This window comes from Oratosquilla oratoria, unplaced genomic scaffold (genome assembly GCF_046742065.1).
Source record: "Oratosquilla oratoria isolate Oo_2021 unplaced genomic scaffold, ASM4674206v1 SCAFFOLD175, whole genome shotgun sequence".
NCBI lineage: Eukaryota > Metazoa > Arthropoda > Malacostraca > Stomatopoda > Squillidae > Oratosquilla > Oratosquilla oratoria.
Genome location: NW_027467528.1, coordinates 75,149 through 147,237, shown reverse-complemented (window position 1 = coordinate 147,237; position 72,089 = coordinate 75,149). Strand labels below are relative to the sequence as shown.

Below are 72,089 nucleotides of genomic sequence, written 5' to 3'. Positions count from 1 at the left end.
TGCCCTTGTACATTTGCAAGAATATCTTAAATTGTTTGGAAACTATCATCAGAGATGCTATCGAACATCATTTAGAAAATAACCGTTTGATAAATGATAGCCAGCATGGTTTCAGACGGAAACGTTCTTACGTGACTAACTTACTCAAATTCTACAACACAGTTATCTCGAATTATGACAAAAGAAACAATATAGATTTAATATATCTAGACTTTGCAAAAGCTTTTGATACCGTCCCACACGAAAGACTACTTACTAAATTAGTTTCGCACGGAATAAGTGGTAGCCTATTAGGTTGGACTAGTAATTCGTTGAATGATCGAAAACAGTTGTTTTAAATGGAAAAAACTTCTAGATGGAAAAATGTTACAAGTGGAGTTCCTCAGGGCTCCGTTCTTGGACCACTTCTATTCATAGTATATATAAATGATATAGGCCATGGACTAAAATCTACTGTTTCCAAACTTGCTGATGATACAGAACTGTGCGGAATGGCAAGTGATCTCTCAAACCAATTAGATATTCAAGAAGATTTAAATAAATTACAGCAATGGTCTGAAAAGTGGCTAATGAAATTTAAAACTAGTAAATGCAAGGTAATGCACATAGATAGAACTAACAGTAAGTACGATTACAAGTTATTTGGAAATTCGTTAACAAAAAAGGATAGTGAAAAAAATCTCGACGTAATTATCAGTAACGACTTCAAATTATCCAAGCAGTATATTTCAGCCTCTGAGAAAGCAAATAAGATTCTAGGACTAATTGCGCGATCTTTTGATTTCAAAAGTCCATCACTCATTAACAAGCTATATACATTTAGAATATGCTGTTTCCGTATGGTCACCGAATCTCATTAAAGACATTGACAGACTGGAAAAAATACAACGGCGAGCCACAAAACTGATTCAAAATATGAACAAATAAATCATGCGAAAATCGACTAAAACATATGAATATGTTTTCCCTAAAAAAGCGTAGACTCAGAGGTGACTTGATACAGGCCTTTAAAATTCTAAAGGGAATTGACAACATCAAAGGTGACCAACTTTGCCAACCGTGTAGTTAATGAATGGAATAAACTTCCTGCACAGGTAGTGCAATGTAGTTCAGTTCGAAGCTTTAAGACTCATTTAGATAAACACCTAAGCAAGATGCTGTAATGATTATAATTCATTTTATATTATTTGTTTTTGTTTTGTTATCATTTGTCTGTTTGATTTTCATTTATTACTAGTTATATGTCAATTTATCACTATTCACTATTTACCTGTATTTTATTTGTTATTTACATTATCATAGTTTTTGTTTATCATTTTATTATTATTATGATTTTTTTCTGCATCCGACCTAGATATGGACCAAAAGGTCTCCTGTCGGCATGCTCCGCCTTTGTAATCCTTTGTTAGACGCTGAAGTGTCACGAATATACTAAGTAAAGAAGAAAAAAACACAGGTAACGAAAAAGTTGTTCATTGGTGCCTGATAGTGCTGGGCAAATACCGCTAATTTCAATACCGGAATTACCGGTAAACAACAATGCCGGTAAAAGACTCGTGAGGTAGTAGTGACGTCCCAAGTTCGAGTCGCCTTTATGACTTAAATCTAAACAAATTTCATCCTACTACGGTGTGTAGTCACAAGTTTTGTAATGTCGTCAATATAAAAATCCTGCGCTCCGAGTCGTTACTCCAACTCTCGTGGGCGGGGAGTAGGGAGGGGGTGCGTGTAAGGTCACAGCATTACCTCCTCTCCCTCAGTGCATAGGCCTACGCACCAATCCCCCCCTCCCCCTCTCACACTCCACTTCCGTCTCTATGTAAGTGCAATTTCATACAAAGAATATATTTTTCACATAGAAACACAATTTCATAAAAGAAAAATAATTACATGCATCATTTTTACACATTACACATAAAAATTCATTTCCAAAATCACCCATTTTTCATTTAGTCAGGACAAAGTTTTTTTGTACAATTGAGGTTTTAAAGGTTTTGTGCGAGATGAATTGACATATGTAGGTCATTTTCATAATGTTTTTTTTTTTTTTTTTTTTTTTTTACCAAGTTCCTCTTATATTAGGCTCAGGAACACAATCTCAACCCTTTGAATTTCTGTCAAAGTTTTTTTCAATTGTTCATAGTTGTCATTTCTTATATTGGAATTACGTTAATTTTGTATTAGCAGGACTCTACGATCCCTATATTTATATTATAGTACCTTAAAATGGACAAAAAACACACGCATATATTTTATTTTAATTTTTTATTCTGTGTATCCATTTGGATACATGCCCACCGGAATCGCCAGCGCGCGCCACCTCCACCAATCTAGGGTAAGGCTCGTAAATATTAGTTACTTAATTAACCCTAGATTGGTGGAGGTGTGCCAATTGGATACTACGCGAATAATAATTGGACTACGCGAATAATAATTACATGCGTATCACTAACAAAATATGATTTTTGAATAACACGTTACCTTGCGTCGTAGAGGCCACTACAATGGGCACAGTGTTAATCCACCAGAATCTTTGATCGTCTCTGCCCGCTTATTCTTGTCTCTGATTTCCGTGAGTCTGTTGTGGTATACTGTATTCCCTGCCCCAACCCATAGCTTATATATATATATCCTTGTCAGTCATCACTCGTGCGAGTCTGATAAATGTATTTGTGAACTTGTTTGTGATTAACTCCAATACAAGTACAGTACAAATAGATTGTAACATGCAGATGGTGTCTTTCATGAGCAACTGCGTACATTTATGTAAATATGCATATATTAATAAACATTAAATATAAAGTTAAATATGAAGATCTGGTAAGTGTCTCTCCAATTTCCCCGTTCTGTGAGCTTTTATGTCCGTTCTACAAACTTTACAACGTGCCTTATTTCCATCCTCTTTCACTTCCGCTAACCATTTTTTAAACAGGGGATCCTTTAACCAGGCAGACTGAAAAATTTTCGAGTAGTTTGACCACCTCTTCATTTCTAGATCACATAGGCTGACTAATCGAATACGTACATTTTGCACTGAACCTCTGCGGGCCGAGATGCGAACAAAACGATCTAGCACGTCTGTTAATTTTCATATTCGAATACGTACATTTCGTACTGTGCATCTGTGGGCCGAGAAGGGAGCAGGACGATCTAGCACGTTGAATACGTTCCTGTTAATTTTCATCCTACGTAGGGCCGTCAGTACTGTCACTCAGTACCACCAAGCCGAAACGTGCTTACCGCTCTCTGAGTATTATGGGATAGCTTATCGGTTAACGGAGCCTAAACGGTAGCAGATTTTTTGCTGGTAAGCTACCGTCAAGGTTGTTACCGATAAAACCCGTAACTACCGGTAGCTGCCCACCACTACCGTCACTCAGTACCACCAAGCCGAGACGTGCTTACCGCTCCACGAGTGTTTGGTATAGCTTATCGGATAACGGAACCTTAACGGTAGCAGAATTATTGCCGGTAAGCTACCGTCAAGGCTGTTACCGATAAAGCCGGTAACTTTACCGGTAGCAGCCCACCACTAGTGCCTGAGAGTTGCAGGCTATTGTGGTTGTAGCTGTCTAGTGATGGATACTTTAGAAAGAATGTTGTAGGTCAGTAATGAGATCTAATTAGGTGTTACTCATTCCGTTGAAAGAAACCCAGCGTTTCAAATTTTGTAGAGGAGCCTGTCCGTAGCCCGGAGGTTGAACTTTGTTTTGGGTTGGGATACTTGAAATAAAAAGAGCATTTCAAATCACAATAGCCCCTTAAGATCTAGGAAGTAGTTGACAGGAAATACTGATGTTTTAGATCACTTCCAAGTATTAAATGAAGAGTTAGTGTAGGATTAGGTATGTATCAATTAATTTGCCTTTTTTTTTCAAATCGCTACTGATGTTACTGTTGATTTGCGGTATAATTTATATCTGATAATCTGGGGTTGAAAATACTCGGAATTATAAGAACTAGTTGGTGATATAAGAATTGCATCTTTGAGATGCAATGTAAACTGAGCTAATTCTTGGTAAATGTAAAGATGCTCATCCTCGAGATTTAAAAGTCACTGCAGGCATGACATTGAATTTGCTGTATTCATATATGGGGTTCAAAAGACTTAGGATGTTAAGGACTAGCCAGTGATGTAGTGAATGATTGCAGACGTGTGTGAATATCTAAAATTATGCAGTCATTAATATACATTATTATAAACATATATGTATATATATATACATATATAAAATACATATATGTGGATCATGTCAAGAACAGTGACCCCAATGATCCTCATCTAAAGAATGGCTATCCCAACATAACACAACCCAGCCCACAGTATTCCCTAATTCAGATAATGTCAAGATTAGCGAACCCAACATATCTATATCAAAAACAGCAAACCTGATTATAGTAATGTAAAGAATAACAAACCTAATAATCTTTTAAAGAATAGCGAACCCTGCTGTGATTGTGTTCTCTAATCTTGGGTATGGTCAGAATTGGAGAAAACTGCTTGTTTGATCGTTTATTTGAATAATGTTGTCCTTGTTTCTCTCATTAATCACTGGCTTTGCACTCCTCTTTAATTCAAAATACTTATTTCCCAATGCAGTCCCCAGATATGACTGGTATGGTATGGGGGTTGGGGTTGGTACAAACAAGTGTTTTCTGATTGAAACAGAACACCCGATTTAATGAAATCAACAGGAAAACTGTTGTAAAAAAAAAAATCAAATCTAATAGCCTGTTGGGTCTCTTGTGGATATTAGGATTTACATCATCAAGTGTAGTGTGACTTTGGATAGTGTTTTTTCACCTAATTTACCTGAAGTTCATTGCGTGAAGCTCTTGTAAACCAGTAAGGTGATATTTTCTAGTGTCAGGTATTATGTACAAAATGCCACAAGACAAAGATAATCCCTGTATAAAAACACAAACAATTGCATATTTAGCACTTCTATTTTATTTCCTAACACAGAAATAGAAAACTGGACATATAATGTTAAAATAGATTAAGGTGATGACGTCAAATTGTTGATGTTCCAGGTTGATCGGATGTTGAAACTGGTACCTGCAGAGAATTTCTCATTTCATCTTGGGAGACTTTTTTGAAAGTTCTTTTACTCCCATCTCCGACATTTCTATGTAGGTTGGCAGGTTGCATCCTGTGCAATTATTGGCCACATTATTGTCTTCCCTTCTTAGGGAATTAATTAGGGTGTCCATACAGAGGAGGTATTATTTTCTAACGAAAATAATAATAATAACAATTATAAAATAATAATAAAATGAAAAATAGAATAGTAGTTGTTCCATTTTTCATACTGTGCATGATGGCTTTATATTACTTTGGTCATACTCTGATTTAAGACTTCATTTCTAATCAGACAATTCTAAAGGTTTAAAAAAATTATCTATTCTTGTTATCATACTATATATCCATTTAATTTTTGTATGGTTTTAATGGATATATGGAATAGAAGTGCAAAAATATACTTTTTGTGCAATTTTGATAAGTGAAATAGAAGTGCAAAATATAATGGTGATTTTATTCTTGATGCATATGAATTATTTATTCTACATCTATAGAAATTGTTTTATGATGATAAGCAAGAAAATGTAGGATAGTAGACATTGTCATGTGGCATTTTGTTGCATATCCTTTCCAGCTTCTCAGTTTCTGTATTAATGACCATTTCTCTTATGATTCTATAGATGGTCAGTAGGTCACCTATTTTTCTTCTTTGTTTCAGAGTTGGCATTTCCAACTTTAACAATCTCTTCATATGGCAGTTTTGAATGTGTTGGGACCATATTTGTAATTGCTGTTTAGATTCTTTCAATTTTCTTTATCTTTTTAAGTACTGGGTGTCCATAATGTTGCTGGATACTGTACTCCAGTTTTGGCCTTATCAGTGTGATTACAAGTTTCTTTACCATTCCTTTGTCCATGTAGGTAAAGGCCCCCTTTGTTGGTCATAGCAGTTTTTTCTATCTGTTTATCAGGTGCCATGTCCTTTGTGATAATCACTCCAAGGTCTTTTTCAGAACTCACTACTTTCTTTACTTCCTTTGCACCAATTTTATATTGTTATGATATTCTGTGAGTAACCTGGTTTACAAATATCCTTTTTATAGTGACAGTTCTGTATTACTGACATTTTCTTAGCTAGTGAAACTTCATAAAATTATTTCAATGGTTAATGGAGCAAAAAATAAATAAATATATGAAATGAAAATAAGTAAATAAATAAAATGAAATAAAAATACATACATATACCAAAGGCTTTTTTCCCCCTTACACGGGGGGTAGCCAAAAAGAAAAAGGCATAGAAATCACTCCCACCCATTTCATTTCCAATATATTCCACTCCCCTCCACCCTCCTCCCTCCCTCCTATCTTGGCACCTCCTGGATGACAGGTCATCCCTGCATCCTGTCCAGTGCCCTGGGTCAGAAGCAGTGTCGCAAGATACAGCACATAAATTCAGGGACCCCCCTCTCGGTCCCCTCATGCAGAAAAGGAAAAGATGGGGAGAAATCGCTTCGGACTGCATCAAATTTTTCCTCATACATACTTCCTCACCCCCCATCCCCCACCCACTCCCTCTCACGCATCACAGCATCATCTATACACAACCCCTCTCCATTCACCCCTATCTTCTGTCCTCTCCTGTCCTTCCCCTACAGACATTCCTCTCTTTTGTAAAGCCCCTTTCACCCCATCCATCCATCTCATCCTAGGATGCCCCCTTATATTCCCTCCTTCCACCTCCGCCTTCCACACTTCTTTTACTAATCTTTCTTCACTCATTCTTTCCATTTGTCCAAACCATCCTAATACTCTTTCATCAACCCTATCTCCCAGCTCCCTTTCCACCCCTGTTCTCCTCCTCACCTCCTCATTTCTCACTCTATCTAGCCTAGTAACCCCTATCATACTTCTCAGACATTTCATATCAAACACATTCAGACTCCTTCTCTCTTCCTCTCTCATGTTCCATGTTTCTGTCCCGTACAATGCTGTTGGCACAATCACTCCTTCATATAACCTCCTCTTAGCATCATTCCCAGATGTCTATTTCTCATTACACTTTTTAATCCACCAAGGCATTTACTCGCTTCTCTCAATGTACATTCTACCTCCACCCCCACTCCTCCCTTTCCTGTCACATTCGCACCCAAGTACCTCAAACTATCCACTTCCTCCAGTTTCTCACCCTTAATGCTCACTTCCAGCCTACTGTCACTCTCTCCCATTATACATCTCATTACCTTACTTTTGCCCACTTTTATCTTCAGCTTCCTTCTTTCACACACCTTCTCATACTCTGTCACTAACTTCCTCAATCCCTCCTCTGATCCTGCTACAAGCACAGTGTCGTCAGCAAGCAATAGTTTGCTCACCTCCCATTTTTCTCCATTTTCTTTAATCATCTCCAACCCCTGACCCACTAACCTTGCATTCACCTGTCGCACCATCCCATCCATGTATAGATTGAATAGTCAGGGTGACATAACACATCCCTGATGAAGTCCCACCTTTACCTCAAACCATTCACTCTCTCCATTTCTAATCCTAACGCAAGCTCTACTACTCTCATAAAAACTCTTGACTGCTCTTAACAGCTTTCCTCCTATCCCATATATCTGCAGTACCTCCCACAGTTACCACTGGGGGTGGTTCAAGGAGGGAGTCACAAAGTGTGCAAGGATGGTGTGTGGAACAAGAAGGTCAGGAGGAAATAGAAGGAAGGGTAGTGAATGGTGGGATGAGGAAATGAAGAAGGTTGTAGAAGAGAAGAAGAGAGCTTACACAGATTGGTTACAAAATAGGACAAGGGAGTCATATGAGACGTACAGGGAAAAGAAAAGAGAAGTAAAGAAAAAGGTAAAGGAGGCAAAGAGGAGAGCAGATGTAAAATGGGGTAAGAGTATGACAGAAAATTTTGAAAGTAATAAAAAGATGTTTTGGAAAGAAATTAAGAGAGGAAGAAGAGGCGAATCAAGAAGAGAAGAAAAGGTAAAAGGTGCAGATGGAGAGATGATAATGAAGGAGAAGGCAGTAAGGGGAAGATGGGCAGAATATTTTAGGGAGTTGCTTAATGTGAAGGAGGATAGGGAGGGAAAGATAGCTGCAGTGGGAAATGCTAAGAAAATGGAAGTGATGAGTGAGGAAAATGTAGGAGAAATAAGGAAGGATGAAGTGAAGGCAGCAGTTAAGATGATGAAAGTAGGTAAGGCTCCTGGTATGGATGGATGCCATGCAGAATGTCTTGAAAAAGGAGATACAGTGATGGTGGACTGGTTGGTGAGGTTATTTAATGTTTGCTGGAGAGAAGGTAGAGTGCCAGAGGACTGGAGGAGTGCTTGTATAGTTCCACTTTACAAGGGAAAAGGGGACAAGTGTGAATGTAGTAGTTTCAGAGGTATTAGCTTGTTAAGTGTAGTTGGGAATGCATATGGGAGGATCTTGATTGAGAGGATTAGGAGAGGAACAGAGGGAGTAATTGGTGAGGAACAGTGTGGGTTTAGGACAGGTAGGTTGTGTAGATCAGATCTTTGTGGTAAGACAGATATTTGAGAAAGCTATAGGAAAGGGGAAGGATGTTTTCTGGGCCTTTATGGATCTGGAAACGGCTTATGATAGGGTAGACAGAAAGGCACTGTGGGAGGTTATGCGGATATACGGGATAGGAGGAAAGCTTCTGGGAGCTGTCAAGAGTTTTTATGAGAGTAGTAGAGCTTGTGTCAGGATTAGAAATGGAGAGAGTGAGTGGTTTGAGGTAAAGGTGGGACTTCTTCAGGGATGCGTTTTGTCACCCTAGCTGTTCAACTTATACATGGATGGGGTGGTGCGAGAGGTGAATGCAAGGGTAGTGGGTCAGGGATTGGAGATGGTTAAGGAAAATGGAAAAAAGTGGGAGGTGAGGCAGCTGTTGTTTGCGGACGACATTGCGCTTGTGGCAGGATCGGAGGAGGGATTGAGGAAGTTGGTGACAGTGTTTGGGAGAGTGTGTGATAGAAGAAAGCTGAAGATAAATGTGGGTAAAAGTAAGGTGATGAGATGTACAAGGAGTGAAAGTGGCAGTAATCTGGAAGTGAGCATTAAGGGAGAGCAACTGGAGGAGGTGGATGGTTTTAGATATTTGGGTGCAAATGTGGCAGGAAAAGGTGGAGTAAAGATGGAGGTAGAATGTAGATTGAGAGAAGCGAGTAAATGCCTTGGTTTAAAAAGTGTAATGAGGAATAGAAATTTGGGAATGAATGCTAAGAGGAGACTGTATGAAGGAGTGATTGTGCCAACAGCAATGTATGGAGCAGAAACATGGAACATAAAAGAGGAAGAGAGAAGGAACTTGAATGTGTTTGAGATGAAGTGTCTGAGAAGTATGATGGGGGTTACTAGGCTAGATAGAGTGAGAAATGAGGTGAGGAGGAGAACAGGGGTGGAAAGGGAGCTGGGAGATAGGGTTGATGAAAGAGTATTAGGATGGTTTGGACACATGGAATGAATGAGTGAAGAAAGGCTAGTAAAAGAGGTATGGAAGGCAGATGTGGAGGGAGTGAACATGAGGGGACGTCCTAGGATGAGATGGATGGATGGGGTGAAGGGGGCTTTGGGGAAGAGGGGAATGTCTGTTGAGGAAGGACGGGAGAGGACAGAAGACAGGGGTGAATGGAGAATGGTTGTATATGGAAAATGTTGTGATGCATGAGGTGGAATGGACGGGGGAATGGGGGGTGAGGTGGTGTGTGTGAGCAAAAATGTTGACGCAGCCCTAAGGGATTTCTCCCCATCCTCTCCTTTATATGGGAGGACGGAGAGGGGGGTCGCCGATTTTATGAAGCGGCCTTGCTGTGGATGTGCTGTGTCCTGCGACACTGCTTCTGACCCAGGGCAGTGGACAGGGTGCAGAGATGACCCGTCATCTAGGAGGTGCTAAGATGGGAGGGAGGGTGTGAGGGGTGTGGAGTGTTTTCGGGGATGGAATGGGTGGGAATGATTTTATGCCTTGTCCTTTTTTGGCTACCTCCCTGGTAAGGGGGAAAAAGTCTTGGTATATGTATGTATGTACCTCCCACAGTGCCTTCCTGTTGCAATTATGGACACCCTAGTTCTTCATTGGTTTGCAAGCCTTTTCCAGATCCATAAAAGCCCACAAAACATCCTTACCTTTTCCTATACCTTTCTCACATATCTGTCTTACCACAAAAATCTGATCTACACAACCCCTACTTGTCCTAAAACCACACTGTTCCTAACCAATTACTCCCTCTGTTCCTCTCCTAATCCTCTCAATCAAGACCCTCCCTAAGCCTTCTCAACTACACTTAACAATCTAATCCCTCTGTAACTACTATACTCACACTTGTCTCCCTTTCCTTTGTAAAGCGGAACTATACAGGCATTCCTCCAGTTCTCCGGCACTCTACCCTCTCTTAAACAAACATTAAATAACCTCACCAGCCAGTCCACCATAACTGTACTTCCTTTCTTCAGACATTCTGCATGGCATCCATCCATACCAGGTACCTTACCTGCTTTCATCATCTTAATAGCTGCTTCCACTTCATCCTTCCCTATTTCTCCTCCATTTTCCTCATTCATCACTCATTTTCTTAGCATTTCTCACTGCAACTACCTTTACTTCCCTATCCTCCTTCACATTTAGCAACTCCCTAAAATACTCTGCCCACCTTCCTCTCACTGCCTTCTCTTCCATTATCATCTCTCCATGTGCACCTTTTACCTTTTCTTCTCTACTTGATTCGCCTCCTCTTCCTCTTTTAATTTCCTTCCAAAGCATCTTTTTATTACTTTCAAAACTTTCTGTCATACTCTAAATTAAATAAATAAAAACATGGCACAGGTAGAGAATATTGTTAGGGATCTTACAATCTTTAAGGTCATCATAAGAGATTGTACTCTGTTAAGTTATCTAGAGAAAAGATGTAATTTAGTGGATCTATTACTGGTGTGTCAAGTTCAAAAATTGAATTATTTACTTGCATTGGGAAGGGCATCAGTTTGTATAGGTTGAATCTAAATTCAGAAGCAAAAGGAACCTCTGTTGTTATTGAAGAAACACTTAAGTATGCAGTTTACATGGGATAATAGAATGATAGCTTTACTTCACCAAAGAAAGGTTGGAAATTACAATCTTTCTTAGGTGAGTTAATTATCCTTACAAGTTGGGGCATTGGGACAAGGTAGGACACGACTTGACCAGAATTTGAGACAATCAAATCTTGTACAATGGATTCCAGGACACACAGGATTCCAATTCATTACTTTGAGGATAATTGACTTGCATATTAATTTTGTTTGCCTTAAGTAACTTACATAATTCTTCCAAGATTTTGTTGATAAATTCAGCTGCATTGTCTGAAACTAAGATCTTGGGAGTTGTGGAATTACAGATTACTTGTGCATATATTACTGAAGCAATTGTTTTGGCTCTCTCATTTGGAATGGGTTGTAAAATACAAAATCTTGACAGATAATCAATGGCAAGAAACACATATATCCCTTTTCAGACAACTCAAGTGTATCTAAGTGAATTTTTCCTGAGGTTTATGTGGTATAGGATATGATAGCACAGGAGCAGACTTATGTGTATTTCCTTTTACCTCCGTACATCTCAAGCAATTGTCAATATGTAAGTGAATATCTCTTTTCATGCCTAGCCTAAAGTATTTAACTGTGATTTCACTAAGATCCCTTACTCAGCCTGACATATTGTCATGCCCTCTTTTTTTAATGTTGCAAATCCTATTATAGAAAATAACATAAAAGTCAGTTTTATCTAAAGTTTTAAATGACTTTGTATTAGTCCTTGCAATGAGTAATGGATTAGTTCCAAGATTTTTATTCCTAGATTCAACCTTTTAAGCATTTTACTGGTTATAACATTTATTACAGATCCTGTATCAATTAATATTTGAATAGGTCTTTTGAATAAATCTACTCACAATGATGGGTCCTACAGAAGTCCTTCCAATTGTTATAGTAAACGAGAGAAAAAAAAAATCTCCTGTGTTGTTGATCTCTTTTTCATCCCTTTTCAGTACCCTATAATGTCTGTCCCTCTAAGGTTAGCTCTGCAGTGTTGTTTTATTTTGTGTCTTGTGGGGTTTTTACTCCTGTTTCTGGGTGAATACAACAAAAATTTGGCATTCCTCTTCAATCCTGTGTTCTGTGGTCCTACTCAATTGTGATACAAACAGAAAGTTGGGTTTCTACAATGATATTCATGATGACTCATATTTTCAGTTCCTGCAAATAATCTCATAATTGCTGTCCCAATTTCCTACAATTATGGCGCTCAGTCTAGTGTTCCTTGAGGTGCTTCTAACTCTATGTTAAAATCCTCTGTTTCTGTAATCGCTCCTAACTTTCCTAGTTTCTTTATTGTTGCATTATTAATGTCATGACATATGGAATATTTGCTTTACTATCTTGGTAACCTTGTAAAAGATAATCTCCCCTATGTCTCCCCTACCCTTCTCAGGATCTACATTTTCTTTCAACATTTCTATCTTTTTCCTTTCATCTGGCGTAATTTTTGTCACTATTATCCAGTATATTTTTTATCACTATTAGTATATCAATTATATTAATGAATCAATTTACCTCTATTGTATTGACTAGGGCCCCCGAGAGGAAAAAATGTGCTGATGCGAGATGATTGTGTTGCACCATACTATACATTCTGAGATAAGAAGTCGTGTATGTTGGCTATCGCTAAAATATTTGGCACGTGGAAATCCCTATCAGCTTCAAAGCAACAATCAAAATTCATGCATAATTGCCCACTTTAATTTTCAATTTTGATATTCTTGGGTCCCTAGACTCTTATGGGCCCTGGTGTGGTGCACTGGTTGCATCCCCTCTTGAAGGGCCTGGTACTGACTTCGAGGTAATAACCTCTTGATGGAGAAATTCTGTGATCATTCTATTATAATTACAAGTATAATACATGTAAGTTTCTACCTTCACTGTTGATGATGTCGATTTGAATAGGCTCCTTCTCTTCAACTCGACACATATGTGTGCACACGTCAGCAACTCATCCTTTTCCTTGTAGTCGTCCCTATCCTTCACTAGATCATTCTCGCACCAGTGTGGGGATTTGCGTGCACTACGTTGTCCCGTCTGTTGCTTGGAGTTTGTGAGTAGTTGCTTGCATTTTCTTTTGTAGACAAATGATTGTGCTTTGTTCCTTCAAAGATGTTGCTTGCGATGATAGTTTGGCTGCAGCAATACTCTACATATGTGGAAGCACGTATGCCGCAGTACATTCTTTATATGTAGTCTTTAAATATGTGCACTGAGTGTTTCTCATCAGAAACGTTTTAATTGCGTGCGTTGAGTGTTTCTTCGGAAACATTTTATTTTTCGTGTGTTGAGTGTTTCTTTTCAGAGATGATTTATCAGTGTGTGTCCTTTCCTTTGCTACTGCCACTGTCACCACTCTCACCACTGTTGCCACCCTTGTGGCCCTTGTTAACATAGCAAAAAGCTTGGCGGGATGCTTTGTCTTCCTTTTTGTTTGCCGTTAGCTCAAGAATTCATCTGCAAAATACTCCCTATGTAACGTACACAAGATTTTGACAGCAAAGCAAGTAGTGTGCCTCTACATTAAAGGTTGCTTTAATTGGCCTAGTTCTTCATTGGTTCCGAACGCCGCTGCCAAATTTGTAGATAGAATGAAGGCGACATATCATACGTGTTTAGTGTTTACATTCTCTCATGTCAGACATGCAATTACTATAGATTTAAAGTTACAAATTAGTGAACACCACAACTGAATCTGGAGAAAATTGTGTTGTCATTCTGATTTACAAGTAAAATAGAGAATAGACATACTGTAAATTTGTCACTAATTTAAATGTAATTAATTTGTAGTGGCTGTTCTCAAGGTGAATGTGGTACTCGATAAGATAATCTGAAAAGTTTGTTTTAGTACTGATTGATTGAGGGGCAGGGTTGAGTCTACCCCCCATGTAGGTATAAGTGGTGACAGTTTAGGTATGGTTGGTAGGTCATTTATTTTTCACTCACAAGTGTCAGAAATTGTAATTTTATGCATAGAGTTTTGGCATTGTCACAACAAAATTAACTCGTGTTATTGACACATGAAAAAATAGCAGTGTAAATCAATATCGGATTTAGATGCATCCCACTATGAAACTATAATATCTGACACTAGGAAGTGTGTGGCTTCAGTCAAAACCATCACCTTTGCCATGTGTGCTTGACTTGGACTGTTGGGGTAAGTAATTAAAAGTCTCTCCTCTGAATAGGAGAGAAGTATGGAATTTCAACCCACAAGTTCTAGGCGAAAGGGTGTAGGGTGGGCGAAATGTATGCTTTGACTCTGCCACCCACTTTATAGGAGGAAAGGGTATGTTGGTTTGTAGTATTGTCAACAGTTGCAACTGCTACACGGATTGGACAGTGGTTCATGTCATAGAATTAATCTGTTTACATTGTGAAATATTATGGATGAGTCGAAGCAAACAACACTTATAATGACCAGTGGACAATTTTTGGTGTTTCCACTATATGAATTTGATATAATGTGTGTATTGTCGTGACCAACTAAGTGATCAGTGACCAATGTTAACATTGGTGGTTGTTGGCGAATTGTGTGGGTACGTAGGTGGGCACCTATTCGATGGTTGGGACAATGTAATTGGTGTGGATGTAATGTGCACGCATCCCATTTTCATGAGTGTTTTTCATAATCGATATTACTATGTGCTTTTTAGGTAAAATATTCTTATGATAGGGGATGGCATGTATGAAATGGTTTGTGTACAAAACTCCCACAAATCTCAAAAAGTTAATGACAATCTTATGATTATATATATATTCTTTTCTTTTCTTTCAGAAAGGTAACTATCAACATTTGTGTGGGAAAGTTATCCATAGATTCCATGTATTGGTCATACAGCAAAGAAAACCTGATGTGACATCTATAGCTCAGCTATCTCACAAGTCATCTTAAATATCAAGTGATGACCCACACAGGAGAGAAGCCTTTCTAATGTGACCTATATTATGCAGTTTTCTCACCGAAAGATCATCACATATATCACATGATGACCCACATAGTAGAGAAGCCTTTCCAGTGTGACTTGTGTGATTCTGCTTTCTCACAAAAGCGCAATGTCAGATATCATATGATGCTCCACACAGGAGAGAAACCTTTCCAGTGTGACTTGTAATTTCAAACTTCACATGATGACCCACACAGGAGAGAAGCCGTTCCAGTGTGTCACGTGTTATTCCGCTTTCTCACAAAAGGATGATCTCAAACGTCACATGATGACCCACACAGGAGAGAAGCCATTTCACTGTAACACGTGTGATTCCGCTTTCTCACATAAGGGTCACCTCAAAAGTCACATGATGACCCACACAGGAGAGAAGCCATTTCAGTGTGACATGTGTGAGTCTGCTTTCTCACGAAAGAGTAATCTCAAATGTCACATGATGACCCACACAGGAGAGAAGCTATTTCAGTGTGGCATGTGTGATTCTGCTTTCTCCCATAAGAGTACTCTCAAAAGTCACATGATGGTCCACACAGGAGAGAAGCCGTTCCAGTGTGACTTGTGTGATTCCGCTTTCTCACAAAAGGGTAATCTCAAACTTCACATGATGACCCACACAGGAGAGAAGCCATTTCATTGTGGCATGTGTGATTCAGCTTTCTCACAAAAGGGTGATCTCAAACGTCACATTATGACCCACACAGGCGAGAAGCCGTTTCAGTGTGACATGTGTGATTCTGCTTTCTCACAAAAGGGTAATCTCAAACTTCACATGATGACCCACTCAGGAGAGAAACCGTTCCAGTGTGACACGTGTGATTCCGCTTTCTCGAAAAAGGATGATCTCAAACGTCACATGATGACCCACACAGGAGAGAAGCCATTCCAGTGTGCCATGTGTGATTCCGCTTTCTCACGCAAGGGTGATCTCAAACTTCACATGATGACCCACACAGGAGAGAAGTCTTTCCAGTGTGACATGTGTGATTCCGCTTTCTCACAAAAGGGTCATCTCAAACAGCACATGATGACCCACACAGGAGAGAATCCATTGTAGTGTGGCATATGTGATTCTGCTCTCTCACGAAAGAGTGATCTCAAATGTCACATGAGGCTCCACACAGGAGAGAGGCCTTTCCAGTGTGACCTGTGTGATTGCGCTTACTCACAAAAGGGTCATCTCAAACAGCACATGAGGAGCCACAGAGGAGAGAAGCCATTTCAGTGTGGCATGTGTGATTCTGCTTTCTCACAAAAGAGTTACCTCAAACGTCACATGATGACCCACACAGGAGAGAAGCCTTTCCGGTGTGACACGTGTGATTCTACTTTCTCACATAAGGGTGATCTCAAACGTCACATGATGACCCACACGGGAGAGAAGCCTTTCCAGTGTGACATGTGTGATTCCGCTTTCTCAAGAAAGCGTGATCTCAAACGTCACATGATGACCCACACATGAGCGAAGCCATTTCAGTGTGACCTGTGTGATTTTGTTTTCTCACGAACGAGTCATTTCAAATGTCACATGACCCACACAGGAGAGAAGCATTTCCAAAGTGACTTGTGTGATTCCACTCTTTCACAAAAGGGTCACCTCAAATGCCACATGATGATTCACACAGGAGAGAAGCCTTTCCAGTGTGACTTGTGTGATTGTGCTTTCTCACAAAAGCGTGGTCTCAAACATCATATGATGACCTACACTGGAGAGAAGCCTTTCCAATGTGACACGTGTGATTCTGCTTTCTATCAAAAGAGCGATCATAAATGCCACATGATTATCCATGCTGAAGAAAAGCAGTTCCAGTGTTACCTGTACAATAAAGCTTTTTCACGTAAGGACGTTCTCAAACGTCACATGAATAACCATACAGGAGAGCACCCATTGCATTGTGACCAGTGCAATAAATATTTTTCACGAAAACTGTTCTCAAATATCACAAGATGATCCATACATGATTGAGCCTTTTACAGTGTGACCTGTGGGATGAAGCTTTCTGAAATAAGAATGGTTTGAAATATCACGTGATGACCCACTCCGGGAAAAATGCCTTTCCAACAGCTTGAAGGAGCAGTATCTAACAGCATATGATAATGAGTGCAGGTGAGAAGACTTGTATGACTTGTGCGATGCAGCTTTCTCGCGAGATGCTTTCAAATGTGACATGATAACTCACACGAGGTAAGAACTTCAAGTTCATCGTGTAATACCGGCACTCATGATTCTATCATTTATGTTTATGGGTTTTAGGGAACATATCAGGAATCAAGGTAATAATAGATATAACCAGACGTAGGTGGCAAGGTACTCCCCTCCCCTTGTCATTTCTACTTATTTGGTATGTGCCGTTCCCATACCAACGGAGTCAGCATTTTTTAAGGGAGAAACTGGGAGAGTTTGAATAAGCCCATACCACCGGAAATATCGATAATTAGGAATGCCCGATGTGAGTAATTCAATTAGGATGGGTGACGACGTACAAGGGATGGACGAAGCCGTTGTCAAGGTTGAGTCATGGGATGGCGATCAGTTATAGCCTGGAGGAAGGGGTATCCAGACTGTGTTGGGAATTTCATCCATGCAGGTCGAGTAATATATATGAAAATATAGATGTCAGTGTTACCACTGTCGCCGCCCTTGTAATCCTCACTTATGGATATGGTGACTCACTTCTATTAGTTATAATCTTCTGTCCAGGAGAATGAACATGTAGGAATCCCCCGAGATGACATATACAAGATCCTACGTGAGTTTTGCAGTGACGTGGTGACTTCCTTGGTTCAATGGTTTAAGATCCTCACCAAAGGAGTTCTGTGATGGACATTTACCACTTTTTTTTTTTTTTTTTTTTAATGTCCATAGAACTCCTAATAAAGACAACCCTGGAGTATAAAAAATACCATGTCTTGATTGTGATGAAATGTATTGGGGATAAACGGGGCGTGATCTACTTAAACGTAAAAATTCAGGAAAATGCAGACAAGAAAACTCAGCTGTATTCTTCCATTCAAGTCTTTTAGATCACAGAATAGATTGGAAAAATGCATCCTCACTCAGGGCACGTCACTTGAGGCTTACCTAGTTCCCTTTTGTAGTTTTCTCCTCTATATATACGTTCTTGTCTATGTACCCAATAATTGTAACTGCAGAAGAGGACCACAGTCAGTGATCGAAATATACGGTTTACACTATTTCAGCTTATCTTTCTCCAAGGGTGGGTTTAAGTTTTATTTTACTCCTGTGTTGCGACATCAATGTTACTTGCTGCGTATATGTATGTACTGTATATATATATATATATATATATATATATATATATATATATATAATATATATATATATAATTGTGTGTGTGCATACAGGTAGTCGTCGACTTATGACTTACGACTGATCGACTTTACGACCACGAGATAATGCAATAATATTTAACAAATAATAGAGTAGTATAATTGCAAAGTTATGCATGGCAGTGCAGTACAATTACTCCGCACGCCGCGAAACTTAAGTACGATAGTTTTGGCAGGCTGCCGGCAGCGTCAGCATTCCAGCCAGCTAAATATTCTTTCATTTTGTTTGAAGTAATTTTTTTCTTAATTTGCATTGCATTTTGTATTTTTATATGTTTTGCAAGAAATGTAACTAATTTTTTTTATGCCTAAGCTAGTTTGTTGTCGATAATAATATGTTCGGTACAGTACGTAAACGAAAATAATGTGATTTGAAATAATTTTTTCCTAATTTTGCCTTGTATTTTGTATTTTCATGTGTTTTGTGATTAATAAAATGTAACAGTAAAACTTGTTTATGCCTAGTCTGTTGTCGATAACAATATGTTCGGTACAGCATTTTGTATTTTTATGTTTTGTAATTAATAAAATGTAACAGTAAACTTTGTTTATGCCTAGTCTGTTGTCGATAACAATATTTTCGGAACAGTGCGTAATGTGTTTTGAAATCAATTTTCCTGATTTTGCCTTGCAATGATTTTAATTTAACCAACGAAAAAATATTTGTAGATCAAAGATGACAGGACTTGATGCGTAGGCTTGGGCTACGTTTCCTAACGAAAATGATAAGATATGAATTAATATGAAATAACGTAGCTCAAAGATAATAAGATTTTATTCAGTATGCATACGTTTCCTAAAGCAAGTCTGATGGTGAAATAATAAAAAGGTTAAAAAATACAGTATTACATATCATAGGTCAAAGATGATAGGATTTTATTCAGTATGCTTAGCCCTAGGCTACGTTTCCTAAAGAAACTCAGATAAAATGATAAAAAGGTTGAAAATTATTATACAACATATTTTAAAAATGCTAAGATTATTTCAGTTTGCTAAATATACAATATATATATATATACATATATGTATGTATACATATATATATATATATACAGTAACAAAATATTTAAAGGGTTATATGTATATATAAATGTGTGTGTATATATCAAGGGTAATATATACTGTATATAAAGTCCGACTTGCGTCCAGATCGGCTTACGACCTATATCTCGGAACCGAACTCGGTCGTAAGTCGACAACTACCTATATATATATATATATATATATGCACAGTATTTACTGGCTGTTCAATCTTGACATGGATGGAGTGGTGCGAGAGGTGAATGCAAGGGTAGTGGTCAGGGGTTGGAGATGATTAAAGAAAATGGAGAAAAGTGGGAGGTGAGCCAGTTGTTGTTTGCTGACGACACTGTGCTTGTAGCAGGATCAGAGGAGGGATTGAGGATGTTAGTGACAGAGTTTGAGAAGGTGTGTGAAAGAAGGAAGCTGAAGATAAATGTGGGCAAACGTAAAGTGATGAGATGTACAAGGGTAGAAAGTGATATCAGGCTGAAAGTGAGCATCAAGTGTGAAAGACTGGAGGAAGTGGATAATTTTAGATACTTGGGTGCGTATGTGGCCGGAAAGGGAGGAGTGGGGGTGGACGTAGAATGTAGATTTAGAGAACCGAGTAAATGCCTTGGTTCATTAAAAAGTGTAATGAGAAATAGACATCTGAGAATGAATGCTAAGAAGAGGTTATATGAAGGAGCGATTATGCCAGCAGCACTGTACGGGGCAGAAACATGGAACATGAGAGAGGAAGAGAGAAGGAGTTTGAATGTGAAATGAAATGTCTGAGAAGTATGATGGGGGTTACTAGGCTAGATAGAATGAGAAATGAGGAGGTGAGAAGGAGAACAGGGGTGGAAAGGGAGCTGGAAGATAGGGTTGATGAAAGAGTATTAGGATGGTTTGGACACATGGGAAGAATGAATGAAGAAAGATTAGTAAAATACGTGTGGGAGACAGAGGTGGAAGGAGTGAATATGAGGGGGATAAATAGTGATGATAGTATGTTTGCGGACGACACTAAAATAGGACGCCTAATTAGGTCAGGAGACGACGCAGACATTCTGCAGGATGATCTTAACAAATTGTTCACACTGTCGGTGAAATGGCAAATGAACTTCAATATCTCTAAGTGTAGCGTGTTAAACGTAGGGCTACACAACCCCGAAAATAGATACAGCTTAGATAACACGCTTTTAGAGAAAACGGAGTGCGAGAGGGAATTCTTAAGACCCCTAGTAACTATTTCTTGATATTTCTCCTTCCCCTTATCCTCATTACCTGTTGTGCCATTTTGACAATCAATTGCAGTGCCTTAACGAAGTGAGAGACTTCTAATTAAGTAGAGACTCCCCCCCTCCCTTTAGATTCAAGTGTTCCCATAGCCTAGCCCAACGGTTTTTCCGCGCTCAAGCACAAAGCGACCTTGTTCCAGCTTCGTGCGAACAACCTCCCCCCCTGCGCGCTGCCACATATTTGTTTTAAGCTAGGCAATTAGAATAATTAGGATCGTATCTAACCCGCTCGTGAATAGTGTCTACCTCAAGGAACAATTGGAACTGTGTCATCTTCCACATGAACATTATTCGTAGTACCCTGCAACACTAGTGGCGGGAACGTAGAAGTATTGGCAACGTTGGATGTTAGCTGGCGGGCATTTTTGGCCTCACATGCCGCGGGACAGAGGGCAGTCTTCCCATCGGGTTCAACAAGGGAGGTCGGGCCGCTCATTCTCGGAAGTCCAATCACGTCCTTTCCTCCCTCATGTGGCTGTTAAGGATTTTCATCCTTAAGTGACGATTGGGTACCAAGGGACATCAAACAAGTGATTTGGGTACAGACCCCTCCCGCCGGAACTCCACAAAGTGCAGTGTACGATTGAACAAGACTACGTTGGTAAAGTGTGTTGCTTGCAAAGACCATCTCAACGCCCGTCCTTAACCATCAAGCTACTAGGTCGGTCAGTTTCCCGCTCCGATCCACAAAAGGCCGTCACCCCCCGCCCCCACCAGAAGCGGAGCCGCGCCGGTCGGAGCTCAGCAGGAGACCGCGCCAATTGAAGACGTCTCCACACGCAAGACACACATTAAGTTAAGATGCTTTAGTATAAGTTCTTTAGCTAGTAATCGCGCGCAGGGAATAGCTAGGATGTATGTGAAATCCAGTTAATTGTTAACTCACATTGTTAATGACAAGTAGCATGATTCTAGTGTCTAATTATAGAATTAATCAATCCATTAAAACTCACATTAGGAGTTCCGGGTTTCATTAGCCTAGGACGGTTCACTTAATGAGTTGCCCCATCACCCCCCCCCCCCTATTTGATTTACGTTCACGCTCGCCCTGGAGGGAAGGCGAGTGGTCCCGGGCGGTGACACAAATTTCCTAGACCTCGGCTGTCCACTGTAAGCTATCACACCCTCCTTTCATCTCACTTAAAGTACGTATTTCCCACGCCCCTACATCCATCACCTTCTTCCACTGTCCAGGAAATTTGTGTCACACGAGTCCAACACGTGATCCAAGACCATGGTGAAACACACACACACACACACACACACACACACACACACACACACACACACACACACACACACACACACACACACACACACACACACATGCACACACACACCTACCTCTGAATATGTTTGATAACAGTTCGTTCCACAGCTGAGGTGCTGAGAAATCTATCGAGTTTTATCGACGACATTTGTTTCTTTCCCTCGTCTGTTTGCAAAATAAACATAAAATAAAGAAGAGAACAAATATCTTATTATGGTTACAAAGTAGGACGAGAGAGTCATATGAGACGTATAAGGAAAAGAAAAGAGAAGTTAAGAAAAAAGGAAAGGAGGCAAAGAGGAGAGCATATGTAAAATGGGGTAAGAGTATGACAGAAAATTTTGAAAGTAATAAAAAGATGTTTTGGAAAGAAATTAAGAGAGGAAGAAGAGGCGAATCAAGTAGAGAAAAAAAGGTTAAAGGTGTAGATGGAGAGTGGATAATGGAGGAGAAGGCAGTAAGGGGAAGATGGGCAGAATATTTTAGGGAGTTGCTTAATGTGAAGGAGGATAGGGAGGGAAAGATAGCTGCAGTGGGAAATGCTAAGAAAATGGGAGTGATGAGTGAGGAAAATGGAGGAGAAATAAGGAAGGATGAAGTGAAGGCAGCAGTTAAGATGATGAAAGCAGGTAAGGCTCCTGGTATGGATGGATGCCATGCAGAATGTCTTAAAAAAGGAGGTATAGTGATGGTGGACTGGTTGGTGAGGTTATTTAATGTTTGCTGGAGAGAAAGTAGAGTGCCAGAGGACTGGAGGAGTGCTTGTATAGTTCCACTTTACAAGGGAAAAGGGGACAAGTGTGAATGTAGTAGTTTCAGAGGTATTAGCTTGTTAAGTGTAGTTGGGAAGGCATATGGGAGGATCTTGATTGAGAGGATTAGGAGAGGAACAGAGGGAGTAATTGGTGAGGAACAGTGTGGTTTTAGGACAGGTAGAGGTTGTGTAGATCAGATCTTTGTGGTAAGACAGATATGTGAGAAAGCTATAGGTAAGGGGAAGGATGTTTTCTGGGCCTTTATGGATCTGGAAAAGGCTTACGACAAGGTAGACAGAAAGGCACTGTGGGAGGTTATGCGGATATATGGGATAGAAGGAAAGCTTCTGGGAGCTGTCAAGAGTTTTTATGAGAGTAGTAGAGCTTATGTCAGGATTAGAAATGGAGAGAGTGAGTGGTTTGAGGTAAAGGTGGGACTTCGTCAGGGATGCGTTATGTCACCCTAGCTGTTCAACTTATACATGGATGGGGTGGTGCGAGAGGTGAATGCAAGGGTAGTGGGTCAGGGATTGGAGATGGTTAAGGAAAATGGAGAAAAGTGGGAGGTGAGCCAGCTGTTGTTTGCGGATGACACTGCGCTTGTGGCAGGATCGGAGGAGGGATTGAGGAAGTTGGTGACAGTGTTTGGGAGAGTGTGTGATAGAAGAAAGCTGAAGATAAATGTGGGTAAAAGTAAGGTGATGAGATGTACAAGGGGTGAAAGTGGCAGTAGACTGGAAGTGAGCATTAAGGGAGAGCAACTGGAGGAAGTGGATAGTTTTAGATATTTGGGTGCAAATGTGGCAGGAAAGGGTGGAGTGAAGGTGGAGGTAGAATGTAGATTGAGAGAAGCGAGTAAATGCCTTGGTGGATTAAAAAGTGTAATGAGGAATAGAAATTTGGGAATGGATGCTAAGAGGAGACTGTATGAAGGAGTGATTGTGCTAACAGCACTGTATGGAGCAGAAACATGGAACATAAAAGAGGAAGAGAGAAGGAGTTTGAATGTGTTTGAGATGAGGTGTCTGAGAAGTATGATGGGGGTTACTAGGCTAGATAGAGTGAGAAATGAGGAGGTGAGAAGGAGAACAGGGGTGGAAAGGGAGCTGGGAGATAGGGTTGATGAAAGAGTATTGGGATGGTTCGGACACATGGAAAGAATGAGTGAAGAAAGACTAGTAAAGGGGGTATGGAAGGCAGATGTGGAGGGAGTGAACATGAGGGGACGTCCTAGGATGAGATGGATGGATGGAGTGAAGGGGGCTTTGGGGAAGAGGGGAATGTCGGTTGAGGAAGGATGGGAGAGGACAGAAGACAGGGGTGAATGGAAAATGGTTGCATATGGAAAATGTTGTGATGCATGAGGTGGACTGGACGGGGGAATGAGGGGTGAGGTAGTGTGTGTGAGCAAAAATTTTGACGCAGCCCGAAGGGATTTCTACCCGTCCTCTCCTTTATGTAGGGGGGGACGGAGAGGGAGGGGGGTCGCCGATTTTATGAAGCGGCCTTGCTGTGGATGTGCTGTGTCCTGCGACACTGCTTCTGACCCAGGGCAGTGGACAGGGTGCAGGGATGACCCGTCATTCAGGAGGTGCTAAGATGTGAGGGGGAGGGGGTGGAGTGTTTTCGGGGATAGAATGAGTGGGAGTGATTTTATGCCTTGTCCTTTTTGGCTACCTCCCTGGTAAGGGGGAAAGAAGCCTTGGTATATGTATGTATGTATGTAAACATGTATAGGTTGCTAATATTTCATTCTTTTATTTATACATTTATATATCTGTTTTTCTCAAATTAAAAAGTTAGAATGAGCATAGCTTCCTTACATTTCATTGTTCAGTTCATGTAATTTATTCGTTACACAGTAAATGTCAATTTTTAAAGTATCATTGAATATTTCTATATTCTTGACATTCTAAAGATTATATTATGTCTTTCCACTACACACATGCATCGAAATCTTAGTTATTTGGCTTTATTGCACGGAACTATAATGTTACTGCAACTTATTACAATTTATTAGATTATTTGCTCAGTTGTCACATGGAAAATATAAATGAATCGTTGGGTTAACCTAAGAACATGATCTATTCTTTTAGTGTTTAATATCTATTCTGATAATTTCCGTTATTTCCTTTTCCCTATATAATATCTCCTCTTCTAATTCACCAGTCGTCTTATCAGTAATCATCCATTCCGCCTCGACTCCACTTCCCATATCTCATCAAATTTCCCATATTACTTCCTTTACTTTCGCCTCGTCCTCTCTTCCCACTCCCTTATTACCCAAATACTTCGTCTAATTCCACAACTTTTTGTCAACCCTTCTCTCCGGTCTTCCATTGACTTATGCCATTTTCTTAATCCTCTTTCACTTGGTTATTCGAAGAATGCAATTTACACTTTTTATATTTCCCTTCCATCTTGACCATCGCTATCCAGTATTCACTCGTCCCCTGGAGAAACGAACATTTCTTGTGAATGTCGACATTATAGCAACCCGATCTCTCAGATATGAATCAAGTCGCCCGGTGTCATATAAATGCATATAGGATATGTATACTGGCTGTAGGTATCCACTGGATGTTCTAATTGTTACATAATCTTCTTGTCACACTTCTCTTGTTATATCAGAAAGCTGATTACTTTTTTATTATACAACAAGCCCACCGGCTGCGCCTGCCCGTCTACGCCGGGGGGCTTGGCCTGCGGCGCTGCGCCTGCGCCCCCTGGGCTACACTTCTTTTTAGGAAAATAAAATATCAAAATCATATTGCTTTTTATTTCTTGTCAACATCTAGCTGTTCTCGCAAGTCATCTATTTACGCGATTTGTGCTGGTGTTAAATTTCCGTTCAAAACACCCTTTTTGTATTTTTTAAATTCTTTTTTCCTTTAAGTAATAACTTTTTGACTTGCTTTTCTTGCTTCAAAACTTTGCGAATTGTTAAAACTTTGGCTTTGGCCTCTCTCCGTTCCTTTCTAGCCTCCTTCTTCTTCATTCGTTCTTCTTCTTCTTCTTCAAGTTCTTTTTCTTCTTCGAATTCTTCTTCTTCTTTTTTCGAGTTCTTCTTTTTCTTCGAGTTCTTCCTCTTCTTCGAGTTCTTCTTCTTCTTCTTCGAGTTCTTCTTCTTCTTCGAGTTCTTCCTCTTCTTCGAGTTCTTCTTCTTCTTCTTCTTCTTCTTCTTCTTCTTCTTCTTCTTCTTCTTCTTCTTCTTCTTCTTCTTCTTCTTCTTCTTCTTCTTTCTCTTCTTCTTCTTCTTCTTCTTCTTCGAGTTCTTTTTTTCGAGTTCTTCTTCTTCTTCGAGTTCTTCTTCTTCGAGTTCTTCTTCTTCTTCTTCGAGTTCTTCTTCTTCTTCTTCGAGTTCTTCTTCTTCTTCGAGTTCTTCTAATTCTTCGAGGTCTTCTTCGAGTTCTTCTTCGAGTTCTTCTTCTTCGAGGTCTTCTTCTTCTTCTTCGAGGTCTTCTTCTTCTTCTTGGAGTTCTTCTTCGAGTTCTTCTTCTTCTTCTTCATCTCCGAGTTCTTCTTCTTCGAGTTCTTCTTCTTCTTGGAGTTCTTCTTCTTCTTCTTCTTCTTCTTCTTCTTCTTCTTCTTCGAGTTCTTCTTCTTCGAGTTCTTCTTCTTCTTCTTTGAGTTCTTCTTCTTCTCCTTCGAGTTCTTCTTCTTCGAGTTCTTCTTCTTCTTCTTCTTCTTCTTCTTCGAGTTCTTCGAGTTCTTCTTCGAGTTCTTCGAGTTCTTCTTCTTCGAGTTTTTCGAGTTCTTCTTCGAGTTCTTCTTCTTCTTCGAATTCATCTTCGAGTTCTTCTTCGAGTTCTTCTTCTTCTTCGAGTTCTTCGAGTTCTTTTTGAGTTCTTTTTCGAGTTCTTCTTCTTCTTCGAGTTTTTCGAGTTCTTCTTTTTCTTCTTCTTCGAGTTCTTCGAGTTCTACTTCTACAAATTTGGAAAATTCGAAGCACGTTCACGCCGCAAATCACCTGTTTTTTTTTCTTGTTTTTGTTCAGAAAAGCCTTGGTTAATTTTTTTTTTTTTTTTCATAATCCATTTCCAAATACGACGATTTCTCTGCACCTGTTACCTCGATGACTCGGGCATCTTTAACGCGGGTAAAGAAGCGTCCTAAACACTGAACGCGAATATACACTTATGCCCGCCAGGCGACCGGGCGATGTAACCGATTTGCCCCAAGCGCCGCTGGCCGCAGGAAAAGAAAAATTTCGGAAGACAAATATTTTTATTTAGTATATAATTTCCTTTAAACAAACCCGAGTTTCCACGAGAAATAATTTAAGAATTCCATTGTTCATTCTTTAACGGTTATTTATTTAGACAAATATTGGTCGGTAAATGTATTTGTATACTTTGCAACCGTTACCTGCATCTGCAAAAAGAGACTTATATAAAGAGGAAGGGGGAGGGAACAGACCGGTTAAAGTAGGGAGAGATGATGACAAAAAGGAGCAGCACGTACGACTCTGAGCTCTACTCGGTTGCAGTCACTGACTGATTATACCAGAGGCCGCACGAAAATTATTGTTTTTGAAAGTAACAAATTTTCTTTGAATATTATAAGAAAACACGCCACCTATATTTCTTCTGTTAATTTCTATTATCACTAAAAGAATTTTAACCATGAATTAGTTTGATAACTGAACCTGCCACCATAATATGTATGAAATTAGTACACGTTGTATTCTCCTCGTTTGCTTACGTATGTCTATCTAGTCAATTATATTTTTCAGACTTGATTCTAACAGATGAATGTTGGAGGGTGTCATTCTTTTATTATTATTATTATCATTATTATTACTATTATTATTATTATTATTATTATTATTATTATTATTATTATTATTAATTATTATTATTATTATCATTATTATTCATTATTATTATTATTATTATTATTATTATTATTATCATTATTATTAATCATTATCATTATTTATTATCATCATATCATCATCATCATCATCATCATTATCATCATAATTATCTATTATTATTATTATTTTATTTATTATTATTATTATATTATTATCATTATTATTATTAATTATATTATTATTATTTTATTTATTATTATTATTATTATTATTATTTATTATCATTATTATTATTATCATTAATTATAATCATTTATTATTATTATTATTATTATTATTATTATTATTATTATTATTATTATTATTATTATTATTATTATTATTATTATTATTATTATTATTATTATTATTATTATTATTATTATTATTATTATTATTATTATTATCATTATTATTAATTTCTTTTTCTTTAGCAGACCTGGCGACATTTGGCGAGGGCGGGAGGGTGAGGAGAGAGGTTGGATTGTGTGCCGACGTGACGGTAACCTCCTCCCCCTCCCTTCCATTTTCTCTTTCGATGATGAAAACTTCGAGCATTTATGAGAGTAGGACAATTTGCGGAGGGAGGAAAGTATACATTGGTGCCTAGAACTGTTAATCTGTGAATTGACTACACCATTCGAGTACATGAAAATCATAGCATTTCCAGGTCTTCTAAATATATCAATAAATCTAAAACGGGAACTCGAGTGAATAAACTAGCAACATCATAAATAACAAGATCAAAATCAAAGGAGGGATTTTGACCACAAAACTTGTTAGCACTAACAAATAGCTGTTAAGGGTAACAAATTTCTGTTAAGGCTAACATTTAGCTGTTAAGCACCAACAGTGGATACAGAAAACTTGTTAGGGCCTTAAAAGTACTGTTAAGGTAAAAGTGCTGTGGAGGACTATTAAGCTCTTAGCAAATTCCTGTTAGTAGAGGAGATGGCGGAGCAACAACAACTACAGAGACGACAGCAAGTATATCGACAGCGACGGGACATATCTAACGAGTACAATGACGACGAACTCATCAAACTCTTCAGGATGAACCGTGCTTGTATAATAACAGCACTGGCTGCTGATTTATTGAGGGACCAACTTAAGTCCCGAACGAGGAAGATGAACTGTTCGACGATGCAGCTGAAGGGGACGTACTAGGTGCAGATGAATTATGAAGAAGAGCCAGGTGAAGCAGAGATACATCCTAATCTTGGTAGACCGGCTGGCCGTATCGGACATCCATTTCGAGATTACATTGCCAATCTTCATTTCAGGTATGTGCTACTTATCCTTATAAAAAAAATTCTGAATGTACTGTACTGTATACTGTACAATAAAGTATACTGTATACATTACGATATATGTTCACTAAATTAATCAATGGTTAAGTACAGTACAGTATAGTACTGTACTTAATTACCCTTGCTCAGAAATGCAGTACTGTGCATAGATATTTGTGATTGGTGCCAGTCTTATTTTCTAAACTGTACTAAGTTCCTGTACATTATTTTATATTGCAGTAGACCAGTGGCTGAGTGAGGTATCAGGAAGATGTGATTGCTGTTGCAATGCTCTCTCTCTCTACTACCAAGTTTTCATTCCACTTATAGTCAAAAGTGAAAGATAAAATTAATTGAAACAAATACAGCTTATAATATAATTTGTATTTTTTCCTTTACATACATGCTACAGTATAGATCTCATGAAGATTGTCCAGCCCAAGCGCGTTAGGGTGGACAATCTTCAGCTGACCCGACCATTCCCTAACCTAACCGAAACTTTGGTGTTGGATGCCGCGATCAGTGGGGCATACGAGCTCTGTTGGGGTGGACAATCTTCATGAGAGCGCGGCTGGACAACGTTCAGTTGGGTACTCGGGTGGACAATCTTCATGTGATCCAATCTTGTATAAACAAATAACTAATTCATATTTCATATACGGTATAGGCAAGCTACAGTACTCCAATATACTGTATAATCTTAATAAATGAAATAATATATTTTTATTTCCTCGGCATAAATTTCTACTGTACCAATGTATACAAACATACGGTGCGATGCACCTTCGTTCAAAAATATGTCGTTGGTTAATAAGTACTCCTAAAAAAACATACATGCGATATGTATGTGCAATCATGATACTCTATTAATAAATTCTGAACAACTGCATTAATAACATTGTTTTATGTGTACAATTTTTAATAATACGCCCATTTACATGTTCATAAGCTGCCAACTTCAGCATTGTTTAGCGGGACTTGACAAACAACTGCTTACTAGCCAACATTTGTTAGTTAAGCATTGGTGCATAACTTTTTGTGATTTTCTGTTAGCTAGCAGAGATTGTTAAGCCCAAATAAAAAAGTTTTGTGTATACAGCCCCTGGAGATTATCTGCACAAGGTTACAAACTCCTGTCTCAGCCAATCACTTCACTTCTGTTTTAGCCTTGCCTTGCCTACTTTCACTGTTGAATCGTGCGATAGTTACATGGTTGTGTTCTCCAGTGTCTCTTGGTTGATTCAACTCTAAATCTGTCACCACCACACACCCTTGGCATTTCTCTCTTCTTCGGTTCTTTGCACAGCACCATCTTATCTGGGAATTTCTTACAAAGGATTACAAAGGCGGAGCATGATGCTGACAGGAGACCTTTTGGTCCATAACTAGGTCGGATGCGAAAAATATAATAATAAAAGAAAAAAAATGTGATAATATAAATAGCGATAAATATAATAAAACAAAAACTGTAATAACGACAAATAGAATAAAGAAATGCATAAGTATAGTCAAATAATAAAGATACAAGTAAATAGTAAATAACAAATTGGCAGAGAAACAATAATAAATGAAAAACAAGCAAATAATAACAAACAAATAATCAAAGAATATAAAATAAATGGTAGTCATTACAGGATCTTGCTTAGATGTTTGTCTAAACGAATCTGAAAGCTTCGAACTGAACTACATTGCACTGCCTCTGCAGGAAGTTTATTCCGTTCATTAACTACATGGTTGGCCAAGTTGTTTCTACCCACTTCCAAATCAAATCTATTTCCTGACAGTTTGAGACGACTATTTCTTGTCGGATTCTCAATGTAAGAATTTTGTCACTTTTGATGTCAATCCCCTTTATAATCTTAAATACCTGGGGGGGGGGGACAGATTAATTTTAGTCGATTTTCGTATGATTTATTTTTGATATTTGGAATCCGTTTTGTGGCTCACCGCTGTACTTGTTCCAATCTGTCAATGTCTTTAATGAGATCCGGTGACCATTCGGAAACAGCATATTCCAAATGTGGACGAACTAACGATTTATATAGCTTGTTAATGAGAGATGGACTTTTGAAGCCAAAAGATCGCGCAATCAGTCCTAGAATCTTATTTGTTTTCTCAAAGGCTGAAATACACTGCTTAGATGATTTGAGATCGTTACTGATAATTACGCCGAGATCCCTCTCACTATCCACTTTTGTTAACGAATTTCTAAATAACTTGCAATCGTGCTTACTGTTATTTTTATCTCTGTGCATAACTTTGCATTTACTTGTCTTAAATTCCATTAGCCACTTTTTCAGATCATTGCTGTAATTTATCTAAATCTTCTTGAATATCTAATTGATTTAAGTGATCATTTGCAATTCCGCACAATTTTGTATCATCAGCAAATTTGGAGACAGCGATCTTAGTCCGTGGTCTATATCATTTGTATACACTATGAATAGAAGTGGCCCAAAAACGGAACCTGAGGAACTCCACTAGTAAAAAAATTTCATCTAGTAGTTTTGCCATTTAAAACCACTCTCTGTTTTCGATCATTCAACCAATTTCTAGTCCAACTTATCAGGCTACACTTGTCTGTGTGAAGCTAATTCAGTAAGTAGTCTTTCGTGGGGGACGTATTAAATCTATATTGTTTCTTTACTCATAAATTGAGATGACTGTGTTGTACAATCTGAGTTAGTCTCGCAAGAACGTTTCCGTCTGAACCCATGCATGTGGCTATCATTTATCAGTTACTTTCTTATAGGCCTGTACTTATTTGGTTTCTTTTTGTCACTTTTTTTTTTTCTTTTTTTTGGAAAATGATAGCTAGCTTCCATTCTCTTTGGACATCTCCGGATATGATGGATTTTTTTTTATTTTTTTTTAATATAATTTCTAATGGAACAATATTCTCATTTTTCGTTTCCTTTAAGATTTTTGGTGTTTTATCAATTTTGAGTTTCTCTATACACCTTTTATTTTTTTCTTTTATATTGACCGTAGTAAGTTTACCCAGTTTGGAGTTCACTTTGAGGTGTTTAGTTTACGAATACTGAGCTACAATTCGTTTAAAATATCACACGTTACTTTGAATGCTCAAGTTGACCGTCAGCAGATAATAGTGGGCCAATGTGATTCCTAATGACCTATTTATCTGTAATGTAACTATAGAATTTTTGGGGGATTCTCTTTGGGTCTATCAGCGATATTCATTTCGTATTGTCGTTTTCGTTTTTTATTGCCTTTTTTAAATTTCTGTATTTTGACAAGTACTAAACCCATCCAAGTATAACTTCAGGCCACCTCTTGATATGACTCTTTTTTTTTATGAGTACATCATACATACAATCACATTTTTTTATTCTATCAAATTATTCAATAGACCTATTCATATATTTACTGATACAGGATCAGTAGTAAGTTTTACAACCAGTAAAGTGCTTAAGGTTGAAACCAGGAATGAAGTTATTGGAACTTAATAAAATACAAAAACTGTGAATCAAATTAATATAGTCGCTATGCCGTAATAATCTGCAGATTGTTGTCGAAGCAGGACATTCAATCTAGTCCCAGTGCATGCGATAATCTATTAGGGGTAAGAATCTTTTTATGTCACATTTTTTTATCAAATTATTTCATATAGTACATGCAAAATTTCACATTTTTTGTTTTATCAATATCTATATAGAACATACATATATGGACACCTGGACTGCCTGCATGGGTGGAATTCTCGAGATTATTCCAAACAATAATGCCGTAAAGACTGGTGAAAAGGTGGAGGAGAAAGATCGTTGGCCCACGTATGTAAGATCACGCCCTTTGGTGAGGACCTTAAACCACTGAACCAAGGAAGTCACCACGTCACTGCAAAGCTCACGTAAGATCTTGTATATATCATCTCGGGGGGATTCCTGGACAGGACATTATAACTAATAGAAGTGAGTCGCCATATCCATAAGAGAGGATTACAAGGGCGGCGACAGTTACATCTATATTTTCATCTATTTTCAACCACATTAACTTATTACTTTTAATTCCATGTCATCACGAGCGAGACTGACAATGCGCTCAACGGAGACATATGCGGAAACTGATACGCAGTGAGGTCAAGGACTCGAACCCAGCTCAGACATACCAAAGTGAACAGTGACTAACCACTGCGCCATCAAGAGAGATAAAAGTTGAGCACAATTTCTTCTATTTGTATGCTCGAGTTACATACATATACAGCACGAATCTTATGCTCAACCCATCCCCGCTATGATGGTGCAATGGTAGTACGTCCGCGTGGGCAAGTGTTATACACACACACACTGAATGGTCCCCAGTGCAGATATTAATCCATTTTCAACCACATTAATTTTTCATGTCTTCGTTGAGCGCATTGTCAGTCTCGATCGTGATGACATGGAATTGAAAGTGAAAAGTAAATGTGGTTGGAAATAGATTAATATCTGCACTGGGGACCATTCAGTGTGCATGTATATCTTCATGTATAATACTCTACCTGCATGAATGAAAGTCCCAACATAGTCTGGATACCGCTTCCTATAATTGATCGCCATCCCATGACTCAACCTTGACAACGGCTTCGTCCATCCCTTGTAGGTCGTCACCCATCCTAATTGAATTACTCACATCGGGCATTCCTAATTATCTATATTTCCGGTGATATGGGATTATTCAAACTCTCCCAGTTTCTCCTTTAAAAATGCTGACTCCGTTGGTATGTGAACGGCACATACCAAATAGGTAGAAATGACAAGGGGAGGGGAGTATACTTTACCACCTACGTCTGATTATATCTACGATTTCCTTCATTCCTGACATGTTCCCGAGAACCCTTAAACATAGATAATGGAATCAGGAGTGCCAGTATTACCCTATGAACTTCAAGTTCTTATCTCGTGTGAGTTACCATGTGATATTTGAAAGCATCTCTCGCAAGAAAGCTGAATCGCACAAGTCAGACAATCAAGTCTTCTCACCTGTGTTGATGACCATATGCTGTTAGATACTTACTGCTCCTTCAAGCTGTTGGAAAGGCCTTTTTTGTTCCGGAGTGGGTCATCAAGTGACATTTCAAATCGTCCTTATTATATCAGAAAGCTTCATCCCACAGGTCACACCGTAAAAGGCTCAATCATGCGTGGATCACCGTGTGACATTCGAGAAAAAAAAAAAAAAAAAAAAAATCGGGGAAAATGTTTATGGCGCAAGTTGTTACACTGACTGCAATGGGTTCTCTCCTGTATGGGTAATCATGTGACGTGATGTTTGAAAAGACCCTTACGTAAAAAAAAAAAAAAAAAAAAGGGCTTTATTGCACACGTCACACTGCAATGACTTCTTTTCAGGGTGGGTAATAATGTGACATTTAAGATCGCTCTTTAGTGTCACACTGGAAAGAGCGACTCTCTAGTGTGGATCATCGGGGTTCGGAAAAAAATGCCCCAACAGAAAAAAGCCCCAACAATTCCTAGGAAAAAAGCCCAACTTAAGAAATTCCCTGGCGGAAAAAAGCTCCACCTTGAAAATACCCAGGCGGAAAAAAGCCCCAAATTCTAGAAAAGCCCCAATTTAGGAAAACAAGGTCACAATTTAGGAATAAAACTGTGTTTATTGCTTAAAAGATAAGTTTACTTGACACTATATGAAAATAATACAATATACTAAATACTAATAAAACAATCGGAAATTACTTCAATCCAACACAAATAATACATGACAATAGAAAATCAATAGTATAATTGAGGCTATGCAGTATAAAGTATAAAAGTATAAAATAATGCAGTCAACACCAGTTTACATGATATATGAAAATACTACAATATACTAAATATTATGAATAGCAGATTTTTATGATAGAAAAATACAAAGTCAGCACTAAGTTATGAAATAGTACATTTGAAAGTTAGCACTACTTTAAGTAAATCTAAATCGAATTAAAACCGGATGCAGTGGGCACAGCCTTTAAGAAACGCTTCAATGTCTTTCTGGCCTGCTTCGAAGTCTTTGCAGAGAGTGGGAAGCCTTTTCTGAAGGTCTTTTGTATGTCTCCCCTGCCCTGGTCTTTTCGTAGAGCCTCGATCGCGATCCACACGGAAGGATGGTCGGTCGGTCGTGGCCGATCATCCACATGTGTGAAGGCTTGATTCCACGCCTCACAATGCTTGTTCGCACGATGCCCGCCCGCCAGACAAGGTTATTTCGTGTACGTTCCAAAGTTCGGGTGGAAAAAGGGGTGGCCTTCGGCGCATACGAAACGGCGGTCGGTAGCACATCACCTGGGCGTTCGGCAGGCATCTGGATACGACGATATCCTGCACACACGTATGTCGCATCGAAATAATCTACCTGACAACTGAGTTGCTCCGGAATAACAGTTCTTAAAAATTCCATCCCCTCCGAAACTCTGTCACATGGCAGAAAAGCCAAGGCATCTAACATGGAACAAAATAATCTACTTTCTTCGTCTGTCTTGCACAGTGTCACAAGGCCTAATTCCTGTATCTTCCTCCAGGTGTTCTGCGTTAAGTGGAAAAAACAACAACCGTGGCACTGAACGTGATCCCCGAATACAGTCCGGATAGCATTCACAGTCGCGAGTTCGAAATCAGTTGTGATTGTCGTACGATCAAGGTTGAATCCTAGTGTGGCACACTGTTCAACAATGGCTTGGAACACTTCTTCATATATGCTCTGAGTTTTGCCAGAAAGAGAGGCGTGGACACATGTTATCTTCGACTCGCCTAAAGGGCAACGAATTAAATAGAGTTGATGAACGAGTTTCGGAGCAGTTCGGAATGTGCCATCCATAAACCATTGAGTGGAACAAGCAAGATAACGCAACTCCTCTTCAGTTGCAAAGACAATAACCCGTCTACTGCTATCAGCACCACTATCATAGAACATGAACTCCTGACCATCACAGTCCATGAATCGCCCAGTTTTCAATCTTGCAGACAAGCGGGATCTTTCGGAGGAGCGTGGCGCTTATGGTTGCGAATCGTGCGTTTCACAGACTCTGAGTTTCCAATCTCAGCACGCGCTGCGACAGGAAGATTAACAACAGTATCGGCAATAATCTGACTTGGCTTTCCTCTGGTGGCAGAAGCGTGCTCATTCATTTGAACTCTGGCCTTCGTGGCATCTACTTTAGCAGTATTAGAATTATGACTATGTTTTGAACCTTTGATTTCAATAGATATATCCAAGTCCGTGTACAGTGTTGCACTGCATTTCATAGCTTTTCTCCTTGGACACTCCCATCGTATAGACGTTTTGTTCACACTCTTCTTCGTGTACATATGACCATCGTAACAAACTTTCTGTCCACCTTTGTTGTTTTTTATCATTTCCATGTTGAAATATATATATCCACACACATGAGTACACACTAATGATATGAATGATACTGTGATGAATGTGGGACTTGTATACCCACACCATTAGGGAAGTCTACTTCACACCTTTAATGCAATTAAACACCTTAACCTCACGGTATGTGAAACCAACTCACCGGGCCCTTTGAACTAGGTTTTGTTTAAAATAAGTATTACTGTTATTAATAAGAATTATCATCTATAAATTGGGGGCTTTTTTCCGGTGGGGCTTCTTTCCGCCCAGGGATCTTCCTATGTGGGTCTTTTTTCCGGGATTCGTGGATCATCATGTGACATTTGAGGTGACCCTTTTTGTGAAAAAAGTGGAATCACATAGGTCACACTGAAATAGCTTCTCTCATGTGTCAGTCATCATGTGATCTTTGAGATGACCCTTTTGCGAGAAAGCAGAATCATACAAGTTACACTGGAATGGCTGTGTGGGTCCTCATGTGACGTTTCAGATCACCCTTGTGTGAGAAAGCAGAACCACACAAGTCACACTGGAAAGGCCTCTCTCCTGTGTGGGTCCTCATATGCTGTGTGAGATTACCCTTTTGCGAGAAAGCAGAATCACACAAGTCACACTGAAATGGCTTCTCTCCTGTGTGGGTCATCATGTGATATTTGAGATAACCCTTGTGTGAGAAAGCAGAACCACACAAGTCACACTGGAAAGGCTTCTCTCCTGTGTGGGTCATCATGTGACGTTTGAGACTACGCTTACGTGAGAAACCAGAATCACACAAGTTACACTGGAATGGCTTCTCTCCTGTGTGGGTCATCATGTGATATTTAAGACTACCCTTTTGTGAGAATATAGAATCACACAAGTCACACTGGAATGGCTTCTCTCCTGTGTGGGTCCTCATGTGATATTTGAGACCACCCTTACGTGAGAAAGCAGAATCACACAAGTTACACTGGAATGGCTTCTCTCCTGTGTGGGTCATCATGTGACGTTTGAGATCACCATTTTGCGAGAAAGCAGAGCCACACATGTCACACTGGAATGGCTTCTCTCCTGTGTGGTTCATCATGTGATATTTGAGACTACTCTTATGTGAGAAAGCAGAATCACACAAGTTACACTGGAAAGGCTTCTCTCCTGTGTGGGTCATCATGTGATCTTTGAGAATACCCTTACGTAAGAAAGCAGAATCACACAAGTCACACTGGAAAGGCTTCTCTCCTGTGTGGGTCATCATGTGATATTTGAGACCACCCTTATGTGAGAAAGCAGAATCACACAAGTCACACTGGAAAGGCTTCTCTCCTGTGTGGGTCATCATGTGACGTTTGAGATCACCATTTTGCGAGAAAGCAGAGCCACACATGTCACACTGGAATGGCTTCTCTCCTGTGTGGTTCATCATGTGATCTTTGAGACCATGCTTTTGTGAGAAAGCAGAATCACACAATTCACACTGGAAAGGCTTCTCTCCTGTGTGGGTCATCATGTGATCTTTGAGATTACCCTTGTGTGAGAAAGCTGAATCACACAAGTCACACTGGAAAGGTTTCTCTCCTGTGTGGGTCATCATGTGATGTTTGAGAATACGCTTACGTGAGAAAGCAGAATCACACAAGTTACACTGGAATGGCTTCTCTCCTGTGTGGGTCATCATGTGATATTTGAGACTACCCTTTTGTGAGAAAACAGAATCACACAAGTCACACTGGAATGGCTTCTCTCCTGTGTGGGTCACCATGTGATATTTGAGACTACTCTTATGTAAGAAAGCAGAATCACACAAGTTACACTGTAAAGGCTTCTCTCCTGTGTGGGTCATCATGTGATCTTTGAGATTACCCTTATGTGAGAAAGCAGAATCACACAAGTCACACTGGAAAGGTTTCTCTCCTGTGTGGGTCATGTGATGTTTGAGACTACCCTTACGTGAGAAAGCAGAATCACACAAGTTACACTGGAAAGGCTTTTCTCCTGTGTGGGTCATCATGTGATCTTTAAGAATACCCTTACGTGAGAAAGCAGAATCACACAAGTCACACTGGAAAGGCTTCTCTCCTGTGTGGGTCATGTGATGTTTGAGATGACCCTTTTGTGAGAAAGCAGAATCACACTGGAAAGGCTTCTCTCCTGTGTGGGTCATCATGTGATGTTTGAGACCACCCTTTTGCGAGAAAGTAGAATCACACAAGTCACACTGGAAAGGCTTCTCTACTATGTCATCATGTGATATATGTGGTAATATTTTGTTGAGAAAACTGCATAAAATAGGTCGCACTAGAAATGTTTCTCCTCATGAGACAGCTGAGGTATAGATGCCACATGGGGTTTTCTTTGTTGCATAACAAATACATGGAATCTATGGATAACTTTCCCACAGAAATGTTGATGGTTACCTTTCTGGAAAAAATGTAATAAGATTGACATTAACTTTTTGAGATTTGTTATAGTAGGATTGTGGGTGTTTTGTACCCAAACCATTTCATACATGCCATCCCCTATTATAAGAATATTTTACTGAAAAGCACACATTAAAATCGATTATTAAAATCACTCATGAAAATGGGATGTGTTCACATGACATCCACACCAATTACATTGTCCTAGCCCTCGAATAGGTGCCCACCTACCCGGGCACACAACTCGCCAACAACCACCACCACCACTGTTAACATTAGTAATTGTTTGCTTAGTGTAAACAAACACACAGTTGCCACTGTCCAATCCGTGTAGCAGTTGCAACTGCTGACAATATTACAAACCAACAGACCCTTTCCTCCTATAAAAGGGATGGCAGAGCCTTTCGCCTAGTTGTGGGTTGAAATTCCATACTTATCTCCTATTCCTACATGGGGGGGGGGGTGTTAGGTTAGACTCAACCTTGCCCCTCAATCAACCAGTACTAAAACAAACTTTTGAGATTATCTTATCGAGTAATGGATTCACTGTTACAAAGGTCAATACAAATGAGTTGCAATTAAATTTGTGAAAAAATTACGTCCATTGTTTATTTTACTCATAAATCAGAATGACAACACAATTTTCTCCAGATTCAATTATGGTGTTCACTCACGAATTTGTAACTTTATGCCTGTAGTAATTGTATGTCTGGCATTAGAGAATGTAAACACTGAACACGTTTAATACGTCGCCTTCTTTCTATCTACAAATTTGGCAGCGGCGATCAGAACCAATGAAGAACAAGACAAATTAATCCTTTAACGTAGAGGCACACTACTTGCTTTGCTGTCAAAATCTTGCGTATGTCACGTAGGGAGTGTCTTGCAGATGACTTTTTGGGCTAACAGCAAACAAAAATGAAGAGCATCCCGCCAAGCTTTTACCCGTGTTAATAAAGTGAGATGTTTAATGCCCACGCTTCGGTCCTAGGACCGTCTTCAGGGGCGTAATGAGATACAGTGGACAAAAAGCTTAATATATTGGCCGTGGTTGGAACTGGGAGAGGTATTCCGTGATACCGAAGCTGTCCGGGTCCCCTCCTCCTCCTCCTCCTCCAGTCGTTACGGGAACCGGATAACTGGTCACAACCTTACATACCCAATTATACATAATGGATCATATACATTTTTATTTACAAAGAATAAATACAATAGAATAAAATGCAACTTATACAACAAGTGAAAAAAGTGGACTACACACTCGCACGAAAAAGGAATTAAATTAAATCATGTTCATACACACTGTGACCTTTGTTCACCCTGTACTCTCTCACTTTATGTTGAGTCTGTCATTGTGTTCTAGTGCCCAGGTATATTAGATTTAAGTCTATGCACCTATTTACGCTAACTTCTTTTGTTGTCCACGCTTCTACAAATATTCTCCTTTTCTTTGAGCTGTCTCTGTGCACCACTCTGGCTCCTTCCCAGTCAATGTTGTGCTGTAGCTCGTTCATGTGTTTATATATAAAGTGCTGAGGCTGCATCTTTCCGTTTAATTGCCTGTTTATACTCTTTAATTCTAGTGGCGAGTTTCTTGTCTTTCTCCTATGTAATCTGCATCACAATCCAAACAGCCAATGCGGTACACTACACCCGACTACTGAGTGGGTGCTTCCATGTCCTTGACCCTGGTGAGGTTCTGATGCAGAGTGTTGCGTGGTACATGTGCTACCTGTATGTTCTTGTCCCGGAGTATCCTGGCCGTCACCACTGATGCACCTTTAATGTACAGAATTGTGACCCTGTGTCCTGTGTGAGGGGATGGTTCCTCGGTACGTTGCGGCGTCCTCGTCCATTTCCATACGGTCTGACTCGGATAACCGTTGGTTCGGAAAACATCACGTCGGTGCCTTCTTTAGCACACCTTCTCAAACTCAGACACTAACCTCCTTAACTCCTCCAAATTTCTTCATTTTCTTTAACCTTCTCTAATCCCCGGCCCATTGCCCTTGCACTTACCTCTCGCACCACCCCATCCATTTACACATTGAACAGCCACGGCGACACAACACATCCCTGGCGAAGTCCCACCCATACATCAAACCACTCGCTCTCTCCATTTCAAATTCAAAGGATTTAAAAGGAGAAGCATGCCGACAGGAGACCTTTTGGTCCATAACTTGGTCGGATGCGAAAAAACTATAATGATGATAGATAAATTAATACTGTACAAAAAAATAATAATGACGAATAAGAATAAATAGATAAATAGGTAAAGTTAAATGATAAACAATCAGGTAAATAGTAAATAATAATAATAAATGGACAGATAATAATAAACAAATTGAGAAATAATAACAGTGTGAAAATGTTGTCACTTTTAATGTTGTCGATTCCCTTTAAAAAACTTAGACATGTATCAAGTCACCTGAGTCTACGTTTTTTTTTTTTTTTTTTTTTTTTGGGGGGGGGATAGATTCATATGTTTTAATTGATTTTCATATCTTTTATTTTTGATATTTGGAATCAGTCTTGTGGCTCGCTGTTGTACTTTTTCCAATCTGTTGGTGACCATAAGGGAACGGCATATTCCAACTGTGGTTGAAGTCATAAGACCACACAATCAGTCCTAGAAACTTATTTGCTTTCTCAGAGGCTGAAATACATTGTTTAGATGTTTTGCGAACATTACTGATAATCAACCCCAGATCCTTTTCACTATCCACTTTTTTTAACGAATTTCTAAATAACTTGTAATTGTATTTACTGTTATTTCTACCTATGTGCATAACCTTGCATTTACTTGTGTTCAATTTCGTTAGCCAATTTACAGACCATTAGTTTAAGTGATCGTTTGCCATTCCATGCAGTTTTGTATCATCAGCAAATTTGGAGACAATAGATTTCAGTCCGTGGTCTATATCACTAATATATACTATGAAGAGAAGTGGCCAAAGAACGGAACCCTGAGGAACTTCACTTTGTAAGAACATCTTTGCCTCTGTGAGTTTGGTGGATTCCATCAAAAACATATAAGTCATGATGCCTAGAAATGAGAAACCATCAAGAAAGTGGTATCCCAGTTGCGTGAACAACTGCGATATCCTCTCATTGATCCTTATGGCTTTAGCACTGGTTGTACTACTCTTGAAAAAAAAAAAAAAATAAATAAATAAATAAATCTTGACTGCTATAAACAGCTTTCTTCCTATCCCATATATCTGTAAAACCTCCCACAATGCCTTTCCATCTACCCTGTCAAAACCCTTCTCCAAATACTCAAAGGTCCAAAAACATCTTAACCCTTTGCCAAAGCTTTCTCACATATCTGCCTTACCACGAAAATCTGACTTTGCACATCATGTAAATGCTCTCTCAATGAGCAGATGCTGAGTCATCGACTTGAACCCAAGTTGCTGGTTCCCTCTGAGATTTTGATTCCTAATAACCAAAGAATAATTTTACCAAAGATGCTCCCCAAGTGAATTGAATGTGTACTTAATCGCACATCTCTTTATTAGTTAACTTTACCTATTCACTATTTATATTACTACTATTTGTATTTATAGTTATATCTTTTTGCACCCGACCTAGTTATGGACCAAAAGGTCTCCTATTGGCATGCTCCTCCTTTGTAATCTTTTGTAAATAGAATTGGTTACCCTCATAAACATGTAATGTATGCACATCATACCCACACCATTTACAGTGTCCCAGCCCTGTATCACATAGCAAAATACTGCTTAACATACCTAACCTTGAGGAGGTGCCCATTTATGTATCCATGCTACTTGCCAACAACCACCACTTGACTGCTGTTAATGTTGGTCACTGATTACTTAGTTGGTCATATCAATACACACTCATATGAACTTCATATAGTGGACTCTGCCAACAAATGGCAAACTGGTGTTTGCTACTACCCTTTTCTATTCTTTCACTACAATGTAAACAAACACATAGTTGCCAGATCAACTCCGACATGAGCCACTGTCCAATCCATGTACCAATTATAACTGCTGGCAATATTACAAACCAATACTGAATGCGACTCACTTGAGGAAACATATTACATAAATACATAGTTAAAAGTACATTCTAATCAGAACTGTCGGAGACACTAGAGCTCATGGAGGAGTCATCTAACTCAAATTATCTAACACAAAAGTTCTCACGACTCATTCAGATCATCAGGCGGAAATTACTGCCCTCCATCAAATGCCCGTATATGAATTAATCATAAACTATCATCCGTCACAGAACATGAACTTGTAAATTTCACGATAACAACAAATTCAACAAAACAAGAGAAGACATCACAACTCGGCAAGGATATATTGACAGCCTTTTTATAGAAATTGAACCAACAAAGAAATTCCATCACTAGAGCTAATCAAAAGAAATTTTTTAATCTGAATGGCGGCCATATCATCCATATCCTTTAAATGGTTACATTAATCTAACCAAGATTCTCATCCCTGACCAAGAGGAACTACTTAATTTAGGGTTCAACTGCCTTATTATGTCTAAGCTCAAAAAAAAAAAAAAAAAAAAAAAAAAAAAAAAAAAAAAAAAAAAATTGAAATTCTTATTGATGACGCAAAGAAATTAAGTAAAACAGGTGAAGTGTATAAATTTACAATAACAATTGGAAGGACTTCTGTACTAGGGCTCCTCTCTCTGGGTAAAGTATTTAATAGACCTAATCAAATATTTATCAATACAGGATCTGCAGTAAATGTTATAATCAGTAAAGTGCTTAAAAAGGATGAAACCGGAAGTGAAACTCTTGGAACCAATCCATTACTCATTGCTAGGAGTAACAGGAAGTCAGTTAAAAGCATTAGGTAAGACTGACTTGGATGTTATTTTGTATAAAAATGAGCACTTGCACATTCTGGGGATAGTTGTAGAAGAATCTGTCTTCCTAGGAGATTTAGTGATAGGATTTGAAACAATGAGAAAAGAAGGCATGATCATATGTCTGGCTGAGTTAGGGATCTTAGCAAAATCACACTTAATCCCATTTTTAAATCAACTACATTTAGAGCCAGTATTTGAGATAAGAGAACCTATTGAGATTGATGGGGAAAGATAACAATGCTAGATTGAATAGTAGCGGGTCAGAGTGGTCTATTCAAGAACAGAGAACACATGAGGAAGAAGACACACATAGTGGACACAGCTCAGATGTTCAAGAAATCCCAGAAATTAATCAGAATTCATCAACTCCAAATGAAGCTTTGCAAATTGTGGAAGGTGGCATAATAAAGTCGACATTATTGCACTCCAGAGTACAAGTGCAGTTGAAAGGCGTCACTGTAGTCTTCAAAACTTTAACCATCCCAGAATCAATTAGGATAAATGGTTTAAAATTGGGAACTGAGAATCAGTATTTTAGCACTACTGATTTCAAATCAGCTTTCTGGCAGATAAAGATGCACAAAGATTCTTAAGATTATACAGCATTTTCTACAACAACAAGGCATCATGCATTCAAGCAAATGCCATTTTAGTTATGTAACATTCCATAACTTATATGAAATTAAGACAGTACTTGATGGGTTGTTCGGAAACACAGCCAGTGTATTTCTAGATATCTTAATAGTTTTCCAAACAGCAACTGTGCACTTTAAGATATTAGATTAGGTATTCTCAAGACTAGTTGAATCAGGGTTGAAAGTGAAACTTTGCAAGTGTCATTTATTTGGAACATAAGATAAATAGACATGGACTTACTACAGTGAACTCAAAGGTAGAGACAGCAATTGAATCAGGTTTAAGGGGAAATTGGAAAAAAGTAAAGTTTTTACAAGACAATGTCATTTATTTGAGACATATGTTAGAAGGCATGGACTCAGTACAGTGAACTCTAAGGTAGAGGCAGTACAGAACTACCCAGTACCAAACAATGTAGAGAAAGAAGTTTCATTAAAGACACTGACAGATTGGAAAAAGTACAAAGGAGAGTCACAAAACTGATTCCAAATATCAAAAATAAATCATACGAAAATCGACTAAAACATATGAATCTCTTTTCCCTAAAAAAGCAGACTCAGAGTTGACTTGATAAAGTGACAAATTTCTTACAGTGAATGAATCTGACAAGAAATAGTGGTCCCAAACTGTCAGGAAATAGATTTAATTTGGAAGTGGGTAGAAACAAGTTCACCAACCTTGTAGTTAATAAATGGAATAAACTTCCTGCAGAGGCAGTGCAATGTAGTTCAGTTCGAAGCTTTAAGATTCGTTTAGATAAACATTTCAGCAAGATGCTTTAATGACTGCCATTTATTTTATATTATTTGATTATTTGTTTGTTATTATTTGTCTGTTTATTTATCATTTGCTTGATTTCCATTTATTATGATTTACTATTTACTGATTTATTTATTTTATTTATTATCATTTATATTATCATAATTTTTATTATTATTTTTTTTTATCATATATATTTTTTCTGTATCCGGCCTAGTTATGGACCAAAAGGCCTCCTGTTGGCATGCTCCACCTTTGTAATCTTCTGACAGGGTATTATAGGAAGTTTATTAAAGAATATGCAGACACATCTAGTCTATTAAACTTTTTGTGGAGAGATTCCAAGTTCATTTGGGGACCTGAACAACAACAAACTTTTGACAAGTTGAAAGTTAAACTTACTAGTTTTCCAGTTCTCATTTTTCCTAATTATGATAAAGAGCTCATTCTTTGCAAAATTGCAACAGATAGCATTCACATTGAGATTTTGTAACAATGCATTACAATAGGGGAAACATTAGCAGTGATATATTCACAAAAGAGTTTTAGAGATAAGATACTGGGATATCCAATCAGAGTGTGGACTGATCATACAGCTATTCAGAACTTATTCAAACATAAGAATATTTGAGGCAGATTAGCCAATTGGTTTACTACACTTCCATGTTATGAGGTTAAGTTTGAATACATTCCAGGTAGGGAGAACATTGCAGCAGATGCACTAAATAGGAATATTAGCCAACCAATGACAGGGTTGATCAATATTATCTGCAGTATTAACGAACTAGTACCATTAGATGAACTGATAATAAGGGTACAAAGAAAAAGACTCGGAAAACTGTAGCCCAGAACTTGATGAACCTTTGAGGTATTCCTCCAAAATAATCGAAGGGGTATAAGATATAAAAATTTCATTTAAGCAATGAAAGGGAGTGAAGGATAGGGTAGAACTAGGAGTGGAGGAGGAATGGGGATGATTCAAGGAGGGAGTTACAAGGTATGCAAAGTTGGTGTGTGGAACAAGGAGGATGGGATGAAATAGAAGGAAGAGCAAGTGGTGGGATGAAGAAGCAAAGAAAGTTGCAGAGGAAGCAAGCATTCATAGAGTGTTTACAAAACAGGATGAGAGAATCATATGAGAGGTACAAAGAAAAGAGAAAAGAAGCAAAGAGGGAGATGTGAAATAGGGTAAGAGTATAACAGAAATTGCAAAATGACAAATGGCAAAAAAATGGTATAACAGAAATTGCAAAATGACAGAAATGGCAAAACTTTATCAATACACTTGATCACAAAACAAACACCAGCAAATTGTACAAAACACTCAACAGCATCACACTATCCAACACTAACACTACACGCTCTCACGCAGCAATAATCACAACAACAGATAATCTACCCTCAAACAGACAACAAGCAAACGCACTCATACGTCATTTTGCACAGACGAGCCATCTTACATCTCACCCTGACGACCGACGCACCATTCGACGTAAGAAAGACTTTCCCACAGACTCAGACTATACACCCTTCATAGACAGTCAGACAAAACTCATAATGCATAGTCTCAAGCACTCATCTGCCTGTGGCCCTGATAACATAAGCAACATCCACCTAAAACACATTGGACCACAAGGTATACACGCACTCACAAACATTGCAAACTACAGCTATTCACACAACACTATACCCGACATCTGGAAGCATGGTAAAATAATCACCATTCCAAAACCGAACAAAGACCCAACAATCCCAACATCGCACCGCCCAATCACACTTCTCTGCACCCCCTCTAAAGTCATTGAACGCCTAATACTTAAACTTGTCACACCATATATTCCCCTTGCTGACTCACAACACGGTTTTAGGCCACTACACTCCACAAACACTCTTCTGACAAACCTCACACAAAGAATTTTAGATGGCATCAATTCAGATAGGCCCCACCACAGAACACTTCTTGTAACATTGGACATTAGTAAAGCTTTTGATGCTATCCCCCGCCACAACCTAACAAATAAAATATATAACACAGACATGCACAATAACACCAAAAGATGGCTGGCCAATTATCTGGCAGGCAGGAATGCTCATGTGTCATATAATGGCCAATCATCGCACATCAGAAACATTAAGAACGGAGTACCACAGGGCTCAGTTCTATCCCCCACATTATTTAATCTATACATGCATGACTTACCCACGCCAGACACCTCAGAAATACAAATCTCTTCCTACGCAGACGACATAACAATCACATGCACACATCGTAACACAGACAAAGCTGCAGAAATAATCCAGCCTTACCTTGACACACTCAACACATGGTTCATCACAAACAGACTCAAAATAGAGCCAACCAAATCTACAGCAACACTTCTCACCAACTGGACAAAAGAACACAAATCCATACCTCATCTCTACATCAACAACACTCTAATACCACACACAAACACACCGAAAATTCTTGGTGTAACATACGATACATCCATGTCTTTCAAACAACACCTCACAAACATAAAAAACAAATGCACACCTAGACTTAACGCACTTAAGTCAATCACTGGAACAACATTTGGACAAAACAAAGAAACTAATATAACAATATACAAACAATGCATACGCTCAGTGATGAATTATGCGAGTCCTGCGTGGGCTCCTAATCTCAGTGAGACACACCACAACACCCTTCAAATCATACAAAACAAAGCCCTAAAAACAATTACAGGCTGCACAAATACATCACCTACAGACCATTTACACCATGAAACAAAAGTCCTCAAAGTCAGGGACCACCTCGACATGAGAGGCACACAAACACTTGCTGCAGCCACCACAAACACATCACACCCGCTACACTACATAGCAGAACACCCACACACACCAAGAAACATTAAAACTACACCCAAAGACCTTTATTACACACAGATACTCTCTTCTCTTCCTCCACAACCACCAAATACCAGCCTCCGGAAACATATTCATAATCATATCACTCACCGCTCCATTAACACACTGAAAGACAACACACTGCTGCATGCCAGACCCCCTGATATCCACCCTTCTGAATCCTCTCTCCCACGTAAGGACAGAGTCCACTTGGCCAGACTGCGATGCGGTCACCACCCAGCACTTCTAAGCTACCAGAAGAGGCTGGACGACCGTGTTGTGAACAGCTGCCCAGGTTGTAACACTTCACCCCATACCATACAACACATAATGGAAGACTGCATTATACACAATCATGCACGCAAACAACACAACATACACTCTATAAAGGATTTGTGGGAAAACCCAGTTTCGGCTGTGGCCTTCCTTGGGGAGACGGGACTGCTCGGACAGACAGTCTAGGGAACGACAACAACAACAACAACAGAAATTTTTGAAAGTAATAAAAAGGTGTTTTGGAAAGAAATAAAGCAGAGAAGAAAAGGTAAAAGGTGAAGATGGAGAGATAATAATGGAAGAAACGGTGGTAAGAGGAAGATGGGCAGTGTATCTTAGGAAGTTTCTAAATGTGAAGGAGAATAAGGAAGGAAAGGTAAATGCAGTGGGAAGCGCTAAGAAAATGACAGTGATGGTGGACTGGCTGGTGAGGTTGTTTAATGTTTGTTTAAAAGAAGGTAGAGTGTCGGGGGACTGGTGGAGTACCTGTATAGTTCCACTTTACAAGGGAAAAAGGAACAAGTGTGAATGTAGTAGTTTCAGAGTGATCAGTTTGTTTAGTGTAGTTGGGAAGGGTTATGAGAAGGGTTTTGTTTGAGAGGAGTAGGAGAGGAACAGAGGGAGTAATTGGTGAGGATCGGTGTGTGTTTAGGACATGTAGGGGTTGCGTGGATCAGATTTTTGTGGTAAGGCAGATATGTGAGAAAACTTTAGGAATAGGTAAGGATGTTTTTTGGGATACTTATAGATTTGGAAAAGGCTTATAACAGGGTAGACAGGAAGGCATTGTGGAAGGTATTGCAGATACATGGGATAGGAGGGAAGCTGTTGAGAGCAGTCAAGAGTTTTTACGAGAGTAGTAGAGCCTGTGTTGGAATCAGAAATGGTTTGAGGTAAAGGTGGGACTTTGCCAGGGGTATTTTATGTTGCCTTGGCTGTTCAATTTATACATGGATGGGGTGGTGTGAGAGGTAAATGCAAAGGTAATTGGCCTGGGATTGGAGATGGTTAAAGAAAATGGAGAAATGTAGGAGATAAGCCAGTTGTTGTTTGCTGACAACACTGCGCTTGTGGCAGGATCAGAGGAATTAAGTGAGTTAGTAATGGAGTTTGGGAAGGTGTGCAAAAGAAGGGAGTTGAAGATAAATGTGGGTAAAAGTAAGGTGATGAGATGTACAAGGGAAGAATGTGGTAGCAAATTGGAAGTATCAAGGGTGAGAGATAGTTTTAGATACTTGGGTGCAAATGTGGCAGGAAAGTGATGAGTGGAGGTGGAGGTAGAATGCAGATTGAGAAGAGCAAGTAAATGCCTTGGTGGATTAAAGTGTAATGAGAAACAGACATTTGGGAATGGATGCTAAAAGGAGATTGTATGAAGGACATTGGGAAAGAGAGGAAGAGAGATGACAGAAGAAGATAGGGATGAATGGAGAATGGTCCTGTATGGATGGATGATGCTGTGATGCATGGAAAGGAGTGGGTGGAGGATGGGGGGCTGAGGGAGTATGTGTGAATGATATTATGCAGCCCAAAGGGATTTCTCCCCATCTTCTCCTTTTCTGCATGAGGGGGCAGAGGGGGGGGGGGGTCACCAATAAAAATGAAGCAGCGTTCCTGTGTCTTGCTGACCAAGGGCAGTGGGCAAGATGCAGGAATGACCTGTCATCCATGAGGAGCTAAGATAAGAGGGAGGAAGGGGTGAATGAAAGTGGAGTACAGTATGTGGGGATGGAATGGGTGGGAGTGGACTTTATACCTTTGTTTTTTGGCTACTTCCCTTGTCTTGGGAAATAGCCATTGGTATGTGCTTTATGATTATGTTAAAGCCATACAAGAATTAAATGGATGTATAGCATGATACCAAGAATAAATCAAGTTCTTATAGCCCTTAGAATTGTGTGATTACAAATGAAGCCTCAAATCAGAGTATGACCTAAGTAATGTGAAGTCATCACAACGTATGAAAAATGGAACAACTGCCATTCCTTTATTTTTTCATCTTTTTACCATCATTTCTTTTTCTGGTTGGAAATAATCACTCCTCTGTATGGACCCTAATGAATTCCCTAGAAAGGAAGACAATAAAGTGGCCAATAATTGCACAGGATGCAACTGGCCAGCCTCCACTGAAACATCAGAGTTGGGAGTAAAACAATTTTCAAAACTGGAATTCTTAGCAAGTACCAGTTTCAACATTCAATGGAATCCAATCAGCCTGTAGCATCAAGAATCTTAATGTCATCAACTCTATTTTAACATTATATGCACAGTTTTCTTTTTTGTATAGGAAAAATAAAATAGATGTGTGCAAAATATGTCATTGTTTGTGTTTTATACATGGATTACCTATATCTTGTGGCATTCTGCCTGGATACCAGTTGGAAGATGTGGTATACCAGGAAGGGATCAGAGTGGAACGAATTGATTAGAAATGTGTGTGGAGCAAGAGATGGTGGTTGGAAAGGAGCCCCTCCAAAATGTTAGGTTAGGTATTTATCAACCCCCAAGCATTTATTGACCCTTTGCATACTCATATTGACTGCCATGGGTCTACATCAACCACTCTGGAGGCCTCTGGTCTTGCCAGTGCCTGACAAGCATGTATCACATGACTGCTGTCAATAGTTTTCCTCTAATGGCATTTAAACTTGAGTTCTTGGTGCCTAGGGAATCCATAAACTTCATCCCGTGACAGAAACACAGACCTTGTTATGAATAGGATCTCCTGGCATATTTTTTGCTTTGACACTGCATTAAAAACATATTGTATAATCCAAAGTTATATTGCATTCAGGGATCTAAATCCTGACATTAGCAAAACACCCAACAAGCAATTTTTTTCCCAACAATTTTCCTGTTGATTTGACCAAATCAGGTGTTCTATTTCAATTGGAAATCACTAGTTTGTATTATACCCCCACCCCCATCTGAGGACTGCATTGGGAAATAAGTATTGTGATTTAGAGAAACATGCAAAGGCAGTGATTAGTGCGAGAAATGACAACATTGTTCAAATAAACGATACATCAAGCACAGTATTCTCTTATTCTGACCATATCTAACCTGCTCAGTCTCTCTCTCTCATGGAAAATAGATTTTTCAATGGTATTTGTTTCTTGTATTCGATACAAGATCATTTTATACAAGATTATTTTCATTCTCTTCCATACATATATATTTTTTTTACAATAAATGTTTAGTAATGATTCTACCTAATAATAATTTCAAGTATTCACACAGATGTTTGCCAGTCTGCAACCCTTTCCTATATCATCTGCTAGCCCATACAATGAATTCATTGTAATGTCGGCAGCAATTTTTAAAACACCAAGACATGTTAGGTTACAAAATTTAACCTCCCTGCAGACAGCCCCCTCTACAATTTTTGAAACGCTTGGTTTCTTTCAACAGAACAATACCTAATTTGATCTCGTTACTAACCTACAGCATTCTTTCTAAAGTACCCAACACCTACACAGCTACAACCATAATGGCCTGCAACTTCCAGGCATCAATCTAATCATGTAGGCTCTGTCTGGCAAATGCCTACAATAATCTTTTCTTTACCTGTGTCTGTGGCTTCCTTCATTGCTTATCACTTTCGTGACACTCTTCAGCATCTCACAAATGTCTAAACTATTTCAAATATTCTTGCAAATGTACAAAGGCACTTTTAGTTTTTTTTTCTACATGGTTTATCCCTACTTAGCGAATATATTTGTCACAACAGAGCTAAGAATGCTTAAATCATAAGCTCTATCAAGGGGTAGGCTAACTAATCTGTTTTTGTTTCGTAATCCAGAAATCTACCTCCTTACGATCTGACTTTTTACAAGCTGTGGTTTACCAACAGTCATTATGTGCAGGAAGTAGTGGTGAGATGATAGCGGTACTGGTGTTTTTTTGTTTGTTTTTTTCATCCGGGATTGGGCATGTGTAAAATAAAAGTCTTGCTCACAGGCATAATAAGCCGATTAAGAACATCGGTTATGTTTTGAAGATATGTGGGGTTTGATTGCTAATATAGGATTTGTTAGATATTGTTCCTAGCATATATCAATATATTCAAAACTGCTGATTGAAGAACTGGGCAACAATCTGTTACATAGAGATGTTTATGCACCTTAACTTAACTGGAAAAACAAAGACGGCAACGTGATATCATATAATATCAAAACGGGTCAAGATTATCATTTAGCAGGGCAGGACTCATAGTAAATAATGGAGCGACATTGTACAAATCTGACTAGGTTTAAGAAGGAAATAGACAAGACCTGATTAACAGTGATCAACAAATGGAATAGACTTTATAACCATCATGTAATGAGCGCTGAAATCATTGGGGACAATTTACCAATTCACCCAACCATAGAACTTGATATTTGGCTCATGTGTGATAGATGTTGTGATATGAACGATGGTGTACTTCATTTCCTGCACAATTGAGTAGTTTTTAAGATATTAATTGTTAAAGTAATGCACTTAGGCCTACCTCTACTCCCGAACGATCTGGGGGGAAATGTGGGAAATCGGGGTTTTTGGGTGGGGAGAATTTACACATGGAGTAATGACTGTTGCAGAAGACGTCTAAAAAATAACGCATAATATCAAATAACAAACACAGATTCTACCTTCTATGTAGGGATTACGGCGCTGAACTCAGAATCAGCCATATTTGTTATTGTTATTAACCTACGCTTCCAACGAATAGCTACATTAGTAACGAATAGCTACTTTTACCCAGCTAACTTCTTCCAGTTCCTCATGTCCTTCTCCTAAACATTGGGTTCTTGGGATGGGCGATTATTACATCCAGTAACGGCCGTTACCCCAATAACTAGTAATTGGTACAAGATTTTAACATACATAAGCGCGAGCGTATGTTTTGCCCACGCGTTCCCACATATATATTTTTTTCGCTACATTGGAGAGTTGTTCTGAGAGTAGCGTTGCTTCATCTCCAATTTATACGCTACTTGCTACATTGGAGCGCTGTTGTTAGAGTAGCGTTGCCTCATCTCCAATTTTTAAGCTAGCTGGACAATTTAATGGGGGAAGTGTTAATTTTGATGGAAGAAATGTTAATGAGGCATTGAATGTCAATGAAGGACCAAATAATGATATAGAGCAAGGTATATAAATAAAAAACAAAATGATAATGTAAGACATGATATTGAAACTCAAAATGTGTCAAATAGAAATAATCACGAGTTTCTTAAAACCATGTACTTTAATGCTCGTAGTATTAAGAACAAATTTCAAGAAATACAGGCGTATGTCAAAAGCGAAAATCTCGATATGATAGGAATAACTGAGACATGGTTAAATGGTACAGAGTTCGAAGCTGAATTTAATATTGCGGAATTTAAACACTTTCATCAGGATAGAAACCACAAGATAGGTGGGTGTCTTATGTTGTACGTTAAAAACAATGTTCATGCTTGTGTTTTAGAGAAAGTGAAACAGGATGATTATGATAGTTTGTGGGTTGAGTTAACCCAAACAAATGGACAAAAAATGAATATAGGTGTAATATATAGGCCAAAGACATTATCATTAGCAGACGACAAACTGTTATTTCAAGAACTGTCTAGTTTCTGCAACCGGGATTTATTGATAATGGGTGATTTCAATTTTTCTGACATTGATTGGATGACCCTTGAACATGGCCATACAGATAATCGCTTGATTGATTTTCTTGGTGACAATTACTTAATTCAACATATAAAAGAGCCCACAATATATGAAAACTTACTCGATCTATTGATCACTAGCCGCGAAAGCATGGTAACTGATGTAGAAGTCAGTGAATCTGTTGCAAATAGCGATCACAACTTAATTAGATTCAAACTCCTATTTCTTTTTTTTTTTTTCTTTTTTTAGAATAGATACTTGTGTTTCTAAAATACCCGATTTCAGTAAAGCTCAGTTCATAGGATTACGTCAGGAGCTTCAGCTTACAGATTGGGAGGCAAAATTAAAAGAAAGACCTGTAGATCAGATGTGGGAAATATTTCAAAATACGCTCACTAAGATGATTCAAACTTACATTCCTTTTAAGGACAGACGTCCCCCAAATCAGGCTCGCCCAAAGTGGCTCGACAAAGAAACTGAAAAAAGTATTGCTAAAAAGAGACAGGCTTATAAGATATATAAGTGCTCGGGTGCATCTAATGACTATGAAAATTATGCATCAATACAGAGAGATTTAAAAAAGACAATAAGAAAAAGAAAACGACAATACGAAATGAACATCGCTGATAAATCCAAAGAGAATCCCAGAGAATTCTATAGTTACATTAGAGATAAAAAGGTTGTTAGGAATCACATTGGTCCACTATTATCTGCTGACGGTCAACTTGAATATTCAAATGAAGGAATGTGTAATATATTAAACAATTATTTTAGCTCGGTATTCGTAAACGAAACACCTCAAAGTGAATTCCAAAAATGAAACCTGTGAAAAGTCCAGGGTAAACTTACTCGCTACGGTAAATATAACAAAAGAAAAAATTAAAAGGTGTATAGATAAACTCATACATACATACATATACCAAGGATTTTCCCCCCTTACTAGGGAGGTAGCCAAAAAGGAAAAGGCATAAAATCATTCCCACCCATTCCATCCCTGAAAACACTCCACACCCCTCCACCCTCCCTCCCATCTTAGCACCTCCTAGATGGCGGGTCATCCCTGCACCTTGTCCACTGCCCTGGGTCAGAAGCAGTGTCGCAAGACACAGCACATCCACAGCAAGGCCGCTTCATTAAATCGGCGACCCCCCTCTCCGCCCCCCCATATAAAGGAGAGGACGGGGAGAAATCCCTTCGGGCTGCGTCAAAATTTTGATCACACACATTACCTCACCCCACCATCCCCCCGTCCATTGCACCTCATGCAATCACAACATCTTCCATATACAACCATTCTCCATTCACCCCTGTCTTCTGTCCTCTCCCGTCCTTCCTCAACAGACATTCCCCTCTTCCCCAAAGCCCCCTTCACCCCATCCATCCATCTCATCCTAGGACGTCCCCTCATGTTCACTCCCTCCACATCTGCCTTCCATACCTCTTTTACTAGTCTTTCTTCACTCATTCTTTCCATGTGTCCAAACCATCCTAATACTCTTTCATCAACCCTATCTCCCAACTCCCTTTCCACCCCTGTTCTCCTCCTCACCTCCTCATTTCTCACCCTATCTAGCCTAGTAACCCCCATCATACTTCTCAGACACTTGACCTCAAACACATTCAAGCTCCTTCTCTCTTCCTCTCTTATGTTCCATGTTTCTGCTCCATACAGTGCTGTTGGCACAATCACTCCTTCATACAGTCTCCCCTTAGCATCCATTCCCAAATGTCTATTCCTCATTACACTTATTAATCCACCAAGGCATTTACTCGCTTCTCTCAATCTACATTCTACCTCCATCTTTACTCCACCTTTTCTTGCCCTATTTGCACCCAAGTATCTAAAACTGTCCATTTCTTCCAGTTGCTCTCCCTTAATGCTCACTTCTAGATTACTGCCACTTTCACCCCTTGTACATCTCATCACCTTACTTTTACCCACATTTATCTTCAGCTTTCTTCTATCACACACTCTCCTGAACTCTGTCATCAACTTCCTCAATCCCTCCTCCGATCCTGCCACAAACGCAGTGTCGTCCCCGTCTGGGGTATTGGCTGCTTGTTATTGTGGCAAAGTAGCATGCAGTCCATACTTTAGGGTCTATATGGGGCGCCCCTACGGACCAGAGCCACACATCATTTTGTCTATAATAGAGGAAAACTGTTCATAGAGAAATGATGACACTTTTATACTGCGACTGTCCCTCCATTATGCTGTCCCCCAACCCCTTGTTGCTGTCCTGTACCATTTCTCTGAGTATTCTTTTTCTGTGGTGGGTGAATTTCCTGTGGTGGGGGAAAAGAATACTGCCACCAAGTATTCCCACTTGGATCGTAAGAGGCGAGAAGAAAGGGACGGGGATTGGGACTAGGCATCCTTCTCCTTGTAGCCCCCAAAGGGCACATTCCTAAAAGTAAAAGCAAAGGCATAGATAAACTCAAAGTTAATAAAACACCAGGGCCTGACGGTTGGCATCCAAGAATCTTAAAGGAAATGAAAAATGAGATTGTTGTTCCATTAGAAATTATTTTCAAGAAATCCATCATATCCGGAGATGTCCCAAGAGAATGGAAGCTAGCTAACGTTACTCCCATGTTCAAAAAAGGTGACAAAAAGAAGCCAAATAACTATAGGCCTATAAGTTTGACTTCAATCGTAGGAAAAATAATGGAAACTATCATCAGAGATGCTATCGAACATTATTTAGAAAGTAACCGTTTGATAAATGATAGCCAGCGGTTTCAGACGGAAACGTTCTTGCGTGACTACATTACTCGAATTCTACAACACAGTTATCTCGAATTATGACAAAAGAAACAATATAGATTTAATATATCTAGACTTGAAAAAGCTTTTGATACCGTCCCACACGAAAGACTACTTACTAAATTAGCTTTACACGAAATAAGTGGTAGCCTATTAGGTTGGACTAGTAATTGATTGAATGGTCGAAAACAGAGAGTTGTTTTAAATGGAAAAAATTCTAAATGGAAAAATGTTACAAGTGGAGTTCCTCAGGGTTCCGTTCTTGGACCACTTCTATTCATAGTATACATAAATGATATAGACCATGGACTAAAATCTACTGTTTCCAAATTTGCTGATGATACAAAACTGTGCGGAATGGCAAATGATCACTCAAACCAATTAGATATTCAAGAAGATTTAGATGAATTACAGCAATGGTCTGAAAAGTGGTTAATAAAATTTAACACAAGTAAATGCAAGGTAATGCACATAGGTAAAAATAACAGTAAGTACGATTACAAGTTATTTGGAAATTCGTTAACAAAAGTGGATAGTGAAAAAGATCTCGGCGTGATTATCAGTAACGACCTCAAATCATCCAAGCAGTGTATTTCAGCCTCTGAGAAAGCAAACAAGATTCTAGGACTGATTGCGCGATCTTTTGATTTCAAAAGTCTATCGTTCATTAACAAGCTATATAAATCGCTAGTTCGTCCACATTTGGGATATGGTGTTTACGTATAGTCACCGAATCTCATTAAAGACATTGACAGACTAGAAAAAGTACAACGGCGAGCCACAAAACTCATTCCAAATATCAAAAATAAATCATACGAAAATTGACTAAAACATATGAATCTGTTTTCCTTAAAAAAGCGTAGACTCAGAGGTGACTTGATGCAGGTCTTTAAGATTTTAAAGGGAATTGACAGCATCAAAAGTGACAAAATATACACATTGAATGAGAATCAGACAAGAAACAATGGTCTCAAACTATCCGGAAATATATTCAATTTGGAAGTGTGTAGAAACAACTGCCAACCGTGTAGTTAATGAATGGAATAAAATTTCTGCACAGGTAGTGCAATGTAGTTCAGTTCGAAGCTTTAAGACTCATTTAGATAAACACCTAAGCAAGATGCTGTAATGATTATAATCTATTTTATATTATTTGTTTTTGTTTTGTTATAATTTGTCTGTCTGATTTTCATTTATTATTAGTTATATGTCAATTTATTATAATTTACTATTTACCTGTTTGTTTATTATCTAACTATACCTATGCATTTATTTATGTATTCTATTTGTTATTTACATGATCATATTTTCTATTTCTCATTTTATTACTATTATGATTTTTTTTTCGCATCCGACCTAGATATGGACCAAAAGGTCTCCTGTCGGCATGCTCCGCCTTTGTAATCCTTTGTAATATATACGCTCATGCCTCATGGTGCCGACACCGGCGTCACCGTACGCTAAGTGTTAATCCCGTTAACACTGGCACACTTTACAGGACCTTATCCAAGGAAACACACTGGTATTTTATAGATAAGGGCCTCCCAAGTACACTCCATAGTAGAGGTTTACATTTGAATGGAGTGTGCACTGAAGTTAGACAAGAATACATCTTAACCAAACCCTGCATGAGTGTCTGAAATCATTCCGTACAAATCTTCCAAGTCCACCATGGTCAACATTTCCGAACAAGTCATTACTTTCACATGACAGTTATCATCATCATCATCTGGCAATCAAAACATGTTCTCAAGAATTACCTTTAACCATTATCTGCACCACTTTACCAGAAACTACAAACACTCCCACTTGATATACACCTGCTATTACTACTTTGGCTACCTCTCTTTTAAGGGGGAAAAAGCTCCTGAATTACTTAAATAGCTGGTAAAGTGACTGTGTTGACAGCTAGGTGTTGATGCGTCCATGGTGTCCAGGGTCACTCGCTGTATTGATGGGATGTCTGTGTGTGATATTTGCGGAGACGCTCCACTGGGTACCCTGATCGCCCACCCATGCATGCATGTACTCGACCCACTTTGCAACTAACTCCTCCCCATTCAGGTCATGGGTGTTTATGTATACTGCTCTTCTCCATTTACTGAAATCATAGATCTAATTAGTAATATGCCATGAGTAGACAAAAAAAAAGATAATAATAATAAATCAACAAATTGTCAAGATTGCATATTCTAGATACATTTCCTTTAAAAATACGTCTCAGTCCTAATCAAATTTTAAATTGATTTCTTGGTTTGCTCAATTACTATGCTGCAGGACAGGTGAGGTGCAGGGGGGCAATGTTCCCTCTAAGCAGTGTGCATGTGCATGCATGAATGCACACACGTTTTACAGATAGTACACAAAGGAAAAAAAAAGTGTGCACACAAGGTTTTCAAGATGAAATTGAAAAAGTCTAATTAAAGAAATTAATTGTATAATTTCATAACAATCTAAACCAAAAGAAAGGTGATTTTGAGAATTTGTCAATTTCATAACATCGCATGTCTTGAGATCCTTTGTACTATGTTCTGCAGTCAGTATGGTGACCCACATAAGTGCACACATACTTTGCAAAGAAGTCAAAATTTGCACACAACCAAATTCCTGTGCTCTCACTCACAGCAAAGAATTAAGAGGGAACATTGGTGTGGGGGCAGGCAGGCAGGCTTTCAGAAGTGAATTATCTGCGGATGTCATTAAATATAACATATTTGATTCAGGCTAACACCAGTAAATTTCATTAAGCTAAGAAGAACTCCAGCTCTTCAAAGGGAACAAAATGACTTTTTGTTGTTGTCAATAATACAGGTAACAGTGTTTTTGTTACAAGGGATTAGGGGGAGAGCTGTTACTGCACCAGGAGTATGAGGGTCTTAGGTTTGCCACTGCTGCTGCAGGTGTGGGTGGGGCCCTCATGCTTTGCAAGGTTCCAGAGTTTAAGCTCCAATGTAAAAGAGGTTTTAGGTACACCACCACGCCAGGGTTGTTGTTGTTGTTGGCAAAGTTGATCAAATCCTTCTCGATATAATCTCTACAATAAAACAAAACATGTCTGCAGTGGATAATATCAAGAAAAATGGGATCACACGAAGAATCGTCACCCCAGTCTTCAACAGGGTGACAATTCTTCATGTGGGCCATCATACTGGGTTTGCGATTCTTCGGTTGTAAAGTTGATAACACTAAGCATAACCCTCATCCAACCTACTCGTAACCTAACCTAACAAATTTTTTCTATCCCACTGTTGATATTTGGCATACTGGGGTGACAATTCTTCACGTGCCCCGAAAAATGTAACATTTGCAAAACTTGTTTGTCCACATTGGATGGAGGAGGCTGTTACTGGATGCCTCATGACCAGGGCCAATGGACTTTGACTTCATTATAGTTTTGTTCTTTCTTCAGGCAGTCGAAAAAATTCCAAATATTAGGGCGCTGTCCAGCAACCTGTGTCTCAAATGTCCTATGCCATAGTTTGAAGTACTAATTTGTCATTTTTTATAGTTCCATCATTAAAGAATTTTAACTATTCTTAATAAATATGAAAAGAAATCTCCTTGTTTTTGTAGTATCCTAAATAAAGGCTATTGTGGTAAATTGAGATTAATTGTCTTATTATTATTATTTTTATATACATGAAAATGGTGTTAATTAAAGAATTGTATACTGGTGCTGTAGATTCCTTATATATGTGATTCTCATATGTTTTATACTTTGTAATAGGTTTAGATCCTATACAGCACTTTTAGTCATGTGTATCTAATTGAATCCTATGTAGACATCTTTTGTTTTTGTTAAGTTACTGATACGAAGACGTTCTAGACGTCGCTTGTTTGTTTACATCCGCTTGCAATTAAACTCAAGGAAGTAGACCCCATTTTTTAACTTTCCTCACCGACACACTGCTACAGTGGCGACGAGGATTTGTGGATTTAGTGAGCCAAAGGACTGATCTCAGTTTTAAAAGACAGGAATAGCTGCCCTTCCCTCTGATGGTGGAGAAATCGAAGGATGTAGATATACTCACCCATTCACCCCATCGGAACCGTCCTGGCCACTCTGGATTCGTAAATAGCCTTTGTGTAGCAGGCTACGAATCAATTGTTTCAATAGGAAACTGGATTTAATACAAGTAGAATTACAATGGAAAATAACTCAGGTAAGATTGACTGTTCTGACCCCAATAAGATTAAGTGGGAGATATGGCTTAGCATGCTGCAAGCTCATTTTGCATACAATGGAGTCACTGATGATAACAAGAAGAAAAATTCTTTATTAGTATCATTAGGAAGTGAAACGTACAGCACGCTAGCTTCGCTCACTTCACCTAATTTGCCACATGAGAAAGACTATAATGATTTAGTGAAGCTTTTAGAAGCACATTACAAGGTTAAACCGAGCTATCATCGGAGTTTGATTAAATTTCAAAACAGAAAGAAAAAATCTGTTGAAAGTTTAAGAGACTTGTATGCAGACTTGAAAAGTCTAGCCAAAGATTGCAACTTTGGGACCTTATTCGACGCCCGAGTGAGAGACCAACTGTTTATGGCTATTGAAACTGAAGTGTATTTCCCGAACTTAGTTGCAGAGAATTTGGATTTACAAACTATGTCTTCAACGGACACCGTAGAGAAAATTTTAAATTTGGAAAAAGCTTTCGTTGGAGAAAAGCTCCCGACCACTGAAGTGAGGAAAGTGGGGATTAGTTCTGAATATTCAAATAGTCAGAAAAAAGAAAGTTGCAAGCATTGCGGGTATCCACATAAAAGTGAGAACTGTAGGTTTAAGCACCTAACTTGTTCAGTTTGTAACACGAGAGGACACCTAAAACGAGTGTGCCGTTTTGATAAGACTGTGTCTGGTAAGCCACACAGTGCCCAGAAGGGATCTTTTGGAAAATTTACCAACAAGAAGACGTTTGGAAAAAAGAAAACTAATATGGTTTTCGAGGGAATTTCTCAGGAAGAGAGAGATACTGGTAGTGATGATAACCAATTGTTACATTTAGTGGATCGACCTAGCCTTCCAGAAGTGGTTAGTGTTGATATTTCTCATGAACCTGTACACAGTGTTGTAGGTAAGGTTTTACCAGTGAGAAACAAGGTTGATATAAATATTGAAGGTCATAATGTGCCGTATGACATTGACTGTGGTGCTAGTGTGTCGACTCTAACCTTACATTGGGTTAAGAAATTAAATTTATCTCTAGAGCCTAGTGATAAAATTTTGAAGGCTTATGGTAATAATGATTTGCATGTTTTGGGTAAGGTTTATGCAAATATATTTTATAATGGTCACAATGTAATTCAAAGTTTGTATGTAGTTGAATCTACAAACTCTAACTTATGTGGAAGAGATTTAATGCCTAAAATTGGTATTGCACTCACAGGTATAGAGGAAGGAGTTAATGTTTTGGATTCCAAGGTACAACTAGATAATTTTTCAGCTGATTTTAGATTGCCAATTTCATGTGTTGTAGCAAAAGTACACCTAAAGAGCGGTGCTGTACCTAGTTGGAAAAAAGCAAGGCCTGTGCCCTACCACTACAGAAAATTGGTAGAAGATGCTTTAGAAGAGTTAGTTGATAACAATATCATTGAACCAGTACATTCTAGTACTTGGGCAGCTCCAATTGTACCAGTGTTAAAAGCTGACAAAAAGTCAATGCGTATCTGTGTAGATTTCAAGGAGTTAAACAAAAGTATTTCATGTGACCAGTACCCTTTGCCTAAAGTTGATGAAATCCTTGCTGTTGTTGGGAAAAGCAAGATATTCTCAAAGATTGATTTAAAAGATGCTTACTTACAGGTGCCAGTAGATGATGAGAGTCAAGAATTGCTAGTAATTAATACTCATAAAGGTCTTTTTAGATATAAAAGATTACCCTTTGGACTTCCATCATCTCCTGCCATCTTCCAAAGATTGATATCCCAATTATTGATGAATATAGATGGAGTAGTTGCCTTCTTAGATGACATATTAGTCGGAGGAGAGACTAAAGAGGAACATGATATGAGATTAGATAAAGTGTTGAAGGTATTTCAGAAACATAATGTTGCTATTAACAAAAAGAAAACTGTTCTGAGTAGCAATTCCTTAGAATACTTAGGATATGTCATTTCAGGTGATGGCATAAAACCTTCACCAAGGAAACTTGCTGCTATTTTAGAAGCACCTATACCAAAGTCTGTAGGTGAAGTTCAATAATTTTTGGGTCTAGTCACTTATTATTGTGGGTTTATAAGAAATTTTTCAAGTGTATTAGCACCTCTGTATGATTTACTGAAGAAAAATACAAAATTTAAGTGGTCTTCTGTTGAAGCAAAAGCATTTATGACTGTTAAGGAAGAGTTAGTCAACTCTGATTTACTAGCCAATTTTGATGGTGAACATGATGTTATTGTTGAAGTAGATGCTTCACCAGTAGGAGTAGGATGTGTGTTAATTCAAGAAATGAAGAATAGTCCAAGACCAGCTTAGTTTGCAAGTAAAAAGCTGTCTGCTGCTGAGCTAAATTATTTTCAGTTGGACAAAGAAGCTCTAGCGTTAGTGTACGCGGTAACTAAGTTTAAATATTTTTTGCTTGGACGTAAGTTTGTGCTCCGTACAGATCACAAACCTCTACTTGGTTTATTTGGTAGTGAGAAACAGATTCCTGTCAATACAAACGCAAGAGTACAGCGTTGGGCATTATTGTTATCCCAGTATGATTACCAATTGTGTTTTAAATCAGGCAAACAAAACATTGTAGCAGATACCCTGAGCCGTTTGCCTGTATCAGATTCTGTTTTAGACTCACATACACCTGCTGAATATGTGAATTTAGTTGAAAATTTGGAAGATCAAAATATTTCCTATGAAAGGGTTAAGGTTATGACAAAGAGTGATCCTGTTTTCAGGAAGGTTTTCCAATGTGTAAAATTTGGGTGGATTGATAATCCTGTTATTTCTGAATATGCAGCAGTTAAAGCAGATTTAAGTATATATGAAGATGTGTTGCTATTTAGGAATAGAGTAGTTATACCAGCTGAATTAAGAAGTAGTGTACTTTCACAGCTGCATGTAGGTCATAATGGTATCAGTGCTATGAAGGCTGAAGCCAGGAATTGGATATGGTGGCCTAAGTTAGATCAAGTTATATCTGAGGTTACTAAAGCTTGTTCAATTTGTTTTAAAAATTTTCAAGGTTCTCAGGAAGTTACCTTATCATGGCCTGAGACGGGTAAGTCTTGGTATAGACTCCATATGGACTATGCAGGTCCAATCAATAAAAGTTATTTCTTAGTGATTGTGGATTCACACTCAAAATTTATGGATGTTCATGTAACAAAGTCAACAACATCTACAGTAACAATTTCTATGCTGAGAAAAACTTTTTGTAATTTTGGGTTACCTGACATTGTAGTTTCAGATAATGCCTCATCATTTGTATATGAGGAAATGGAGACTTTCTTTGAAAAGAATGGAATAAAACATATGACACCAGCCCATATAACCCATCATCTAATGGTTTAGCTGAGAGAGCTGTAAAAACTTTCAAGGAAGGATTAAGTAAATTTAAGGAAGGTGATATCAGAACCAGAATTTGTAGATTTTTGTATAACTACAGACGTTCAATTCATTGTTCCACAGGTAAAGCTCCAGCTGAGCTAATGTTTAACAGAAACTTCAGAGGTATAATTGAGAAAATTAAACCACAAAATAAGAAGGAAAAGGTTTTGGAAAAAGAGTTTAAGTTTGAGAAGTCTGAATATAAGATTGATGATGCTGTTTTTGTAAAGAATTATGGCAAAGGTCATTCATGGTTGGAAGGGAAAGTAATTGAAGTTCTAGGTGTGAGAAACTACAAAGTGATGTTAAAAGATTTTGGAAACATTGTTTGGAAAAGACATTCTGATCAACTTATGCCTAGATATACACCAACTGTTCCCAGTAATGACACTGTACGTAAAGACAACTCGGGTAGCAGTAAACCTTTTATGACTATGTATTCTTCAGGTCAAGGACACTGTCCTAATAGTTCAGAAGTAATCGATAAGGCTGATGAAAATTCCTCTGTAAATGTTGATAATGATGATAATGCTGTAAAAGTACCAAGTCCACAACCAGTTAGAAGATCTAGCAGAGTTGTGAAACCACCTGATAGATTGAATCTATAATTGTGGTGTTATAAAGATAAATGTTTCAGTTATGTTCATATGGATACTCCTTTTTCAATAAGGGAAAAGGGATGTGGTAAATTGAGATTAATTGTCTTATTATTATTTTTATATAAATGAAAATGGTGTTAAAGAATTGTATACTGGTGCTGTAGATTCCTTATATATGTGATTCTCATATGTTTTATAGTTTGTAATAGGTTTAGATCCTATACAGCACTGTTAGTCATGTGTATCTAATTGAATCCTATGTAGACATCTTTTGTTTTTGTTAAGTTACTGATACGAAGACGTTCTAGACGTCGCTTGTTTGTTTACATCCGCTTGCAATTAAACTCAAGGAAGTAGACCCCGTATTTCAACTTTCCTCACCGACACACTGCTACAGCTATGGCAGTAACTATTTCATTATCAAAGGTAAAATGTGCTAAATCAAGGAACAAAACTATAATGAAGTCAAAGTCGATCAATACTTGGCTGCTACTTCATCTCGACTACAAAGAAATAACGTGACTCTTCTGAACGGGAAAATTTTTTTTTTTAGAAAGATATCCTTCATACAGCAACGTCGTTGATTATTTGCGGGCAATAGCCCATAACCTAGCTTTATCATTTTAAGTAAACCAATTTATAGTTCTGACTAATTTGTCATTTTCAATAGTTCTGTCAGTAAAGAATTTTAACTATTCTTGATTAAATACTACGAAAAGAAATTCTTCATCCTAAATAAAGGTTATGAAAGTAATTATTTCATTATCAAAGTATGCTAAATCAAGGATGAAAACACAACCTAGTTATATATTTGAAGAGAAACATAAGACATAAGAAATAAAGGAGACTGCAAAAGACCATAAGGCCTACACTAGGCAGCTCCGTATCCATCACCACCTGTCGTCCCCATCCATAAAGTTGTCTAATCGTTTTTTAAAACAACTGATAGTTTCAGCGCTTACTACATGGTTACTAAGTTTATTCCATTCATCGACCACCCTATTTGTAAACCAATTCTTGCCTATTTCCTTCTTAAATCTAAATTTGTCCAGTTTATACCCATTACTGCGAGTCCTGCCCTGTTGTTTTATTATGATGACCTTGTTTACATCACCCTTGTTATAGCCTTTGATCCACTTGAACACTTCTATTAGATCACCCCGCACTCTGCGTCTTTCCAGAGAGTGTAAGTTTAGGTGCCTAAGCCTCTCTTCGTAAGGCAAATTTCCGAGTCCTTGTATCATTTTGGTCATTCTTCTCTGTACTGATTCTAGTGAATTTATGTCCATTTTGTAGGACGGAGACCAAAACTGTACCGCATAGTCAAGGATGGGTCTAACTATCGCTAGATAGAGTTTAATAATTACCTCTGCACTTCTATTTGTTACCGTCCTAGCAATGAAGCCTAATGCCCTGTTTGCTTTATTTCTGGCGCTAATGCACTGCTTCCTGGTTTTAAGGTCCGGACTCACCAGAACTCCCAAGTCCCTCTCGCACTCAGATTTTTCTAAAAACATGTCATCTAAGTTGTATCTATTTTCGGGGTTGTGTAGCCCTACAATTCGATGAATTGTATGGATGAATTGAGCGTGTCGATGAATTCGCCGGATCCCAAAATATATATAATTATTTTCATTATTTTATAGTTCTTATTGTTAAGGGAATTTTCGATACAAATAATTTGATCTTTTAATAATTGTCGTCAAACTTGCATAGCATCTAGGTGCAGATTTGCAAATCCAATATGGCCGACTGGCTGCTGACCTCCAGGAGGGTTATTATCAATCACACTGGGCTATTTTTCCTCCGACATCCTCCTACCTCCAACCTCCATTTGAATATAACTAGAATGATACGACTTGGCTTATTACAGAAACCTAGACATCCCTAAGAACAACTCAACAGTGTGTCTCACATCCGTGTCTAGGTTTACACAATCTCTTAGTTCATCCTTCGTCTTTGCTAGATGTAACGGAAATATTATTTGAAAATTTGAATTTTGTAACCAACGTCGTTTTTGACTCGAACTCTCAACGCTCGTCGACGCCCCGTGGGACAAGAACATAAGAATGAAGTAGATTGCAAGAGACCATGTGGCCTACACTAGGCAGTTCCATGTCCATTACCACCTGTCATCCCCATGCATAAAGTTGTCTAACCGTTTCTTAAAACAGCTTAATCTAAATTTGTCCAGTTTAAATCCATTACAGCGAGTCCTGACCTGTTGTCTTGATATGATGACCTTGCCTGTGTCGAATCCATGACAGTCCCATACGGTCATAATCCCATTGGTTAAAATCCCACGCCAATTAACCTAGGCCTATATTCATTAATAGATTTATCAAATTAAATTATACCTTAACATGAATATAGTGTTTATTATTACTATCAACATCCTGGAATATAATGTGTGTGATTATGAACAATGGGATAATATTGACTATGGCATTTTGATTCGTGGGATTTTGATATATGGTTACAAAATTTAGTTTTTCAAATCTCCAAACAACGAATGATCTTTCCGTCATATGCTGTTGAATATGTCCTTAGAGACGTCTAGATGTCTGCAACGGAAGTCATATTGTCGTTATTCAAATGGAGGAGGTTGGAGGTACGAGTACATTTGCTACTGTGTTTGCGAATTTTGATGATTAACATTATATCATCTTGATACTTGGTATCTTTATAATTACTTTTGTCAATTAATTAATTTGCAATATTAGGTTCTTTAGGGAAGAAGGAATCAAATAAAGACCTTGTATTTAATGTAGATACTTTGCAGTAAATGAAATGCGCCAAAAAGCTTGAGTATGGACAAGAAATATTTACATTTTGGTGGAAATATGTTGTTGTCAGAAATATAATCTATGTGTAACAACTGCTTAATCATACAACTGTGCTCATGCATGGATGACAAAAAGACTAATTCTTAGAATCTCACATTGGGAAAGACGTCATTAATCCCACAATGCACCGCGCTCCATTGCCGTCATTATTTTCATGACGTCGATAGAAAACGCTATTTTTGTATATATATATATACATTTTAAGTTTCCTGGTTATCTCCATCGAGTTTTTGGTCCTCAAAATACAGAAACATGTTTTCATTGCCAAAAGTCAAGGAAAAAGTTGCCTACGCGCGATGTCCATACACAAGGACCGAAAAATCTTTCCGCGCTCTGATGCCGAAGTTATGACGTCATGTCGCAGCAAAATCCATCATATTTTCTATATCTTTAAAACATCTTTCTCTCCACGTGTTTAAAATATTTCTCAGAATGTTTCGTTCAACACAATTGTCAAAATTCATCGTCTTTTAATGTTTCTCTCTACATGTATTCAAGGATTTTCTCAGAATGTTTCGCTCAGTTTTAAAAAGAACACAATTGTCAAAATTCATCGTCTTTTCTATATTTTCAAAAAGATTTTCTCTGCGCGGCTTTCTCAGAATGTTTCGTTCAGTGTTACGTAAGGCCACGTGCTGACGACCTGGAAATTTCGCTCTCATGACCATGACATCTGGATTTCCCTTTCACGTCGTCTGAAACTAGGCAAAAACGCTGTCAATTTCCATCTTCAAACTAGGCAAAAACACCGTCGATTTCCATCTTCACACTAGGCACAAATGCCGTCGATTTCATCCTTCACACAGAGCAAAAATACCGTCGATTTCCATCTACACAACTAGGCAAAAATACCGTCAATTTTCATCTTTACACTAGGCAAAACTGCCGTCGATTTCCATCTTCACACTAAGCAAAAATGCCGTCGATTTTTTCCTTCACACAGGGCAAAAAATGCCGTCGATTTTCATCTTCACAACAGGCAAAAATACCGTCGATTTCCTCCTTCACACTAGGCAAAAATGCCGTCGATTTTCTCCTTCACACAGGGCAAAACTGACGTCGATTTTCATCTTCACACTAAGCCAAAATACCGTCGATTTTCTCCTCACAGGACAAAAATGCAGTCGATTTTTATCTTCACACTAGGCTAAAATACCGTCGATTTCCTCCTTCACACTAGGCAAAACTGCCCTCGATTTCTACCTTCACACTTGGCAAAACTGCCGTCGATTTTCATCTTCACACTAAGCAGATATAACGTCGATTTTCTCCTTCACACAGGGCAAAAATGTCGTCGATTTTCATCTTCACATTAGGCAAAAATACCGTCGATTTCCTCCTTCACACAGGGCAAAAATGCCGTCGATTTTCATCTTCACACTAGGCAAAAATACCGTCGATTTCCTCCTTCACACTAGGCAAAAATGCCGTCGATTTCCATCTTCACACTAGGCAAAACTGACGTCGATTTCCATCTTCACACTAAGCAAAAATGCCATCGATTTTCTCCTTCAAATAGGGCAGAAATGCCAACGATTTTCATCTTCACACTAGGCAAAAATACTTGGTTTGACCGTGTGAATGTATTTTCAAACACGTTGGACAAACCGTTTATCAAACCTGGTTTGCCCGTGTGAATGTGTTTTCAAACAAGTTTGACAAACATTTTTTCGAACCTGGTTTGACCGTGTGAATAGTTTTTCAAACACGTTTGACAAACCGCTTGCCAAACCTAGTTTGCCCGTGTGAATGTGTTTTCAAACACGTGTGACAAACCATTTGTCAAACCTGGTTTGATCTTGTGAACGATCTTGCAAACACGCTTGACAAACCTTTTTCAAACCTGGTTTGCTCGTGTGAATGTATTTTCAAAAACGTTTGACAAGCCGTTTGTCAAACGTGGTTTGACTGTGAGATCGGTTTTTCATACACGTTTGACAAACCGTTTTTCAAACCTGGTTTGCCCGTGTGAATATGTTTTCAAACACGTTTGACAAACCGTTTTTCAAACCTGGTTTGACTGTGTGAATGCATTTTCAAGCACGTTTGACAAGCCGCTTGCCAAACCTAGTTTGCCCGTGTGAATGAATTTTCAAACCCGTTTGACAAACTATTTGTCAGACCTGGTTTGACCGTGTGAACTTTTTTAAACATGTTTGACAAACTGTTTTTCAAACTTGGTTTGCTCGTGTGAAAAAGGATTACAAAGGATTACAAAGGCGGAGCATGCCGACAGGAGACCTTTTGATCCATATCTAGGTCGGATGCAAAAAAAAAAAAAAAAAAAAAAAAAAAAAAAAAAAAAAAAAAAAAAAAAAAAAAAAAAAAAAAAAAATATTAATAATAAATTAAAACTATAATGTAAAAATAACAAATAAAATACATAAATAAATGCATAGATATAGTTGAATAACAAACAAAAAGGTAAATAGTAAATGATTATAAATTGACATATAACTAATAATAAATGAAAATCACAGACAAATTATAACAAAACAAAAACAAATAATATAACATAAATTATAATCATTACAGCATCTTACTTAGGTATTTATCTAAATGATTCTTAAAGCTTCGAACTGAACTACATTGCACTACCTGTGCAGGAAGTTTATTCCATTCATTAACTACACGGTTGGCAAAGTTGTTTCTACCTACTTCCAAATTTAATCTATTTCCGGACAGTTTGAGACCATTGTTTCTTGTCTGATTCTCATTCAATGTGAAAATTTGGTCACTTTTGATGTTGTCAATTCCCTTTAAAATCTTAAAGACCTGCATCAAGTCACCTCTGAGTCTACGCTTTTTTAGGGAAAACAGATTCATGTGCTTAAGTCGATTTTCGTATGATTTATTTTTGATATTTGGAATCAGTTTTGTAGCTCGCCGTTGTACTTTTTCCAGTCTGTCAATGTCTTTAATGAGATTCGGTGACCATACGGAAACAGCATATTCCAAATGTGGACGAACTAACGATTTATATAGCTTGTTAATGAGTGATGGACTTTTGAACTCAAAAGATCGCGCAATCAATCCCAGAATCTTATTTGCTTTCTCAGAGGCTGAAATACACTGCTTGGAAGATTTGAGGTCGTTACTGATAATTACGCCGAGATCTTTTTCACTATCCACTTTTGTTAACGAATTTCCAAATAACTTGTAATCGTACTTACTGTTATTTTTACCTATGTGCATTACCTTGCATTTACTTGTGTTAAATTTCATTAGCCACTTTTTAGACCATTGCTGTAATTTATCTAAATCTTCTTGAATATCTAATTGGTTTGAGTGATCATTTGCCACTCCGCACAGTTTTGTATCATCAGCAAATTTGGAAACAGTAGATTTTAGTCCATTGTCTATATCATTTATATATACTATGAATAGAAGTGGCCCAAGAACGTAACCCTGAGGAACTCCACTTGCAACATTTTTCCATCCAGAAGTTTTTCCATTTAAAACAACTCTCTGTTTTCGACCTTTCAACCAATTACTAGTCCAACCTAATAGGCTACCACTTATTCCATGCAAAGCTAATTTAGTAAGTAGTCTTTCGTGTGGGACGGTATCAAAAGCTTTTGCAAAGTCTAGATATATTAAATCTATATTGTTTCTTTTGCCATAATTCGAGATAACTGTGTTGTAGAATTCGAGTAATGTAGTCACGCAAGAACGTTTCCGTCTGAAACCATGCTGGCTATCATTTATCAAACGGTTACTTTCTAAATGATATTCGATATCATCTCTGATGATAGTTTCCATTATTTTCCTACGATCGAAGTCAAACTTATAGGCCTATAGTTATTTGGTTTCTTTTAGTCACCTTTTTTGAATATGGGAGTAACGTTAGCTAGCTTCCATTCTCTTGGGACATCTCCAGATATGATGGATTTCTTGAAAATAATTTCTAATGGAACAACAATCTCATTTTTCATTTCCTTTAAGATTCTTGGATGCCAACCGTCAGGCCCTGGTGTTTTATTAACTTTGAGTTTGTCTATACACCTTTTAATTTTTTCTTTTGTTATATTTACCGTAGTGAGTAAGTTTACCCCAGACTTTTCACAGGTTTCAGTTTGGAATTCACTTTGAGGTGTTTCGTTTACGAATACCGAGCTAAAATAATTATTCAAGATATTACACATTCCTTCATTTGAATATTCAAGTTGACCGTCAGCAGATAATAGTGGACCAATGTGATTCCTGACAACCTTTTTATCTCTAATGTAACTATAGAATTCTTTGGGATTCTCTTTGGATTTATCAGCGATGTTCATTTCGTATTGTCGTTTTCTTTTTCTTATTGTCTTTTTTAAATCTCTCTGTATTGATACAGACATAGGGAGCGGTGACCCGTCTTCGGCAGCCACACAGAGGGGGCGGCGACCCGTCTTCGGCAGCCACACAGAGGGGGCGACGACCCGGCTTCGTCAGCCAAAAGAAGGGGGCGGCGACCCGTCTTCGGCAACCAGAGGGGGCGACGACCCGTCTTCGGTAGCCAGAAGAAGGGGGCGGCGACCCGTCTTCGGCAGCCACACAGAGGGGGCGATGACCCGTCTTCGTCAGCCAAAAGAAGGGGGCGGCGACCCGTCTTCGGCAACCAGAGGGGGCGACGACCCGTCTTCGGTAGCCAGAA

General features: G+C 38.5%; 2 protein-coding genes across 2 annotated transcripts; one reads left to right on the top strand and one right to left on the bottom strand.

Annotated features, from left to right (window-relative positions):
* Positions 1-3,682: 3,682 nt before the first annotated feature.
* LOC143022782 (uncharacterized) lies at positions 3,683-16,211 on the top strand. The gene is made up of 2 exons (XM_076181144.1): positions 3,683-3,845; positions 14,889-16,211. The coding sequence occupies exon 2, from the start codon at positions 15,239-15,241 to the stop codon at positions 16,109-16,111; it is 873 nt and encodes a 290-aa protein (XP_076037259.1). The 5' UTR covers positions 3,683-3,845; positions 14,889-15,238; the 3' UTR covers positions 16,112-16,211.
* Positions 16,212-36,676: 20,465 nt separating this feature from the next.
* On the bottom strand, positions 36,677-52,757 carry LOC143022787 (uncharacterized). The gene is made up of 2 exons (XM_076181152.1): positions 52,684-52,757; positions 36,677-38,630 (listed from the first exon to the last, which is right to left on the bottom strand). The coding sequence occupies exon 2, from the start codon at positions 38,374-38,376 to the stop codon at positions 36,682-36,684; it is 1,695 nt and encodes a 564-aa protein (XP_076037267.1). The 5' UTR covers positions 38,377-38,630; positions 52,684-52,757; the 3' UTR covers positions 36,677-36,681.
* Positions 52,758-72,089: the final 19,332 nt, after the last annotated feature.

Excerpts from the sequence above, each read along its gene's own strand:
- LOC143022782 (XM_076181144.1), top strand. The coding sequence starts at position 15,239 with ATGATGACCCACACAGGAGAGAAGCCGTTCCAGTGTGTCACGTGTTAT.
- LOC143022787 (XM_076181152.1), bottom strand. The coding sequence starts at position 38,376 with ATGATGACCCACACAGGAGAGAAGCCTTTCCAGTGTGATTCTGCTTTC.